This window comes from Silene latifolia, chromosome 10, assembly GCF_048544455.1.
Source record: "Silene latifolia isolate original U9 population chromosome 10, ASM4854445v1, whole genome shotgun sequence".
Taxonomy (NCBI): Eukaryota; Viridiplantae; Streptophyta; class Magnoliopsida; order Caryophyllales; family Caryophyllaceae; genus Silene; species Silene latifolia.
In genome coordinates, this window is record NC_133535.1 from 31861763 (window position 1) to 31933851 (window position 72089).

The 72089-nt window shown below is 36.7% G+C and overlaps 2 protein-coding genes and 1 long non-coding RNA gene across 4 annotated transcripts; 2 read left to right on the forward strand and 1 right to left on the reverse strand.

Moving 5' to 3' along the window:
* Positions 1-32169: 32169 nt before the first annotated feature.
* Positions 32170-33754, reverse strand: LOC141607386 (uncharacterized). The gene is made up of 3 exons (XM_074426737.1): positions 32929-33754; positions 32698-32799; positions 32170-32597 (listed from the first exon to the last, which is right to left on the reverse strand). The coding sequence occupies exons 1-3, from the start codon at positions 33752-33754 to the stop codon at positions 32170-32172; spliced, it is 1356 nt and encodes a 451-aa protein (XP_074282838.1).
* Positions 33755-39257: 5503 nt separating this feature from the next.
* On the forward strand, positions 39258-39745 carry LOC141608915 (uncharacterized). Its single transcript, XR_012527060.1, has 3 exons — positions 39258-39318; positions 39477-39569; positions 39693-39745. It is a non-coding gene; the product is annotated as an uncharacterized LOC141608915 (long non-coding RNA).
* A 5157-nt stretch (positions 39746-44902) lies between these two features.
* On the forward strand, positions 44903-54593 carry LOC141605452 (type IV inositol polyphosphate 5-phosphatase 3). 2 transcript variants are annotated; one of them, XM_074424226.1, is made up of 10 exons: positions 44903-45226; positions 46225-46372; positions 48179-48251; positions 48352-48456; positions 48702-49560; positions 50130-50314; positions 50546-50654; positions 51928-52073; positions 52959-53193; positions 54147-54593. In XM_074424226.1, exons 1-10 carry the CDS (start codon positions 45188-45190, stop codon positions 54168-54170), a joined length of 1923 nt encoding a protein of 640 aa, XP_074280327.1. In that variant the 5' UTR covers positions 44903-45187; the 3' UTR covers positions 54171-54593. The 2 variants fall into 2 exon arrangements, with proteins under 2 accessions (XP_074280327.1, XP_074280326.1); XM_074424225.1 differs by having other exon boundaries at positions 45068-45226; positions 46120-46372.
* Positions 54594-72089: the final 17496 nt, after the last annotated feature.

Below are 72089 nucleotides of genomic sequence, written 5' to 3' on the forward strand. Positions count from 1 at the left end.
GCCCTAGGTGACACTCGGTCGAGTGGTCCCATACTCGACCGAGTGGTTGCCTACTCGGCCGAGTGACCTTCTACACTCGACCGAGTGGACTGCTTTGACCCTTGTTTTGTTGACATTTGACCAAATATTGAGCATGTACCCTTATTTCGCGGTTGATATTAGTTGACTTGTGTTGGATGACCATGATTGACCTTACATAGGTGATATGTGTGAATTGTTTACGTTTGATTACGTGATGTGGCATTTTACAAGTAAATGGAAAATCGTTGATTCGACATGAGTTGGTTGATGATAAAATTGATACTAAAGCCTTGCTTGATCTGTGTTAATCGATGTGGGTTCATTTCGTTGTGTAAAAGTAAGATGAAAAATGCAAGTTACGTGTTGCATAGTGGTCATTTTCATGATTATATATATTGTCTTCCATATAAGCGGAAGTGTTGGTAATACATGGGAATAGATGTTGATAACACATGTGTGATCATGTGGTGGATTTGACGCGGTATACGCGTGGCATGGTATCCGGAAAATGGGAATGTTGAACATGGTTGAGTCACATGATGAGTGACATTGCATTATTTAGTTGTTTCATAGAGTCTGCATGTTCGTGATTGATTTGCATACAGGTGCATGTATGAGATTAGACGTGATAGATATGTGTGTAGTAATGATCGAGTTATACCCCGAGACTGAGGCGTAGACTTAGAACCAATTGAGTTGGGTGTTGTTATGGGATTAGGGTTTCGAACCGTGGGCAGGACCTTGTACCTTGACGTTTGGGAGGCTCGTAGAGTAGGGTTTATATCATGACATTAGAACGATGTGTGATTCATTTATGGATTTGCAATAAGTAGAAAAGAGTGTTCAACCTGGAACATGGTCAATTGTGGAATTTAGTAATGAGTGTATGAGACCGTATTCCGAGGTTGACAGTTGAACTTCGGGACGAAATTCTCTTTTAGGAGGAGTGAATGTAACAATTCGGAATTTTAGGAAAAAGGAAGTACGGAATGTGAGGAAATAGTGAGAGTTGTGAGGAAGTGGTGAGAATGGAACGTCGAACTTTGGGAAGAGAGTACACATGAGATTTGAGGGAATAGTCGGGAAAGGAAGAGTGAGGTTTAACTTCGGGGACGAAGTTTATTTTAAGCGGGAAGATTGTAATCCTCCATATTTAATAATAATAATAATAATAATAATAATAATAATAATAATAATAATAATAATAATAATAATAATAATAATAATAATAATAATAATAATAATAATAATAATAATTAATAATAATAATAATAATAATAATAATAATAATTAATAATAATAATAATAATAATAATAATAATTTATTTATACGAGTTATGTTGAGACGGAATAATAATGATTATAATAATGTAGATACCTCATTTCTGCACCTCCCGCAAACCACCCGGTGATGATTGGGCCGCATGTTTGGTACACGGAACGATTTGTGACAGTTCGTAAGTATATCGTCAAGTGCTCGCTCAAACACTTGTGTCTACCTCATAGTCGCCATCTACCCGCCGATACGGTCGTTTTGGCAGTAATTAGAGTACATTTGGAGTCCAGGTCAAAAACCGTCTTCATTTTCTAATAACCGTTTAAAATGCCGAGTCAAAATGTTCTGGAACGTTCCGGATATTTCTATTCCATATATTTTCCAATCTTTTGATCTTTGGTAACATATATCCCGAGATTATCATATAAAATATTAAGGAAATAAGATTAATCCGCTATTCCATAATAGAAACACGGAAATCTTTCTTCCGCAGGAGGAAACCATCGAGGAAAAGACGCGCAAAGAGTCTTTGCGCCTCTTCCAAGAGACGCAGTGCTTGTTGCGCCTCTTCCTTAGTCCTTTTCTGCGTATTTTTCGTATCTTTTCGAGATTCACTTCCAAAGTTTCTCCGAAAACCCTAATTTCCTCCGTGTGATTAGTATAAATAGAGACTTTCGGTCTTACATATTTCACACGCAAGTGTCCGCCCTTCTCATCTCCCTTTGCATTCTAGACCACGTTCTTACTTTTTGGCGTCTACGTGCTTGAACTATCGACCACGTAAGCTCGGATCCTTCTGAGTACCAGCCTCGTTTTTCATGACCAACCAATTTTACCAACTCCACAATCAATCAACTTTAATCAATCTTATTCGTTTTCCTCCTAGAGGGCATTTTCGTCGTACATTCGAGTCGAGCATCACTAAACGTTAACTTAGTTCATCTCGTTTCGTCAAACATGTAAGTCTGAGGGTGTATAAATCCTTCTTTTTATTATTGTTATTTAGTTTTGTAATCATCAATTGTAAGATTTGTATCAAAAATACACTTAAAACCGATTTGTAAAACCTTGTTTTAAAACCCTTTTTACGGATTATCACAAGACAACCGTCGAGAAAGGACGCAGCACCTGCTGCGCCTCTTCGTGAGGCTGCCGCGGTTCCTACTTCCTTTCTTCTTCCTTCGTCTTTTGTTCGTCCTATTGTTTTTCGCTTTGTTTTCAATTGTTCATTGTTCTTTAGCACGACAATTTGAGTATGATAACTTTAACCTGTAATTCATTAATCTTTCATCACCATTAATTAATCCATCATTAAAATTCCCGACTTAAATCCCTTATAATTCATATTTGCAGGTTTTCGTCATTAAAATCAATTCAGGTTTTAGAGGTTCGATTCCTCAATATTGAATCTCTGGAATTCACCATTGATATATTTCATCTGTTATTTATCGTTGTCATCATTAGTTCATCATTAATAACCTATTTAACCTAATTAATTCAATTAATTTGATTAATTTTTATTTATAATAACCTTATTAATCTTATATATAATTCGTCCTAATTAAATTCATCCATGTTTTATTGTTTTTATGAGCTCATTCACATGTAAATAATCTGTTAAGCACTTCCATCCGAGTCAAATAATATAATCAAGCATTAAAATCACCAATGAATATTAACGATTTGCAATTCCGGCTTCACAGCCAGAACTGAGCTCAGGAACAGACGCAACAACTGCTGCGCCTCTTCCAAAGAACGCAGTTCTGCTGCGCCTGTTCCTAGTTGAGTTCTGTCTCTGAACTCCCGTTTTCTGCCTTGACCTAGTTTATTAATTACATATTAGTTATTTATTAATCGTATTATCACCTAATTTCTGTTTGTTTATTTATTTATTATTTCTTTTCTAAAGTTATCCGTTTTAGATGTATTTTCGACATAAATCAATTAATCCAATGTAATTATTGTAATTTTCTTTATTGTATTTTTATTGTATTTCTTTTATCGTATTGCTTGTATGCTCTCACATGTAATCAATCTAAATCCCTACTTCGACTCAATTGCATTTTAAATTACGTGTTCACCGACTTAGTATTAATTCTCACATGCTAGGATTAATTTATTGAATGTTGCATTGCATGGATATAATCGACAACACATCAAGTATAGATAACTTCCCTAATCATTAGTAGAGGCCGCTATCGAGGCGGGCGGGATTAGGTGTTCGATCAAAAGAGCTTCCTAATACGTACCCTCACCCTTTACTCCAGATCTCGTGAAATGTAGTGTTCATTGGCATCCACGAGAGTCATTCTAGACATAGAATGCTAAGGGTAACGAGTTCTTGGTGTTCATGTCACTACTTTGTGTCTTGACATGGCACGAGGTATTCGAGCAGTTTCCAATTTTCCACAATAAATTGGTGGCGACTCCACAAATGCAACAAAGAAAAGCTTGCTTCGCTTTTCGCCCCGTGGGCCCGCGTTCACAGTTTGGCGACTCCGCTGGGGATAATACACTTACATGTAGCTAAGGGTGAAACTTGAACAAGGTTAGGGAATAGTTTGTACAAGACAGTTGTCGATTTTCATAACTCGGTCTTCCTAGACCGTTTTATTTGGCCTTCCTAGGCCCAACCCAACCCATTCGACCAATCGTCCCGTCTAGACGGTCCAAATTCCTATTTGGGCCTAAGGATGGATAGCGATTGACGTCAACCATACCATGGTACTTACTCTTGTTTGTATCAAGGACTTTCACTACTCGAGGAAATGGACTAGGAATCGGCCTTACTCTTGTTTGGTACGAGCCTCTCCACAGACCCTGGGTTTGGTTGTTCGGTATGGCAACCCACCTTTAAGCCAAAACCCTTTTAAATGCACTCAGCATCCCGTTATAATGCCTGTATAAATGCTTGTACCATATGTGACCACCATTTCTAAACAAAACCATGACGATCTTTGTAAAATCAAAATTTCTTTCAAAATGTAATAATTTCGAACATAAGCCCAATATTAACGCAAAACCAGTCAAAACTTTGTCCAATTGTCAAGTCAAAATTCGGGCCTCAAAATCCATTTCAAAACCTTACCTCGCGTTCACTCCTACGACTACACTACAGTTGACTAGGACCAACATTTTCAAACTTTGTCATTTCTTCAAAAAGCTCACTTGACACAAGTGGCACACTCCCACTTCACAAGTCAAACCTTTTCTTTGAGTAAGTGTGCTAGAATGATCGATCGTGTTTTGATTCGTCGTCAATCTCTTATCCAGTTTTCAAGATGCCTGGAACTAGTCACGCAAGTGTCAATGGACAAACACCGAATGGTAATGATATAATCCTAGCCACGCTCGCTCGTCTCCAAACTAGCCAAGACCAAGTGAATAATCGCCTCAACACGATCGAGGGCCGAATTGTTGTTGTAGAAATTAGGTTGCCTCCTGCAAAAAAATGAAATACTTCCTGATTTTGTGAATGACTTCGCACGTGAAGATCCACCACCTTTTGTAGGAGCACAAGAGGTCAACCCTCCCATAGATCTGACTGCAGCTGATAAGCGACTCCAATACTTGGAGGAACAACTGATGTTTCTCAAAGGGGATGATATCTATAGGGAAAACAATCGCAAGTATGAGGCCGTGAGCTCCAAATTGCCAACCAACTTCAACATGACGGATATCCCGAAATTCAAGGGACATGAAAACCCTTTGAACCATATCTGTGCTTTTAAGGATTACATGTCTATCAAAGGCATTAAATCCGAGATGTTCCTAAGGATCTTTTCTTCATCTCTCGACACCATTCCTAAACAATGGTTTTATTCTCTAGAGCATAAGAAGATTGCCACTTGGGATGATGCCGCGATTGAGTTCGCTAAGCAATATGCGGATAATGCCGAAATCCAAGTCAACATGCGCACTTTAGAGGTTCTTGCCCAAAATGACAAAGAAGGTTTCACCGACTTCCTAAGTAGGTGGAGGAAGACTAGTACCCAACTTGTTGAACGTCCAGATGAAGCTACCCTCGTGGAGAAATTCGTAAACAATCTAAAACCCTTCTATGCGAGTCATTTGAGGTACCAAAACATTAAGACCTTCAAAGACTTAACTGTACTAGGAACAAGGATCGAGGATGACATCCGTAAAGGGCTCTTGTCCAAAATGGTAGGTCGTGGATACCAAGGATCAACAAGTCGTTCTTACGACTCTACTAGCAAGACTGATGAAGTTAACCTTCTCGAGCCATCTAAGAAAAGTACCCCACCACGAAAATTCACAAATCTTGGGGATACATACTCTAATGTTCTAAAGAGACTGATGAAACAGGGTAAGCTTCAACTCATAGGCCCTACACCTGAACCAGAAAAGAAATCCAAGTTCTGGGACGAGAATTCGTATTGCGAATATCATAGGGGCAAGGGACATGATACAGAAAAGTGCTACAAGCTAAATAATGTGCTTCAAGACATGATTGAAGACGGTCGCCTACCAATACCGCTTGGAGGCAAGCCTCACAATAATCAGAATCCTCTTAGATTTCTGATGATTACAAGTGAAGAATCTATCCTAGATTGTTCACACCTCATTTCTCCAGTCGAAGATGAGATCTATGCCATAGAAGAAGAAGGGAACTACTCTACCATTTCCCCTACCATCACCGACTTTATAGCATGGGCAAAGAGTGTGAATAGGCAAGTCTCAGAATTAGAAAATGTAGTGGCAACCCTACGTGATCCACGTGCAACACCCAAAGAACGTGCGTCACTAAGTTTCTCTCAAAATGCTACAATGCAAGAAGTAGTAGCCGTGGTTGATAAACTAGTCGACCAAATTATCCAATTGGAGGCCGAGATCATGAGGATGAAAGAACTTGCTACCATCAATGGAGTGTGGACTGACGATGATAAAGATGAGTATCTCACTAAACACTACTTAGTCAAAGTCAGTGAGGAAATAGTCCAAAATAGTGAGGATCAAGATGTAGACCACCTTACTCGTTCGGGACGTCCATACCAAAACACTTCTCAAAATGGTCCCATAGCAAATGGTCCAACCAACGGTGTCACATCAAATGATAACGAAGATACCTCTACTGACCATCTGCTAAAGCAACTACAGAAGACAAAGGCTGATCTTTCAGTCTGGCAACTAGTTGCAAGCTCATTCCCACATCGCCAGGTTTTACTGCAAGCCTTGGCCAAACTAACTGTGGCGCATAATTCCACACCCGAGGACGTAGTCAACTTGGTCTTCCAAGAATCACCTAAGCTAAGTAACCCTGTTACTTTCTCGGATGAAGATTTACCACCTTTTGGCGCTAATCACAACTTGGCTCTTTACATCACTGTCATTTGTTTGAAGAAGAATGTGCCAATGACTTTGGTAGATGATGGCTCGGCAGTTAACATCATACCTTTGAAAACGGCATACAAACTAGGCATGAAAGAGTCGGATTGGACCCCTACCAACCAAGGTGTTCGCGCATATGATGGTACACGACGAAAAGTGGTAGGACTTGTTAACCTGACCATAGCCACAGGGCCGATCGAACGAAAAGTCAACTTCCAAATAGTAGACATTGAAGCATCCTTTAACATACTTTTGGGAAGACCTTGGATTCACGCTTCCAAAGCGGTAACATCCACCCTCCACCAGAAGATCAAGATCCCACTAGACGGTAAAGTGGTGACAATCACCTCATCACCCATCAAAGCAGTAATAGAAAAGAGATCAAGTAACCAAGTACTCGCGGATCCAGTGCATGAACGTGGGGGCTTCCATAGCATATACGTCATAGAAAGCGAGTTGACACCGTTATACTTCAATCCCTACTCCAATTTGGTGGTCAACCACATACTCAAATCCCAAGGATACTTCCCAGGAATGCCTTTGAATCAAATCCGAAGGAACACCTTTGCCCCCTACAAAGAAGGCAACTCTCAAAAGATACCACTTGGATTAGGGTACAAACCCACTAAAGAGGAAGCTCTCAAGATGCTCGCCCAAGTTCAAAACCGTAAGAACGTGGGAATCCAGATGCAACCCTATCTCCCTACCCTAAATGGATACTTCGTTAGGGAAGGAAGTCAAGAACTCTTTCATGGATTTCCCGAACCTTGGCACTATCTCGAAAGGAAGTTAGCCGGAATCGAGATCTTTCACGATTGCTACTTCATTCCTCCAGGAACGGTTCCTACCGTCAAAACTCGTCAAGCACCTTGCTTAGACGAACAGGTTGTTAGCCTACTGTTTGGGGAAGATCGATTTATTAGAGCCGCGTAGGATGAGATCATTACCATGATACTTCAAGACGATCATTTCAACCCTACCGCATTGATCACAGAAACCAACTCAAATTAGCAGAAAGGATGGAGAAACTCGATCAAGTGGACGAACAATTAAGGAAGACTCTCCAAGCTCACCACAGGAGAAGGAGAGATGTTCAAAGGAGAACCAGAAGACGATGAATTCGAGTCAGAGTCAGAGTCGGAGTCTAGAGAAGTCCCTAGAGTGTCTCCTCCTGTCGTCACTCCCACTCCCCTTGTTTCTCCTAGCTTAGCATCAAATAGTAACAGTAGTTCGGGAAATGCCCCAACAGCTGTCCCTTTACCACCACTGACTACAGAACAGATGGCTTCTTTGTTTCAACTTTTCTCAAATTTTAATATGAATAAATCAGGTTCTACTTACTCTTTGTGTTATTCTGAATGCAATTCTGTTTACGATGATAATGAGGATGACCCAGACCCAGACTCAATCGAAATACCTTCCTACATAGCCAAAGAAATACTACAAGAGGGGGAAGGGGGACCAGTAATAGAAGATACTGAACCCATCAACGTAGGAACCGAACTAGAACCCCAAGAACTTAGGATAGGGACGACCTTGAGCCCCGCCGAGAGGGCCAGTTTCATAGACCTCCTACACGAGTTCAAAGACGTTTTTGCTTGGTCCTACAAAGACATGCCAAGAATCGACAGGGACATCGCAGAACATAGGATCCCGATTAAACCAGGTTTCAAACCCGTGAAACAGAAACTTCGACGAATGAGAACAGAATGGGCTCTTAAGATCAAAGAAGAAGTCGATAAACAATTCAAAGTCGGGTTCATCAAAGTTTCCGAGTACTCAGACTGGGTAGCTAACATAGTACCCGTACCCAAAAAGGATGGGAGAATCCGGGTTTGTGTGGATTTCAGAGACCTAAACAAAGCAAGTCCCAAGGACGACTTTCCTCTACCACATATTGACATATTGGTGGATAACACAACAGATCACGCGCTACTATCCTTCATGGATGGATACGCGGGATATAACCAGATCAAGATGGCCATAGAAGATATGCATAAGACCGCCTTCGTCACTCAATGGGGCACCTTTTGCTACACGGTTATGCCATTTGGGCTAATCAATGCCGGAGCTACATATCAACGCACCGCAACTACGCTCTTACATAACATGATGCATAAAGAAGTTGAGGTATACGTAAACGATATGATTGTAAAGTCCAAGGATAGAGAGGGACACATTGCGAACCTTCGCATATTCTTCTCAAGGCTACGAAAGTACAACATGAGACTCAACCCTCAGAAATGTGCATTCGGGGTAACATCTGGTAAACTCCTAGGATACGTTGTTAGCCAACGAGGAATAGAAATAGACCCTTCTAAGATCAAAGCTCTAATCGAAATGCCGTAACCTCAAACAGAGAAAGAAGTTAGAGGATTCTTAGGTAAGGTGCAATACATAAGTCGATTCATATCGAAACTCGCCATGATTTGTGAACCTATCCTCAAAAGCTAAAGAAAACAGATCACACCATGTGGGATGATGACTGTCAGAAAGCATTCGACCGAATCAAGGATATACTAGCCAAGCCACCAGTGCTCATGCCACCTCAACGGGATCAACCTCTTGGTTTATATCTCACGGTAACTGAAACAACCATGGGCGCCATGCTAGCCCAAACCGTAGGAAAAGAAGAAAGAGCTATCTACTACCTTAGTAAGAGGTTCTTGGAATACGAGTGCAAATACACACCACTCGAGAAGACATGCCTCGCTCTTGTCTGGGCAACAAAGAAGCTACGCCATTACATGCTTAGCTACTCCGTCAAAGTATACTCCAAAATGGATCCTGTCCAATACCTCTTCGAGAAACCCGTTCTCAATGGAGGCCTAGCTAGATGGACCTTGATGCTCTCAGAGTTCGATCTCAAGTATGTACCCCTGAAAGTCATAAAAGGGCGCGCCGTTGCCGAGTTCTTCGCAGAAAATCCCATCAATGATGCACAAACAATAGACACCTGGTCATTTCTGGACGAGGATATACTCCAAACTGATGTAGACTCCTGGGACCTTTACTTTGATGGGGCATCGAACTTGAGAGGATTTGGAATAGGAGTGTTGCTCATTTCTCCTGAAGGCGAGCATACACCAATATCTGTCAAACTCGACTTCGAGGTGCCAAATAACGCGGCAGAATATGAAGCTTGTCTCATCGGATTACAAGCAGCAGTAGGTTTAGGCATCAAGAATCTTCGCGTACATGGAGATTCATCTTTGATCATCAACCAAATTACGGGATCTTGGAAAATTTGAAGTGAAAGCCTAGCACCTTATCAAGCCAGAATAGACCAAGTAGCCCAATTCTTCGATCAAGTAACCTACCTACACTTACCTCGAGAAGAGAATCAATTCGCAGATGCTTTTGCAAAACATGCATCTTTGATTAACATGCCGGATAATATGGTAGAAATGCCTTTATGCATCGAACGACAGTCAGAACCGGATTATGTGTAATAAATTACAGAGGAAGAAGAAGTTACAGAGGAACCTTGGTTCCAAGCAATCCTGAACTTCAAGCTCAATGGCACCTATCCACCAGATATGGACAAGAGGGGACAACGTGCTATACGCTTACTCGCTTCCCAATACGTCCTCATGCAAGGAGAATTATATAAAAGGACACCTCTTGGTGTAATCCTACGTTGCCTTGATCATTCACAGGCACGGAAAGTGATGGAAGAAGTCCATGACGGAGAATGTGGCCCTCACATAAGTGGACCAATGATGGAAAAGAAAATCACACGTTTAGGGTACTATTGGACCACAATGTAATCTGATTGCATCAAGTATGTCAGACATTGTCATAACTGCCAGATATTCGGGAATGTGCAACACATCCCTCCTTCATTACTCTACACCATGACATCTCCTTGGCCATTTTCTGCTTGGGGAATCGACATCATCGTAAAGATCACGCCAGCCGGAACAGGAAGTCACTGTTTCATTCTAGTGGCTATCGATTATTTCACCAAATGGGTAGAAGCGGCTTCCTACACTAGTCTCACAGCCAAAAACGTGGCAAAGTTCATACAAACCAACATCATCTGTCGATACGGTTGCCCACATGAGATCATTAGTGACAATGGGTCACATTTCCAGGCTGAGACTGAGCAATTGCTAGCCAAGTACAAAATCAAGCATCACCACTCCTCGCCATACAGACCACAAACTAATGGCGCGGTAGAGGCGGCAAACAAGAACGTTGTCACAATCCTCCAAGAAAATGATTGACAACTATCGAGATTGGCCAAGCAAGATACCATTTGCCTTATCGGGATATCGCACATCTGTTAGGATGCCCACTGGGGCCACCCCTTTCTATTTGACCTACGACATGGAAGTCGTGAAACCAGTCGAGCTCGAAATACTATCTTTGCGTATTTTACTCGAAAGTTAAATCCCGGAAGCCGACTGGAAGAGGGATAGGTATGAAGAACTCATCCTCCTGGATGAACGAAGACTGCGCGCATTACATAATGTACAAACATATCAGGCACGTATCAAATGAGCCTTCAACAAAAGGGTTAAGCCAAGGAACATCAAAGAAGGAGACTTGGTCCTCAAATCAATTAGAGCTCTTTTACCTGTCGATCCACGAGGAAAGTTCAAACCCAACTGGGCCGGACCATTTCTAGTCAAGTCCATACTTCCAGGGGGCGTGGTTAGGATCACAGACTTAGATGGGAATGAATTTGCCAACCCGACAAACCTCCACCAATTGAAACGTTACTATGCCTAGAATAGGAACAAAACGCACCTCGCGTAACCCCACGTGTCGCTCCTGTGGCACGAAATAAACAGCCCCTTGCCAAGCTAAATAATGCTAATGTCACCTTGCTCTTGAATTTTGAAAATTGGTCATCCTCATATCATCAAATAAATTGAATTGCACTTTAGGAGTAAGTAAAATGCTCATGCTTATTTTCTAGTTCGCTACAAGCTCTTGCTTAGAACAATTATTCTTTTACGTTTACTTGAACTACGCGCAAGGGTTTGATTTCATTTTTTTTTAAAATGAATACATAGGCAATCCTTCACAGGATACAACCTATCATTTTAAATGTAAATAGAAGGACATTTGCATATGCATTTGGAATTCGACAAGAATAATAATAGAAAATCCCAAAGGTTTCATAACCAATCAACCTCTTTTATTTCATTTCTTTTAATAATAATACGCTATATAATAGAAATAAAAAAAATAAAAAAAAGGCTAGGATTCTAAAAACCCCACCTTCTTATTACAAATAATAATAATAATAATAATAATAATAATAATAATAATAATAATAATAATAACAATAATAACAATAATAACAATAATAACAATAATAACAATAATAACAATAATAACAATAATAACAATAATAATAATAATAATAATAATAATAATAATAATAATAATAATAATAATAATAATAATAATAATAATAATAATAATAATAATAATAATAATAATAATAATAATAATAATAATAATAATAATAATAATAATAATAATAATAATAATAATAATAATAATAATAATAATAATAATAATAATAATAATAATAATAATAATAATAATAATAATAATAATAATAATAATAATAATAATAATAATAATAATAATAATAATAATAATAATAATAATAATAATAATAATAATAATAATAATAATAATAATAATAATAATAATAATAATAATAATAATAATAATAATAATAATAATAATAATAATAATAATAATAATAATAATAATAATAATAATAATAATAAAGACTTAGGCTATTCTTCCATTTTCATTTTGCCTTTGTCATTTTTATCATATTTTTTGTCTCGACCTTGAGCCGGACGCTCTTGCGCCACTTCCGACCAAATCACCAACGGTCTCTCTCGTGGTCTTGCCTTGCCATTCTTGTCAACCACCCTTTCCACGGCAGGAGAAGTCTTCGGTTTCTTCGAAGGATGAACAACTCGAAACCCGGCTTCTTCCTCTCCCTCAGTCAGATGCTTCTCTTTCTCCTTCTCCACATCACGAACCTTGTAGTCAACAGGCTCGCGCTTCCTCAATCTCGCGTTCCTCCGGAGTAGAAGCTTTCCTCCACCGCAAGTAGGAATCAGATACCCATAAAGCACTAACAGAAGAATTCAAGAACCACATGTTCCTTTGAGCCCATTTGATGGCCCATTCTCTTCGGCTCTCAGTGGTAAGGGCCATAGCGGTCTGAGGGACAGTATCAAGCTTCGGAATCGTCTGCTTCAATCCAACCTGCCTCATCAACCTCTCCGGGAAGATGCATATCATGAACTCCAAGCCAGGAATGCGCACCGATCGGGTAGGATCCAAGGACGATACTCCAGTGACAGGTTTGAGATGCCACCATGGTACGATCCGTATAATAAGTGGACCGTCATCATTCTTTAGCTTGTTCTCCCAATAGTTGCAGACTCGAGTGAAGTCCACCATGTAAAGCCTAGTCCTCATTCCAATGGAGCTAGCATGATAAGCAGGAACATTAACTGGGGGCTCGATCAATCGAAGACGTTCCATAAGCCAAACCTACCAAAAGCAGGCAAAAGAGACGGAAAAAAAAACGAAAAGAAAAGAAAAGAAAAAAAAGAGACAAAAAAAAGAAAGAGAGAAAAAGAGTTCTTTTACCTGCAATATGATGGGACCTCCTAAATAAGGAAGGTCACGGTTGGATTTTCTGCTATCTAACCCCAACAGGATCTCTCCTAAACACAGGCAAGCTGGACTCCTCCGCAGCTCCATTTTCTCAATTAAGCTCAAGTAACGAGGGTCGCATTTCAAATCCTCATCAACATGCCCTTGAAGGACATATACGTGCAGTAGGCAAAATCCGAATGCCCTTCATCTTGCAACATAGGAAATGGGAGGATCTACCCTGTTTATGAATCGATCGATGAAGTCCAACATTCGCACTCCTTTAGAGGTCACAAGACGGTCAACCTCAGCTCTTGTCAACCCAAGCAGATCTCTGAACTTATTCTTATACCCTTGAGAAGTAGAGGGCATAGCAGGCAAATACTCCGGGTCCTAACCACCGATTGCAGCAATTTCTTCGAGAAATGGGTAAATATCGCCTCCATGAAAGGCAAATATGTGATAATTCGGGTCCCAGTAATCAAGACAAGCATCTAGGAACGGTTTGACTACCTTGACCAACTTCAAACTCAAGATCGATCCAAAATTATAGGCACCCATATCGTGTTTTTCCACATTAGAAAACTCATTTGTCCACTCTTTCAGACGGATTTCAAGAGTATTCATGATGTATGCTTAATTAGAGAGCTTTTATATAATAAGACGAGAGAAAGACGGAAGAATTATGTGAACAAAACCTCCCTTGGCGTCTATATTTATACTACAAGCTGTTTCCTAAAATCTGTCAGGACAAACACACTGGGGAACAGGCGCAGCACCTGCTGCGCCTCTTCAAAGGGACGCAGCTCCTACTGCGCCTCTTCCTCAGCGTTCTTTCTGTGATTTTCCGCGTTGGATCTTTCCTAATTCCTCCAAGAATAATTTCCTATTCATATGGGTTATTATTTTGGTAAATCCGTCAAATTACCATGTTGCGTGTTTCCTAAATTCCGCGGGCACGCATTTCGAGGCGATATCGGCATTTCAGCACACTTATACATTCTTTTTTAAATTTCTTTTTTGGGGAATCATTTCACCAATTTAGATATTCATTTTCAAACTTACACATTTTCTTTAAAATTTTTTTTTTTTTGGGAATCATTTCACTCCCAGTACATTTCACATTTCAAACTTATATGTTTCTATTTTTTTCTTTTTTTAGGGGGTAGCCCTCCCTACCGTCCAGTAATTTTCAGTAAATTTTTTGCATTTTCGAGTCTTTGTCTTGCGCTAATTTAGGCCATGTGTACAAATATGTGTTTTATATGCAATCCCTGTGTACATTTCGGCAGCACGACGGCGTAAACCGTCATCTACCAAACCTGTTCAAAGCTAACCTGCAGGTACAAACAAGGCAACCCATCAGCAAAGGCACTCAGGCCATCATATACAACCAAAAAGGGAATATGTACACCAAACCAGGGGCTCGAGCCCGAAACAAAAGGCATAAAGTGCAAAATAAAGGTTCCAAAATGTACAAAATGTATAAAGTACAACAACAAAAACGACAAAGAGCAACAAATTACAGCTGGTCGTCGCCTAGCTCAGTGACTCTCGCCTCGAGAGCAACGATCTCAGCGTCGCGGACCTCTAGCTCCCTCAGCAGGCAAGCTGTCTCCTCCCGGGACTGGGCAAGCTCTCGCACCAGGTCACGCTCCCTCTGCGAACGACAAGAATTGGCTCATGTCAATCATTTCAAACACAAGGAAAGTTAGAAAATTCGAAAATGAAGTAAACGGAAGGTTCATATCTGACGTCCTCGGCCGCCAGCAAGTGCCTTGATGGCAGTAGCTCGTAGCCGGTTGGCTACCCTCCATAAAGCCACGAACCGGGATGGCGCAACCTACATTTCAAGGATCCTCAATAAGTTGATAGGCTTAAACAAATGTATTCTTATACAAAAGCTGATAAAATTAGGGAGCATACCCTCCGAATCAGATGCTGCCACTCGTCTAGACCAGCATCTCTCACCACCGCATCGAAGTCGCGAAGCTCGGAGATCGTCGTCATCCCCGTTGCGTCAGTGTACTCGAGGGTCTCGGGGTATGCTGGGGGCTCGATGCCCGCCACCTCAACCTCCTGCAAAATCTAAATGGTTTTCATTAATTGATGATCATTCATCATGTTTTTATCTCAATTAAAAGGGAATAAAACACTTACCACGACTGGCCAGTATGCCAACCTCCCGTAGAGGAACGTCGAGTAGTCCTCCCCAGGAAGAAGAAGGGCATCGCCACCGACGCCAGCTAAGTCAGCCTCCCTCTCAGCATCGGAAGGCTTCCTGAACATCGTCTAAGGAGGATCGATGGGAACTGTCAGGACATCTCGGGAGCACTGACGAGCCAAGCGCTCGCCCAAGTACCACACAGGACCCATCGACGTCCAGAAAAGCAACCGACTCGAGCTCCTAGGTCGAAGGACCTCAACCACAAAAGGAGGAGCGCCAGTGTAGTCCACCCAAGGCCTGGGCACCCACTATGAAAAGCAAACAAGAGGTCACTCATATGATCGGTTCCGAAAGGAAGCAATGAAAAGTAAACAAAGAAAAGTGGCTTGAAGATACTCACGCCGTCCAGCTGCAGAGCGTTCACCTCTCGTCGATAGGCGTCATGGAAGGAACGCTGACTCTTCGTGCGACACATCACCCAATCCCTCACGACGGGATAAGCTCTCTCCCCTGGCTCCGTCCTCTTGGGCGCGAGGCCCGGAAAGTAGGAGTACACCCACGCATGTAAAACAAGATAGTTAATGACGATCTTTCGTGATTCGATAAAGAAATGATCTTTCATGAAAAGAAATGGAGGTTCATACCTCCAAAGAATACGATCCGGGGCCAACGAGTGCGGAGAAGTCCCCTTCTCTATCAGCTCCGGACGAACCATGGCCCTCATATAGCGAATGAGGACCACAAAGCCAGCAGTGACCCAGTCCCAACGGCCTAGGCCACCCAAGTCGGAAAGGAAGGGAAGAAGCTTCGTCGACAGCCTCTCTCCCTTGTCTCCGAGGTAGATCGAAGATAAGAACCACCAGAGCCACAAACGAGCTCTCTGCTCGGCAGTGCAAGGAGGAAGAGCCATCTCCCTCCCATCGATCACCACCATCGCCGGTCTCTTCCCAGCAAAATAATCCCGAACATAGGAACTAGGCCCCAACCCGGGCACCGCGGCAGCCTTCGGCATCAAGTTTCAGTCTATCAAGCTCCTAGCCTCAGCCGATTCTACCCTTATGGCTGTCTCCGGCCACGCCACCGCCTCAGTCCCGCACGGCAAGCCAGAAATCACGCTGTAGTCCTCCAACGTGACCCCAACATCACCGAAAGGCATGTGAAAGGTAGAGGTCGTATCCCAAAACCGATCCAGGAAGGCTCGAACCAGGCTAAGGTTAGCCCGAATCTTCCTCCTCGTGATATCCCTCCAAGCCTGTACCAAGTCACCAAGCGCTCCTCGCTTGATAATCGGTCGCTCCTCTGCTGACAATTTCTCATAGGCCCCAATCATCGTCGTGTAATCCGAGAACAACCTGATGTTCCATGCCTCCTATTTTGATTCAAAGCAAGAGCTATCTTTAGCTAGAATGAAAGGGAAAATGAATAGCAAATAGAAATGAAAGAAGATGAATGAAAGAGTGATGAGTTCGAGTTACCAAGCTCTTCACCGTCCTGTAGGACAGGTGACCCTCTGCAGCCCAGATGAGGTACCTGCTGTCCCAAGTCTCAGCCCACTCTGGTGCTCCCCTCAGCTGGTGACCACCTCGTCCGACGTTGGCCCGTCTCGGGGCCTCCTCCTCCTACTCAACAACCTCCTCCTCGACGACCTCGTCCTCAGCAGCTACCACTGCGGCAGTGAAAGCCTGCTCTAACGCCTCCTCAAGCATACAAGAAGGGTCAAGAGTTGTGTCCACGTCCATGGGAGCTCTCCCTGACGTGGAAGCCTCATCACCTGCAAAATTAAAGTGCATTTAGGCCGCGTCAAGTGACGACAAGCCTTAATTAAGGGATTTTCGAGTTTTCGAAGCTCCGAAATCGTTCTTTTCTCGCCATCTTTGGCCGATTTTCCCACAAACCCATCCACTCATGTGGTAATTTGGGTCAAGTCAAGCCTAAGTTGAAGCCTAGTCATGGGTTCGAGTCGAAATTTCGACAGCATTTCGTTATAACGACGATTATGCCCTAAAAAAGTGTCCTGAAAAAGCTTTCACAAATCAAAATTCCGAAATGGTAGGAAGTTTACCCATCATAGGAGGATTCCAAATACTAAATTGCATCGCGAATGGGCAATTCTAAGGCTATTTCGAAGCAATATACGGTTTAGCTGTGAGACCGTCTCAATTTCACTCAAATGCTCAAAACTCAACGAAAATTCAAAATGAATACATGGTTATGATCCTTATACTACCAATTATCCATTTGCAAGGTCAATTTTACAAGGCAAAATCATTTAGGGGAAAAGCCCCAAATTTTTCGACATTTAGGGTTGAAAACCCTGATTTTGTCGATCCAATTTGATCAAATACGGAAGATTAATGCAAGATTAATACACATACCTCGATTAGTCATGGCAAATGCAAGCTTTTGATCGAATTTTAGCAAGAAATGGTTCGAATTTGAGAGAATATTCGAGGTTTTATTGTTTCGAAATTATGAAGACAATCCCGTGTTTCATCGAGTTTTTACTCAGAAAAGCCACATTCAGGAAAAGACGCAGCAGGTGTTGTGCCTCTTCCAAGAGACACAGCTCTTGTTGCGCCTCTTCCTCAGTTTCCCTCCAAATGATTTTTTTGAAGATTCGTTATAAGTTCGTTATTCGTGGGCCCATCTTTGGTGCGCCTCTTCCTTGATGCCACACATCATATATTTGGTTCATTTGACATTTGTTCTTCGCCCAGACCCGCATTTCCAAGCCAACTGCCGTAATATTTATCCTTTTACCAAGACTTTGCTTGCCACAACGAGCGAATATTCTTTGACAGGTGTTTCAACACACCTCTACTCTGTTCCCCCAGCGAGAGTACACGGACAACCAATCGCCCCTCTCGAGACATGGAGATCAGTTCCCAATTATGTTTCCCCGACGAGAGTACACGGACAGACATTTGCCCCTCTCAACACGTGGAGATCAACATCGACCCAAACAGATTTCTCCTAGCAGTTCCTTGTTGGAAATATTTATCTCAATACTTGACATATTCATATATGTGATGATTTAATTTGGTCATAAAATTAAATACAAATCTTATGCATGCAAACATAAGTAAATATAGAGAAGAAATCGTTTTCTCACCATATGATTTTCGGATAAAGGGCACCAACAAGATCTCCTTCTTGTTAGTTCTTGAGCATTCCGAATAATGGATGAACAAAGATTCAAGTATAGAATCTCTCCCAAAAGTGAATACCCAAGGAAACCTCTCAATAACAAATATTATTATGATCTAGTAATAATATAAGTTTTACTATAAAATTGATACAAAATAAATTGTATTTTTACTCTTGAATATTTCGGTCAAGAGGGAGTATTTGTGAGATTTATTTCTCTAGAAAAATCATAAGATGTAGAGAAAAAAATACATTTTTCTTACACTAGAAAAATATATGATAAGAGTGAATGAATTATTGTAGAGAAAACACTCTCTCTTTTTCATGGTGAAACCGGTTGGAGGGAGTATATGTGCCCAATGCATGGGCAAGTTTTTCTACCCAAGAAAATGATAGGCATGCAAGGCTAGTAGTTAGCTTTCATGATAGTGTTTTCCACTTAAAACAATTTACACAATTTTTCCACTAACTCCCTCCAATATTTCGGTACATGTATATAAAATGGGAGGTCCATTTTATTTTGTCATTTGTCAATTTTGTCACATGTAACATGTTACATGACATGTCACAATGTAATGTATTTTTAACATATTAAAAATCAACATACTCATAAAATATGTCATTTACAAAATCGACTAGTAAATTACTTGTACCAAAAGTGTTTCCGAATTATAAACTACAACATTCTGTATTTATAATAATTTATTCATTCCGTTTCAATTGTTTCTGTAAACAATAATTTCATCTAAGTAATAAAACAATTCGATTACTTAGACCGTGTCTCATTTAATCATATTACAATAAGATACGTTAATTATACTCACAAAATCATCCGTCAATTTTAAGCTATTTAATTAACTCGTATCGGTATACGATTAATTAAATAATCAATTAAGAGTATTTCCCTATAGGTATGACCTAAGGGGATCAACTGATCACCACCGTCGCACGACAGTAATGTCAAACTCTAGTCAACCAATCATTACCGCTATGTGTGGACCAGTTGACTGTAAAATGTTACATCCCATATGTATTCTTAAAATGAGATTTAAACATGTGATCATCATGATCGACAGTTGTGATCGCATTATTGTCGGAGGACACTTATTCCAACAATCTCCCACTTGTCCTCGACGAGTGTGCGTCACCAATTCTCTTGTCCTATTACTATCTCCCACTCAATGCAAGGTGTCTTTCAGGTCGTACTTGCAAGTGATCATATCGAGAGTGGTTTCCTCGATATGGAGAATAACTGATTGACCGAAATTATCTACCATAGATACCTTCCGAGCGTGGCCACGCATTTCCAGTTCATTACTCCTCGAGTGGCCCTGAGATATTGTTATAACCCTGACAAGTGGTGGACAATTCCTATCGCACTTATTCCCTTCGACTAGCCACAACCATCATAACCCAAAATATGCCCACTTGACCCCATTTACGAAGGTCGTAGTAACACAAATCAAATTTAATCTGAAACTGTGCCATCTTAGGCGAACAGTCTTTAGTCAAAAGAATCGACTCATTAGAATACTATAGTAGCTCTCGCCACGACTAGGCTATATAAATATGCCAGAACTCTATAAGCGGTCATAAGGCCCGAAAAAGTGTTCCTAACAGTCTGCCTATGTGATCGACTAGTCATCTCACATGACTGTATGGCACTGAACTTACCATCAATCGCATCACACTCTAGTCACTTCGAGACGTCACCTCATACAAGTGACTATGGGCGAATACAATGTTAATCCGGGTTCACTTTAACGGGGTTCAATTGTCTCTACAACCCGTTTGGATGTAACAAAATATAATAAAAGAGTTTTAAAGTAAAACTCGAACGACAAATGCGATTATCACATATGAATAGTCAATGCCTGATTACTACTTCATATTCTATAATCCAGTTTGATCTTGAATGTAGTTGTTCATCTCAATTTAATTGAAATGACATGACTCATCATGTTAAGCCTATGAGAAGGCTTTGGTTGGTAGGTTTTATCAACTTCTTGTACCTTACTCAACCTTACTACATAATCGTTTTCCTTTGTAATGTATACATTTGCATTACAAAACTTTCTGAGTACGTGTCGAGATCCAATCAAGACATAGGCCTTCTAGCCTTAGAATAGCTCCCACTGTTTTCACAGTGTGCGGGACTCTTTCTTCTTGCACATCCCATGATTGCAAGTGTACTCAATCTCCGTTGTAAACATTTCTCATTGTTCTTTATTGCCTAGAATGATTCTAGAAAATCTATTTCTTAAATAACATAGCCACGATGGTATCTTAACCATCCTAAAGTGTTTTTAGATTATGGTTTTGTCAGAAACCATGCGCAATCTCAATTGTCAATTGTCACTTGTGTAACACCGTCACACAAAATTTTGCATCAAAAACACTTTGCATTACATCCTTAATGCTTCTGCAAGCACTTAAGGGTAATCTTTGTGGCTTACTTGGTAACTATTACTTAAATTCGATTTGAAACAATTCATCATACTCAAAGTATATGAAGTGTTATACATCATTACTTATTTAATTGATCCGGCAACGAAAGCAAATGGAATCAATCAAATATGTTCAATTTGATTGAACTAGTCATGAATCTTATCAACATAAGACTTCTTATTTGACGCTAATATCATGTGGATTTATCTACATAAATCTGGATATTAAAGATGTATTATATTACTCCAAAAGTCTTAAATCATTCTCAATGATCAATATGTCATCCACGTATTAGACTAATTAAAATTTCCGTAACTCCCACTAAACTTCATGTATAAACACAACTTCTCAACCTATTGAGGAAAGTTTTATCACATGATCAAAATGTTGATTCCAACTCATTGATGTCCTACTTAAGACCCTCTCTTAAGTTTCACATTATCTTAGGATTGCAAGAATCTACAAAACTCAAGATATGTATTGAATACATTCCTTCTAATTGAAGAAGTGGGTTTTAGATTTACTCGCTATATGTATATCCTAATAATGAAACACAATCCCTAAGAATATCCAAATAGACTTAAGCATTTCAACTAGTGCAAAACCCTTTACAACCAATCAAGGTTTGAAATCTCTCTTTATTAGTGCAAAACCCTTTGTCATTAATCAAGCCTTTTATTTCGGATTTTTATGGCTCTAAGCCTAGAATTGAGTTGTGACTTAAACACTCTCATGTAATTCATATGTTCATTACTTTCCAGAAGTAATCAACTTGAATCAAACAATTTCTTTGTAAGTTGCAAGCTCTTTATTTTCTAAAAGTAACACTAATTCATCATCTTCAACAAGTGATGACTTTAACCTCCTAGGTTTTGAAGAAAGAACGTCTTACACAAAACGTCTCATGTAGCCAAGAAAGACCAGTTTCTTGCGACATAACATTCTTTTGCGATATAACATTCTTTGTGGCTCTTGCATAATTTCTCCCACTCTGTCTTCTAGAAATAAACCTGTATTTTAGAAAGACAGCTTCACGGGCCACAAACCCGTTGTACTTGTGATTATAATAAGGAAAAAGAGCATTTGTTTCTTTTGAAAAACTTACAACCATGGTACCCTACCATTTCATATCTCATATGATTCGTTTTAGATTTAGTGGAAAAATAATTTAGACAAAATGATAAAATCCCCAAAAGGATCAAGTAACTCAAAGTAACTTGATCGAATTCCAAACCATATCGAATGGAGTTTGAATTCCTTATCCAACCACACATTATCCCATAATGCGTGCTAAGAGAGATTAATTTGTAATACTATATCACATTTCCTTTGGCTTATATCAAAGTCTTCACTTTGATAATCCCATCACGATATGATCGTGATTCATGGAACTCTTTTAACTCCTTAAAAGATTTCTCCTTTTACCTTATTAAGTAAACATATTGGTGTCAACTTAAATTGATGGTAAAATAAAATGATCAACCTATTCTGTATCAATGATTTACAACCTCGATTTCCTTTTCAACCAAAAGGCACGAGACATCTTGCTTTGAATACAAGATACGCATATACCATAAGATCTAATGGTTTCAAGAGTACTCGATAACTCTTTGCGTTCATCATTCTAGAATCTAAGGTTTAATCTTGGATTACCAATTTGAGTCTTGCATTATCTTCATGATATATCATTCTAGTTTGGTTTAGAATATAATCACCTTGATAATGGGCAAGCCATACATCAAATCATGGTGTATAGGGTCACAAAAGTGAAACCTCTTTTGTATCTTAACAAAAATTATATTCTTATTTAGGGTCCATGTACTTAATATTCTTAATTAAGGTACAACTTTAAACCCAAAACTAGATTGAGTACACAATGACTCTATCTCTCGACATTATTTGATGCTAGTCGTCATATTCTAATCATCCTATGTATCACATGCAATGATGAAAACCACCATCGGTTTCTAATATTGACGAAATGGTACTAGCAAAACTTATGTCAATCAAATAAAGAACTAAGTCTTATTAGATGTCCCACAACTAACTTGCTTATTCTTTAACAATTTGGGGTAGTTTCCTTTCTAGTGTCCAACATTTAAGACAGTGAAAACTTTATCGGTCGGGATTGATAGGTTTAGTATCGTTATTCTTAATAACTTTACTTTTAACATTACCTTGAATCAATTCCATTCTAATTTTACTTCTTTAAAACCTTATCCTTTTCTTAACGGTTTAAGAGAATGCTCCCACTCATTTCAATGAGTCTTTGCTTTGAGAAGCAAAATTATATTCATGAAGACTACTCTTCATTCGATTGTTTTAGTCTTAAAACTTTCATTGAAGTGGTTGCGGTATTTTGGTCAATTAAGAATTCTGACAAATCTAATTACCAAAACAATTTATTGCTTCAAGGTACTTAATTTAATTAAGTATATGAAAAACAATCCATTGTAAGTAGATGTGTTAGTCAAAAATCAAAAACCTATTTGATAATGAATAACTTTTATCTATACTCTTCGCATGAGATCCTTAGCAATGGTTCATATGAGGTTTTAGAAGAAAAATCATATTTGTCTTTAGTTACGAAGTTTTAATGGAGATTTGAATCAAAAATCGAAATGATATCGTATATGATTGTGGTAAAGAAGTGGAACAATATAATAACGGAATAGTGGAAAACTTAACATTTATCGTTTTATTACTTGTAAATAACAAGTAAAGCATTTACATAGTGACCTCTACCCAACTATGATAAATGATTCCGAGATCCAAATTCATATTAACTTGGGCACGGGGTAGCCGATGAAACCCTTATCAATATAACTCGGTGGATTAACTTTTTAATCGATTCTACTTTTAGAACTCTCGGTCGATAAAATTACATTAACCTTTATCTTTAGCCCAAAACACATCCGACAAGGGCACGGGGTAGCCGATGAAACCCTTATCAATTACTTTTGTTGAGTTCAACCCAAATTTCGAATAAATGTGTCCATGATCCAAATTCACATTAACTTGGGCACGGGGTAGCCGATGAAACCCTCATCAACATGAATTCGGTGGATAGACATTTATCACCCACTTCATCTACGTAACAAGGTTTGTACCCCGGGGTGGCCGAGTGCACTCCCTCGCGAAATAGGTTTTCATGGTTTTTACTATTTGGTAAGGCTATGTCTCAATTGTTTATTTTTAGCGAGAGGTCATGTCAATTTATTATCTATTACGTTTTAAGTGAACTAAAGCGGTGAACTACGATAATTGTAATTGACACGGTCGATATACTCGATTAAAATGACAATGCATGTTTTAGTTATGGCGATTTAGCGATGCATGCAACATATAAATAAAAATGCAAAGCATAAAATAAATCCTAGTATGGCCTTCCTAAAATAGAAAATTTAATTAACTATTACATATTCGTAAACCAACTCCATTGGTCCCTTGAACTTCGGTTTTGGCACGCATCTCGAGGTAACACCGTCTTTATGTATCGCCTTCTTGAGTGACACCGTCTTCAAGGAACTCCGGAATAAATAAATTACATAGTTTCCTATTATACATTTGTAATTAAAATAAAATAAATCTATTAAATTACAAAACGGTGATACGAGATCACAATAAATTACAACCGAATCGATATTCCCATACATTTCGGGTAATACCAATTAAAAACTAAGGCCATACTAAGTAAAATTACATAATTCAAAAATTACATAAAATTAAAATAAATTATGACAATCATAAATAAAATGCAGCATTCTAATATGTATGAACATGCCCAATTTTATGCTAAATCGCCTTTAAGGAGCCAATATCGTATATTTAACGGTTTTTACGGATTTGCGTGATTCAACCTTTTAAAATCACATTAAATTACATAAAATCATATTTATGCACAAGTTAATTACCTTAACCAAATTAGGACTCAAAATTAGTCTCCACTAACAAATTGACTATAATTAACTTTTATTTCTTAAATTTGTTCATTAATGGACTCAAAATTACAATAAAATGCCATAAACTCCAAATAAATCATAAAAATTTCAAATAAATTTGAAATTTGAAATTTAAACTCATGAAAATTCTGGAAAAAAATACCATGACACTCATAATGTTCAAAAACTTAGGTTAAGAAAAATTTCGAAATTTATCGGAAAAACTATGTTGCGGTTTATCGGATTTATCAACAATAATCATAAAAATATGAGAAAAAATATATTTATCAACTTTTCAATTTTAGATCTTAAATAGGTAATAAAATGCAACATGTGACGTTTTTTCTTAGTCATGAAGTATGTTTTAGCAATTATTCACTAATTAAAGTCACTATTTATGCCATTTTTCATCAAAAATTCATAAATCATGCATAAAGACTTCATTATAGCCTATTATTTTACACACATCTTGTAAAATTTCATGTGATAACATACTAAATTTCTATGATCAGATTCGAAATTTATCTCATATTAACCTATTTTTCATTTAAATCCGGTTTTTTCATGAAAAATCCAAATTTCGAGCATAAGAACTCCAAAAATTATGAAAATTTACAGGTCATCTAAAAAAATATATGTGAAAACATATCCAAAAACCACTGTAAAATTCGAAGTTTAGCTAATTTTAGTCCGAAAATGACATTTTAATCATAAAATCACATTTTTAATGCCATTATTATATATGATGAACAATAAAAATCCATAAAATAACCAAAATATCCTAAATACATTTTAGGATCAGAAAATTTAACATGCATAAATTATTTCGTGATATATCATAATAACACAAATTTATAAGTTTTATATGTTAATATCGTATAACTCGAAAAAACCATAACCGATTTGCATGCAAATAACCAAAGGCTCATGATACCGCTTGTTGAAAATCTTTACCTCATTACTTGACATATTTATATATGTGATGATTTAATTTGGTCATAAAATTAAATACAAATCTTATGCATGCAAACATAAGTAAATATAGAGAAGAAATCGTTTTCTCACCATATGATTTTCGGATAAAAGGGCACCAACAAGATCTCCTTCTTGTTAGTTCTTGAGCATTCCGAATAATGGATGAACAAAGATTCAAGTATAGAATCTCTCCCAAAAGTGAATACCCAAGGAAACCTCTCAATAACAAATATTATTATGATCTAGTAATAATATAAGTTTTACTATAAAATTATACAAAATAAATTGTATTTTTACTCTTGAATATTTCGGTCAAGAGGGAGTATTTGTGAGATTTATTTCTCTAGAAAAATCATAAGATGTAGAGAAAAAAATACATTTTTCTTACACTAGAAAAATATATGATAAGAGTGAATGAATTATTGTAGAGAAAACACTCTCTCTTTTTCATGGTGAAACCGGTTGGAGGGAGTATATGTGCCCAACGCATGGGCAAGTTTTTCTACCCAAGAAAATGATAGGCATGCAAGGCTAGTAGTTAGCTTTCATGATAGTGTTTTCCACTTAAAACAATTTACACAATTTTTCCACTAACTCCCTCCAATATTTCGGTACATGTATATAAAATGGGAGGTCCATTTTATTTTGTCATTTGTCAATTTTGTCACATGTAACATGTTACATGACATGTCACAATGTAATGTATTTTTAACATATTAAAAATCAACATACTCATAAAATATGTCATTTACAAAATCGACTAGTAATTCGTAATTACTTGTACCAAAAGTGTTTCCGAATTATAAACTACAACATTCTGTATTTATAATAATTTATTCATTCCGTTTCAATTGTTTCCGTAAACAATAATTTCATCTAAGTAATAAAACAATTCGATTACTTAGACCGTGTCTCATTTAATCATATTACAATAAGATACGTTAATTATACTCACAAAATCATCCGTCAATTTTAAGCAATTTAATTAACTCGTATCGGTATACGATTAATTAAATAATAAATTAAGAGTATTTCCCTATAGGTATGACCTAAGGGGATCAACTGATCACCACCGTCGCACGACAGTAATGTCAAACTCTAGTCAGTCAATCATTACCGATATGTGTGGACCAGTTGACTGTAAAATGTTACATCCCATATGTATTATTAAAATGAGATTTAAACATGTGATCATCATGATCGACAGTTGTGATCGCATTATTGTCGGAGGACACTTATTCCAACAGTTCCTGACTACGTCCTGCTGCCTCTTCCAATATCGTGTTTTATTTCCTCTTGAGGTATGATCTCTTCTTATGGCTGGCGAGCCTCCTTACGTTGTCTAATAGACTTTAAACGACCCTCCCCGATAGTCGACATACTCTAAAATGTTCCCGACGACAGGTTCTTGGCTCAGACCCCTTGAGCCGCCTCGCGTCGCCATAGTCGTCAAGTTGTAATCCTCGATTGACCTGATGGCTATACTTTGACTTTTGCCTTGTCCAAGCCTCAGTCAAAGTGGGGGCTCTGTAGATACCTCATTTCTGCACCTCCCGCAAACCACCCGGTGATGATTGGGCCGCATGTTTGGTACACGGAACGATTTGTGACAGTTCGTAAGTTTATCGTCAAGTGATCGCTCAAACACTTGTAACTACCGCATAGTCGCCATCTACGCACCGATACGGTCGTTTTGGCAGTAATTAGAGTACATTTGGAGTCCGGGTCAAAAACCGTCTTCATTTTCTAATAACCGTTTAAAATGCCGAGTCAGAATGTTCTGGAACGTTCCGGATATTTCTATTCCATATATTTTCCAATCTTTTGATCTTTGGTAATATATATCCCGAGATTATCATATAATATATTAAGGAAATAAGATTAATCCGCTATTCCATAATAGAAACACGAAAATCTTTCTTCCGCATGAGGAAACCACTGAGGAAAAGACGCAGCAGGTGTTGCGCCTCTTCCAAGAGACGCAGTGCTTGCTGCGCCTCTTCCTCAGTCCTTTTCTGCGTATTTTTCGTATCTTTTCGACATTCACTTCCAAATTTTCTCCGAAAACCCTAATTTCATCCGTGTGATTAGTATAAATAGAGACCTTCGGTCTCACATATTTCACACGCGAGAGTCCTCCCTTCTCTTCTCTCTTTGCATTCTAGACCACGTTCTTACTTTTTGGCGTCTACGTGCTTGAACTTTCGACCACGTAAGCTCGGATCCTTCTGAGTACCAGCCTCGTTTTGCATGACCGACCAATTTGACCAACTCCGCAATCAATCAACTTTAATCAATCTTATTCGTTTTCCTCCTAGAGGGCACTTTCGTCGTACATTCGAGTCGAGCATCACTAAACGTTAACTTAGTTCATCTCATATCGTCAAACATGTAAGTCTGAGGGTGTATAAATCCTTCTTTTTATTATTGTTATTTATTTTTGTAATCATCAATTGTAAGATTTGTATCGAAAATACACTTAAAATCGATTTGTAAAACCTTGTTTTAAAACCCTTTTTACGGATTATCAGAAGACAACCGTCAAGAAAGGACGCATCAACTGCTGCGCTTCTTCAAAGGGACACAGCACCTGCTGCGCCTCTTCTGAGGCTGCCGCAGTTCCTGCTTCCTTTCTTCTTCCTTCGTCTTTTGTTCGTCCTATTGTTTTTCGCTTTGTTTTCAATTGTTCATTGTTCTTTAGCACGACAATTTGAGTATGATAACTTTAACCTGTAATTCATTAATCTTTCATCACCATTAATTAATCAATCATTAAAATTTCCGACTTAAATCCCTTATAATTCATATTTGCGGGTTTTCGTCATTAAAATCAATTCGGATTTTAGAGGTTCGATTCCTCAATATTGAATCTCTGGAATTCACCATTGATATATTTCATCTGTTATTTATCGTTGTCATCATTAGTTCATCATTAATAACCTATTTAACCAAATTAATTCAATTAATTTGATTAATTTGTATTTATAATAACCTTATTAATCTTGCATATAATTCGTCCTAATTAAATTCATCCATGTTTTATTGTTTTTATGAGCTCATTCACATATAAATAATCTGTTAAGCACTTCCATCCGAGTCAAATAATATAATCAAGCATTAAAATCACCAATGAATATTAACGATTTGCAATTCCGGCTTCACAGCCAGAACTGAGCTCAGGAACAGACGCAGCAACTGCTGCGCCTCTTCCAAAGGACGCAGCTCTGCTGCGCCTGTTCCTGGTTGAGTTCTGTCTCTGAACTCCCGTTTTCTGCCTTGACCTAGATTATTAATTACGTATTAGTTAACTATTAATCATATTATCACCTAATTTCTGTTTGTTTATTTATTTATTCTTGCTTTTCTAAAGTTATCCATTTTTGATGTATTTTCGACATAAATCAATTAATCCAATGTAATTATTGTAATTTTCTTTATTGTATTTTTATTGTATTTCTTTTATCGTATTGCTTGTATGCTCTCACATGTAATCAATCTAAATCCCTACTTCGACTCAATTGCATTTTAAATTACGTGTTCACCGACTTAGTATTAATTCTCACATGCTGGGATTAATTTATTGAATGTTGCATTGCATGCATATAATCGATAACACATCAAGTATAGATAACTTCCCTAATCATTAGTAGAGGCCGCTATCGAGGGGGGCGGGATTAGGTGTTTGATCAAAAGAGCTTCCTAATACGTACCCCCACCCCTTACTCCAGATCTCTGTGAACATCCGTGTTCATTGGCATCCACGAGAGTCATTCTAGACATAGAATGCTAAGGGTAACGAGTTCTTGGTGTTCATGTCACTACTTTGTGTCTTGACATGGCACGAGGTATTCGAACGGTTTCCAATTTTCCACAATAAATTGGTGGCGACTCCACAAATGCAACAAAGAAAAGCTTGCTTCGCTTTTCGTCCCGTGGGCCCGCGTCCACAAATAATAAAGTCGGAAAAGGAAGAGTGAGGTTAAACTTCGGGGACGAAGTTTATTTTAAGGGGTAAAGATTGTAATACTCCGTATTTAATAATAATAATAATATTTTATTTATACGAGTTATGTTGAGACGGAATAATAATGATTATAATAATAATAATAATACATTATACATGTATTATACTCCCACCACATACATATATACTCCCTTATCCTCACCCATCCAACCTTATCCTATTGCAATCCACCAAAACTCCACCATCAAACATTAGAGATAAAAGAGAGAAAGACCGTCTTTTGCCCTCCGCCTTGAGATCGTAAGGTAAACCGTCTTATACTAGCCTTTATATTATTTTATTCATGCCGTTGACCCGCCTTGACCCTGCCTCATCTCTGACCCGTGTCATTGACAACCGTTGACCGTGTATATGGGGGATTGACCGAGTTTAAAAAGGGGTTTTTGGGGTTTGTATGTGTCGGGTTAGGGCTCTGGGTTTGAAGGGGTTTCGGGTCAGTTTGGGTTCGGGTTTTCGGCGTTGGTTGTCGAGGGAAGAGAGAGGAGTTGAGGGGTGGTCTTGGTTGGTGGCTAGGGTGGCTGTGGTGGCCGGGATATGGGTTAGATATAGGGTGTATGGACGGGTGGGGTTGGTTGTGTGTCGCGTGTTGTTTGTTGTTGTTGTATGCGGTTGTTGTCATGATTGTTGCTACTGTGGTTGTCGTGTGACGGTGGTTGGGTGGCCACTGGTGTCGGTAGGAGGGGGCCGGTGGTGGCAGTGGCGGCTCTCGGTTGTGGGTGTGGTTGTGTATGCGAGTTGTTGGTGTTTGTTGTTGGTGGTGGTGATGTCGGTTGTGGTGAGGGCGTGGGTAGCTGCTGCTGGCCGTCGCCACCATGGCTAGTGGTGGTTGTCCACGGTGGCAGCGGTGGTGGTGGTGGTTTTGGGTTTAAGTCGGGATTTGTACTGTTTAAGACGGGTTTATTTAGTTTAGTTAGTCGTATACGTATTTGTATAATGTATTAGTATATTTATACGTATTGGTATAAATATATTAGTATATTATACGTATTGGTATACGTATTGGATTAGTATATTTATATGTATTTATATTATTAGATGAGTATATTTATACGTATTCGTATTATTATCGTATTTTAGGAAACGAGTTTTGTGAGACGGTTTTACGAGACGGGCCTAGCTTGTGTGACGGTTTGCTTATGCGGATTTGCTGTGAGGTAGGTTAATCCTACTCAGTTTCAATATGTTTATATGGTTGAGTGAGTCGGCATTGATTAGTCATTTGCATTATAACATGATACTGGATTAGGGAGACCGTTTTCCGCTTAGGTCGCCTCTTGGAGATTTCCCACTCCTAGAGGGATGTGCACATTAATGACTTGAGCTTGGAGGGACTCGTGTGGTTAAATTGAGACACGACGTCTGGCAGTAGATCCGGTTGGCTTCTGGACCCGGTATGTCTGGGCGTGTCCCGGTACCTGTTTGTGGTTATCGGTATGTCTGGGCGTGTCCCGGTACCAGTGTGGTTGACGGTATGTCTCGGCGTGTCCCGGTACCAGTGAGGTTGTCAGTACGTCTGCGCGTGTCCCGGTACCGTGGTGGCGGTTGTTGGACATCATGCTATTCATATTATAGTCATGTTGTATGTTCACACACTCGAGTCGTGTCACACTTTATTGATTTATTGAAACTAACGTTTGTTGTGCCTGTACATTGTCACTTATCTCTTGGGTGGCCTGTGTCGATCCATATGATATCCTTTGGTCATATAGGGAACAGGTTAAGTACAAGTTGTTTGGATAGTACGCGGGAGACGGGACGAGCTTGATTAGTCACGAGACGAGTATAGTTGGCTAGACGAGTATAGATGTTGAGTTATACTTTATTCATTTGTTTAAATTTTATGTAAATCATTAAACATTACATTAATAAAATGTTCTTTGATTGGAGTTTTGAAACACTACCTCGGGAAACCGAGATGGTAATGCTCCAATTATCTTGGCCGGATAGTTGGGATATTACAATAATGGTGTAAATTATTCAATTGTGGAGCATTTCGCCTTGGTCATCCTGGAGCAACATACATGTTAGCCATCTCAACTATATCAATATCACAATTGAAACAAAATTGATGCACTTTTTCCAAAAGATCGTCCCATTCATTCTCACTTTCTCTCATCGCTTGGAGTCTATGTTTGCATGTTTCCACCAACTGCATAGCATTTTCTATGTCTTGTTCTTATCTTTGCAAAGCCAATGATAACTCATTTGTAATTCCAAGAATCTCAACCATCACGTGTAAAATGAAAACAAAGTCAAATGACTTCAATAAAACTATCAAACCACGTGCATTTTTCTTGTGTGACGAGTTCAAAACATCATTGTATATAAATTCAAGCACGTCAATCACATTAAGAAAACACTCTAACAAGTTCAATAATGATCTATAATGAGATCCCCATCTAGTGTCTCCGGGTCTTTTGATAGCAAGCTCTTGATTCAACCCTCTACCCGTGTCTCTATCTCCATTGTTTATAGCCTCTACAATTCTTATAGCTCTTAACTCTCTAAATACGTCGTATCGCTTACACGTGGAACCAATAACATTTACCACATCGGAAACCAAATCAAAAAATAAAACTACATCAACATGGCCTTTTGCAGTAGCTACAAGTGTGAGTTGAAATTGATGGGCAAAATAATGAACATAATAGGCAGAGGATCGAGTTATCTTTAAGTATCAATGTTTTCAAGCCACCGAACTCACCTCGCATATTGCTCGCACCATCATATCCTTGACCTCTTATACTTGATACACTTAGTTTGAACTCGTCAAACAATATGTCAATGGCCGATCTCAGAGATAATGCTGAAGTATTTGTAACATGTGCAACTCCAACAAAATGCTCCACAAGTATTCATTCCTTATTAACAAAAGGTAGAACTATGCCCATTTGCTCTTTACATGATACATCAGCTAATTAATCAACTAGTATACCAAATAAGTCATCTCCAAGTTCCTCAAAAATAGCTTTAAGTGTCTCCTTTGCAATACAATTAACAATATCCTTTTGAATTGGGTGGGAAATTAGTAGCAGATTACCGGGAGCCTTTTTTAGAAGAACCTTTCCCAGGTCTTTACTTAACAGCCCCGCAACTTTTATTAGTTCAATAAAATTTCCTCTATTACTCGATTCTTCATATTCATCGTGCCCACGGAAAGGCAACTCCATATGCAAAAGGTATCTAGCACAAATAACAGAGGTTTCTAAACGAGTCTTGTAGTCAATTTTATCTTGCTCAGAAAATTCATGAAATGTAACTTGAATTTTTCTCTCTTTTAGATTCTCATATTTTTCTACAGCAATATTATGAGCACTCTTTACTCTACCAACATGTTGTATCAACTTTTCTTTCTTATTCCAGCTAGAAAACCCTTCAACAACAAAAGCCTCTCCGCCTCTTACACATTCCGGCTTAAATAAGTAGCATGGTAAACAAAACAAAGCATCCTTTTTCTTACTATACTCTAACCAATTCTCATGTTTCTCAAACCATTTAGGAGTAAAGCTTCTTGATTTTCCTCCAATTAACTTAAACAGAAACTCGTGATTTTTGGGTTGAATAGGACCGATTTGAATGTATCTTTTTCTAACTTCATCTTGTATATGTGAGTGATATTCTGAAATTTGCTTTCTTTCCCCTGGATCAGTAGGGAGATTATTCAAATTAACATCTATATTGGGATTAGCATTACAACCTTCGCTCCTAACATGTTCTTGAGATTGAGGCAAACGACTTGTTCTTGTCACAAATTTGTCCATAATTCTGGTCCAAGTAAGCAAGAATGTAAATTTTTGACAGTGATATTCATTGCCAAGATTATCAAATAATTAGGATTCAAAATAACTCAACAAATCAAAATATTACATAACAAATTAACAAAAAGTCAATAATCAACATAAAAAAAAAAAGAAGAATCCACAATAACAATAACCAGAGACTAAATTCACTAGAGTAATTAAAATATTACTCATTAACAATTAAGAAAAATTAAGGCACATAAATTAATTAATATAATAAGATCAAGTTAAAATCTTAATTTAACTATTCAAATACAATTAATTAAAGTTAAAAGTAAAAGATCTGATCCAAACTTACCGAAAAGAGAAAGAACTTATATGAATTTTGTTCAACTTTCAATTTTGGCATAGAGTAAATTGTCTTTGACTTCTCGTTTTCATGCTTTTGCTGGAACTTTCCCCTCTTTTTGTCTATTAATTTAGAAGTACATTAGATAGATAATGTAAATACATATTAACAGGGAAGATATTATTTTTTGTGGTATAAAATTAACATGGTCCTACCAAATAGTGGAAAAGTTCTTATCTTTTTAATATTTTATTGCTTTACTAGATAAGTAGACTTTATTGGGGTGTCCCATGTTTTATTTTGTGGTGTCCTTTGCATTGAGACATGTAAACTTACTGCAATTTTTTCTTTCTTTTTGTGGTGTCATAGGACCCCATATGCTATAAGGTCCCTCCGCCACTGAGGGTACCCACCCTAAATAACGTCTTCTGTTCATTGGAGTATTAATACAAGATAGCTAAGAAATGTGTCTGTCTAAACTTTCAAAGTTCTGAAGAACGAGCGTTCATGCCGAATTTCGAGACAAAAGTCTAGAAGGAGATGATGAATCTTCTCCCATTGTGATTGATAGCTCTGAAGAAGATGAAGATGTGGTACATCAATTTACTTCAGAAAGCCTGGAATCGCAAAACCCTAGCGCTGGGGATCGTTCCATAAAATTTATTCAATGCGCCACAAGCATAATAAATGCTTATATAAGGTTCTAATAATGTACATTCCTTCATTTAATACAATGATAAGAAATTGTTCTATGTATCTACAGATTGAAAGGAGAATCGGGATTCTTGGGAATACTCGGGAAGCTAGAATGTGAAGAGGTGGTTATTTTGGGACAGTTATTCGCACCTCGGGTCTGAAACGTTTGAGTCTCTTAGAGTATATAAATACGACTCTTTGTATACAAAGTAAAGTTCATTCTTGCTTTTCTCTCAATCTGCATTCCTAAAGACATCATTCTTGCTTTTCTCTCAATCTGCATTCCTAAAGACAATCTCTATGGAAATTGTTTCAAGAAAGCGTGCAAGAGGTATGTTGGAGGAAGATAGAGATTTGAAGCCTTGTCAAGACAAAAAGGAGGACTCAAATCCTTTGTTTTTATTGGGGGTCTAATTAGTCTATTATGATTCTCCATATTTTTTACAAATTAAAGTGGAAGAATTTGGTAGTTTGCACCGGATTTTACAAAGCATGCCAACGGTGGATAAATTTGGCACAATAATCCTAAACCAACAAAGCGCTTAGCCAGGTAAAGGATTCAACGTCCAAAAGTTTAGAATCAAATAAACCTCTGAACGCTGAGGGGGGGTTATTGATGTGACTCATATTTGAGCACATTTAGTCCCCGAATTAGCCTCGTTCCTATGCTTTATAGTGCATAATTGGGTCATTTACTATCTTTAGTTTTCCATTTTGCATATTCTTTGAGGTTTTGTTTCCTTGGTAGGAGAGGAGTGCAAACCTTGCATTTACATGGCGAAATGGAGCTAAATTGATCGCATCCAATGACCAAGCATCAAAGGGAAGACGATACTAGAAGGCCTATGTAGATAATAAAGTAGATTGGGCAATGATGAAAGGATCCTTACATCCTCAACAAGATCCCCGCGGATTGTTGAGGAATGAAGAGAAGAGAAGTTGTCTGACCCAGGATCCGAGCGGATTGCCAGCAATCCGGGCGTCTCCCTGCACCACAATCCGAGCGTCCCGAGCTTAAGACGCTCGTCTTGAAGCCATAGAATCCAGGCGTCTCCCCTAATGATCCGCTCGGATCTCTTGACAGAACCCACCGTGCCAGCACCCAAGCCGCTCGGGACGAGCATATCCATACGGGACTAGCAAAACGGAGATGCTCATCTCCTTGGAGAGGAGCATTTCCTCAACTTTTCTTAAGGGTCTTAATAGTCATTTAAGCCCTTAGTAACCCTAATCTTTGTACCTAATCTTTAGTATAAATACCTCTTTGTACTACCTAGATTAGCATGCTCTCTTAATCAAATTCTAATCAATTAGTAATCATTCCTTAATCTTGTAATCAACTCTTAATTTAGTCTTAATACAAATCTCAATACTTAATCTTTGCTTAATTTCTCTATTATTCATCATTTTATTTTGGGTAATTAGAAGATCATTTGGGTTTATTGGGAGATTGACAACCTTCCATCAATCATCAAGTACTTCTATTATTCTTTGCATTATTATTTTGGAATCTTCATAGGTATAATTTTCTTAATCTTTGCTTTAATTATTGTTAATCATTTTCATTCATTCATCATGTTTTGCCTTGTTAATGTGATTGCCAACCTTGTTAGAATGTTAAACCTGATCATGAGTGAGTAGTTTCCTTAGCTAGGGTTAATGGATAATTAGGGGAAACCAACATGGAGATTGATTCATGCTTAATCTAATATGTTTTCATAATTAATTTGCTTGCTTGTTGTGATTCCTACTTATGCACATGTTATGTTTGATGAAATGCGAGCCTATGAATCCTTACATTTTTTACCCATCACCTATCTTTTCAATGAGACTTGTAAGACATAAACCAACTCGAATCTCATTAGACCATGCATATAGTTGGATAGGAAGGACTAAGTCGACTTGTAGATGTTGTAAAATCTAATCGATTCGGCTCCGGGACCAAAACCTTCCTAGGGATTGTAAGATATACACTAACTCGATCCCATCACAATAATAAGTGCTTGCATCTAGTAGAGAACATGTGTGTATTATCAACTCCCATGAATCCCCTATGAACCCATGACACCCTAGTGCTTTTAATCAATTGTTTACATCTCATTCTAATCATCTTGCTTGTTTTTATCACTTTACTTTTATATTGTTGATTAGTTTAGTTGATCCCCTATCTCAACCCAAATTGTGACACCCTTAGACACAACCATTTGCAATTGAAAATCCTACATCAATCACTACTACAAAAAGCGTAATAGACATCACCTAATATACATCAGAGTTTCTAAAAAAACTGATGTATAAACATAGACATCAGAGATTTTCAAAAAACAGATGCATATTCAATTTAGTATACATCAGTGATTTTAAAGAACCCATGTCTATTAAATTGGTTTTTAAAGGACATGAGATATTAAAATATCCGATGTCCATTAAATTACTCATATTATAACTTTAAATCAAACGTTATAGATTAATCATTCACCCTATATTCCCAAATCACCCATTCCTCTTCCCTCATCCCCCAAATCCGCCGCCACCTCCTCCACAACCACCACCTCGCCACTTTCTGCCTGTGCTAACCACCACCACCAGCGTGTTATCCTTGAGAGTCGCCCTTCATTATTGTTGTTCGTCCATGTTCGCTATTCTTGATGAATCGAATAGTAAGAAGGTTAGGAAGCCCTATACGATTTCGAAATCGCGTGAAAGTTGGACTGAACCTGAACACGTGAAGCTCTTCAGCTGTATGTCGTTTTGCTTTCTTAACTTTGTTGAATTTGTGAATTGTTGATTTTTTTATTGAGTTTTGTGGTGATTTTATCATATTAGGTATTTTGATTGAGGAGTGTGATCATCGTAGTTGTAGACTTGTAGCTCAATTGCGTGGAATTAATTTAGAAGTTTGTGAGTTGAATATGTGAATTATTAGGGTTTTCTGAGAATTAGAAAATGAAATTTCGATTTTGGTTTTAGTTTAATTGATTGATGTGGTGAAATTTTAGGGTTTAGTAAGTTGTGTCGATTAAGGGTTTGGCGGGAAGGGGAGGATTATTGTTTGGAAAAGAAACAATAGACGGTGGCGTGGACCTCGAATTTTGAGGGAAGAGGTAGTGGTACTGCTAGTCTCAAGTCTGCAAGTGTTGGTAGCCTGTCGTGTCTTCGTCTTCTCATAGATACTTCACTCATGTACTCTGATCTCTCACTTGTAAAGTTTAACGCTGCACTTGTTTGACTAGCTACTCTAATTGTCTAGAAAATGTTAGATACCTCAAACGTTTCTTTCTAGTTTGATTCTTTTGATTTTAAAAAACCGAGTTTGTCGTACAACTTAAAACTTACTTATTTGATCACTGGCTTTTCTGAAGAACTAATTCGTGAGATGCTAATATTTTTGTTCTTGATTTACTGATTTTTAGGTGTCTGATAATCTATACATCATTCTGCTGACAGGCTGTTCATGACACTGATATCCACAATGTTACCGACTCTTGTACAGAATTGTTTCAAAGATACTTGGAGTACTCCTTTATTAGTTGTACTGATATCAGCCAGCAAGCTAATTGTCGTTAAGATATAGATAGGAGGAGGAGTAAGTAACCACTCTTAGCCTCAACTTTTTTTATGAGTAAGCAATAAACAATTATGTTGGACTATACTTTTCTAAACTTTAGGATGTGATTATTTGTACTCTGTCTGTACAAGTTAAGCCTTGAATGTTTACCTCACTTTAATTTGTTTTGCTTGCTTAGACATTTTATGCTCAATGTAGAATCAAAATGAAGATGTCATTATTCAGTATATAAAGTGTTAAAAAATGTGATTTCTATAGGATAGACTATATGATCAGTATCGATTATTCAAAAGATCTAAAGATGGGCAAATAAGATAAGAAAAATAGAAGGTAAAAGATAAGATTCTTTTGATTTAACATTTCTCTCGACTGAGTTCCTTTAAATAAATAAAAGGTATGCTCAGTACTATTACACCTTATATAATCTGATGGTATCTTGTATTTTCATGGTTTGGATTGAAACCTTGTTACAAGATGGGCCATATTTATCAACTTAGAGGCTTAGAGCGTTTACTTCATTTACAATTGAGGTAGATTTTGTTGTAGCTAAGATATCGCTTCAGGCGAGTTATACAAAAAGAATGTTTAGGGTGAATTTATGCTAAGATATAGCTAAGATTGTGAAAGTTTGCGAATTGGTCATTTACAATTGAGGTAGATTTTGTTGTAGCTAAGATATAGCTAAGATATCTTGTCAGTTTGCGAATTGGTCATAATGTATGTAGAACACTGTTTGACATTACAGTTTTTTATGATATTCTGCATAAATTGTGAAAGTTAGAAACAACCTTTTTTCTGAACGAGTATAATTTTCGAAAAGTAGTGATGTGGATTGTGGAGGATGTGGAGGGATTTTTAGATTGGCATCTAGACTTTACGTTCTATCTGCAAGCCTTTTATTTATTTTTATGTGTTTTGCAGTATCAAAATGTCTTTGCTCCACTTATCAAACTTGAAGCTGACTATGACAAGGTTAGTGATGTGCCATCTGCTGCTTATTTTTATGTCTTTGTTCCATACTTGTCCAACTTCTATTGTATCATTTTCTACCACCACCTGCGTGCCTGATCTCTCCCCTGCTAATCGTTTTCCTTGCTTCTGATGGATTTTATGCTCTTAATGGGTTGCAGATGATGAAAGAATCTCAAACTAAGAATAATCTAACGATTCGGTGGGATATTGGACTGAACAAGAAGCGTGTTGCGTATTTTGTTTTCCCCAAGGTTTCCGATACTTTTATTTACCTCTGTTTCCTACATATAGTTCCTTAATGCTGGATGTTCATTTTTTGTTAGTTTAGTTATTTTGTGGGTGTTAATATTATAATATACAATTAAATTTTATAGGAGGATAATGAATTGCGTCTCGTTCCTGGTGATGAGTTGCGGCTATGTTATTCGGAGATGTTTGCTCATCCCGCTTGCAGCGATCGATTGGGCATGTGGTACTTGAGCTTGCTTTGAAATCTTTGCATTTTTTTGTAGCTGTTTTTTTCCTTAATTAATAATCATTTTATGTTGGCTCATTATCGACTTGGACTCAGTTCTTCGGTTTTTAGTCTAAATAAAGGTTAGTTGATCATGTGAGTATTCTTATGTGATCGTTTTATTCCTACAGATAAAGTTAACGACACGAGAGGAGGTTGCACCGAGTTACGAGCAAGTCGGTGTTTACGATGATGATTCCTGTTCTTTGGTTCCGCTTTTATAATTGGTGTAATTGTTTGCCTAAAGTTCGAATTTGGTTTATAGGGAGTTCCAGTAGATACGAAAATGGGTGATTTTGCAGATTATAGGAAGATGGTTCAAAAGTTGTACAAGGCGTCAAGAGATTAGAGATGGCAGGGTTTGATTGATTGTGATGATTAAGTTGGTTGGTTGGGTAGTTGATTTTTTGTTGTTGTGATTTGTAATGATTTGTTGTTGTTACACACTAATAGAAGTGAAAAATAAAGGAGCAGGAAAGCTTACCAGTCATATAAATGTGATCATGTGTAGGATTTATGTAATGGGCAACAATAGCATAATTTATTTTTTTTATGAAAAAAAAAATTATAGACATCGGTTTTTTTATATATCTGATGTCCATTGTCTTGAATAGACATCTGATTTTTGTAAACATCTGATGTCTATATAATATATAGACATCGGATTTCCTAAAACTCTGATGTCTATTTTCGAATAGACATCAGACTTAAGACTGATGTATAAGCATAGAGAATATACATGTGTCAACTGTGCATCAGTAACAAATCCGATGCCTATTGGTGAAAATGTCTGATGTCTATGATGATTTTTGTAGTAGTGAATACCCGTCCCTTGGGATCCGACCTTTACTTGCCTCTTTACTAAGAGTAGTTTGTAAAGTTATAAATATTGTTTTGGTTAGGTGACTTTTGACAACGAGTTTTACTACCACACCAGGTATTTGTTGGCGACTAATTTAGTTAAGGTCCTAAATTTATTATTTTAAGGGTATATGAGACTATCAATTAAAGAATAAGTAATTGTCTATATAAAGGAGGAATTCGTCCACTCAACAACACACAACACACAACTCAAACAACAATAACAACAACAACTACTACAACTACAACTACAACTACAACTACAACTACAACTACAACTTAGTCTATATTTAGAGCGTAGATTCTTAGTCTTAGATTAGATTAGCATTAGCATTAACATTAGACTTAGCACCGCGAGCCCATCCGATCATGGAGGTAATCTGTCATCTATCCTTTAGTTTGTAATTTAGCATCCGCAAGTACTCTTGTGAAGTATCTAGTTGATGTTGTGTTATTGGATCCTTCTTGATATATAAGTATCGTTAGAAATTCACGTGTTTAAGTTTGAGAGTTATATCATTCATCATTGAGCGCTAAATTATTATAAGTAATTTAACGCTGTTTATTAGATTACGCATCTACAACCGTAACTCAAACCCTTGCATTAAAAGTTGGATCACAAAGTGTATGATGGTAGTTACGACCTGCATGGTACCTTAAGGTACTATGCTTGTTTCTACCCAAACAGATACGTAAACCTTCTTCAAGTTAAGACAAATAGTATTGTCTTAAATGAAAATTTGTGCTATATAAATCGGTACCATATGTTTAATTTACTTGTTTCATGATTCAAATAATGGGACGATGGTTAATTAATGAGACTGGGGCGCAATAATTAATGTTGCATGATTAAGTTGCTGGAGTAAGTTTGTCTACTACCTACGTTTGCCATTTAATTAATCCACCGTATGTTAAATCATATTCATATCTAGTACGTGATTTATGTATAATAATCCGTCTAGATCATTGACACTTAATTTATTTATCATAGTTCATACTCCAATATTATTATTGAAAGAAAGTAACCCTTATTTGTAGGAACACACGTCAGGACAGTAGTAAGGAGGTTTGGTAATGTATACGCATCAACTAGTAAAAGATATTCCCGAGGTTGAGAGACGGTGTAGTCCCACCTATAGAATTTGGTGCATCATAGTTGAGCATTTTAGAGAACAAACAGAATTGATCGCCTGACACCCATATGTAACACTGATCATCATGGACCCTTGACATGAGACCTTTGAATCGGGTCTATTATACAGTAAAATTTCCGGACCACGGATATTATGTACATCCTCCATATTTATTTGTCTTCAATTTGGACTTTTAACGACAATAAAAGGGAAATACTTATTTGTAGTTATTATCGTTCACAAAATCTCATTGAAGACGGCGATATTCGTCACAAGCTTGTGACGGATACCATTTTCTCTCACAAAATACTCATGAGAGGTGAGTGGGGAAGCACATGAGGGTGTCCCACCTTGTTCCCTCTCCCTTTTTGTGAGAGGTCCTCAGCTTGTGACGGGATTAGTCCGTCACAAGCAAGACGTTTTGATTATCGTTAGATGATAACTGGATTAAATTGATGTGTATAATCAAGACACTCTCTCTGTCCCGATTAATAGTTATCTATTTCTTTTTTTGGCGTTTTCAATAGTTATCTATTTTCACTTTTGTCATATTTTTGTGGGTCTCTTCATGTGCAAGTGGGAGATGGTTGATTTGTATGGTCGAAAAACATTCTCACACATTTTCTTAATCTTTGTGCAAAAAATAATAAATAATTATTGATCGAGACGGAGAGAGTACTTCCTAGAATAATAAAGTAATGACGTATGCTCCCTAAGGGGCTTATTTGTCTTCAATTTCCGATTCTCTTCTTTTTCTTTATTTTTGAGTTAAAAGGGGGTACAGTGTCAGTATAACCGTTGTTGTCAGAATCGCGATTCGATCCAACGATTCTACGATTTTACGATCCAAAAATGATTGACCGATCCCGGATCCTACGATTTTATCATAGTTGTAGAATCTTATGATCCTTTTAATTTGAAAATTTCTAGAGATAGGATCATAATACGATCCTACGATCCGATTCCATAAGAAAAAAAAATATATATTTATTTTTATATAATGACACCATAAAACCCAAATTTCGTGTAAGTTGTTCGTACAATGATACTAAAATCATTAATTACCAATATTTTATGATAAATATTAATAAATAAGTGTTTTGATTTTCAATTATATGTTTTTACCATATAAAAAATTATATTTAGTGAGTTTGTAGAATCTTGCGATTCTACGATCCGATTCTACCGATTCGATCCTACCCTCCCCATCGATCCAAAGTAGAATCCCGATCCTGACAACATTGAGTATAACACATCGTCTGGAGTACATGATGATAACGGAGTAAAAAAATAAGATTAAGGTTGCGTTTCTACTTCAACAGCTCAACTGATGATGCATTGATACAAATGTACAATACAAAACTTAATCTATACACTTGCTTCCAAAACGAGTCACAATAGATAACATTTTCTACCCTTTTTGCTAATTTAATGATCGGTCACAATCCATTCTTTAAAGCTTTTTATCATATGCTTAGATGTCAACAATAAAATGGAATCATGAGCGTATATGTGTTTCCAAGTGCATCATCTTTCATTTTCGTCTTAAACAAACCTGTGGTTTGGTAATGAGTAGTCGTACAGTGCATAATGGCATAATATGATCAGCTAGTCTAGTACTGTATTAAGATGGAGAAGATGGGTCAATTTTTTTTTTTTTTTTTTTTTTTGACAGCAGTAAAGAAAGTGTTCTTACAAAGTAACTACCCGACTCTCGGAGATGGGTCAATTTTTTGTTAAAAAATTACCAAAATTATTTTTCTATTAAAATGTAAACAATTTAAGCTGAACTTTAGATGCAACATTTTGTTATTAGATGGTTATTTTCTGTTATAAAATGATGATATTTTCTCCGTTTTAATTTCAGTCGGAAAAAGCCCGTCTGAAATGAGATTTGCGTAATAGAATTAGATTTTCTTGTCCCATATTCATGTTATGAGTACATTTTATGTCCAATTACCTCTCATTTTGACATATTACTTTTAATTTAATCACAAAAAGAATATTGTATATTATAATAAGTGGGTAATCTGTCAATATGTAAAGGTAACGGAATATAAGAGGAAACAGGAAAATTGAAGAAAGGATTCACTCTCTCAAAGAGTAACACACAATGTAGATCAAAAAGCGTATTTCTTGCAACATTTTCATATCGTATCTTGTATTCAAATACTTTTATCATACATCCTTCTCTTCCGAGATTTACCTATTTTTTTAATGATCAATGATGATTGGTAAAAAAAGAGGTAGTAAAATACTCCATTTATCCGGGTCATTTATTTGCCTATTCCATTTTAGGTGTGTCAATTATAGTTTGGTTTTTTATGTTAAGAATATTTTTGATGGACAATTAAATCCTCTACAGTCTACACTCAATTTGGCATCTGGTAATTGCCTCCCGTAGAAGATTAAACATGTAAATGAAATATAAGATTTATATTGCTGTTTCCTGTATGAAATAAGACGGACAACATGTTGCCATTTTACAATAAAATGTTGCTATTTTCTGATAACATGTTACCATTATCATCATTTTCAGAGTAAAAAGTTACACCTCTAATTATAACATTTTGTGGATTAAATGGTTACATTCTTTTAGAAAATGCCAACATTTTATCCGTCTTATTTCAGAGGGAAAAACAGCCCGTCTGAAATAAGAATTTACGCAAGATTAAACACGTAAATGAAATACAAAATTCATATTGCAATTTGCAAATCAAAGTTGAAGGTTGGCGAATGGTATGGAAAGGAAAAACTAAATAGTGAAATCCAAAATTTGAGGTTGAAGTCGGACAGAGTTTTATGGTTATCTTTGACGCAGCACAAATTGAAAATGTAGTGGGAAATGTCTGGAACATACAATACCACCAAACTTAGCTATCAAGATGGTCCATACAAATATATGAAGTACCAATTAAGTTGAAGAGGTTACCTATTTACTCGTTTTGTCCTAATCCCTAAGTACTTAAACTTGTATTTTCAGTATCAAATTTTGCTGATTGGAAATTGACATCCACGTTCACACGAAAACCGTCCTAAAAAGCAAACGTAAATTATTGACCCCGCACCCACACACACCAGCCAGGCAACCATGAACCAATCACCAATGTATCAATTCATTCTATAATATAATAATGCCGACCAAGATAATCCAAAAGTATATAATTTTGCCGGGCAATGCAGTTTCGTAGCCACAAAATAACAAAGTATAAAGATAACAGTAACCTCACACATTTGAACCAAACCAATCCACTAAAAAAGCTAGTTAGCCAGTTAGCCAAAGCCAAACAACTTTTGTCCAACTAATTTTACCACTCACCAAACCCTTTCTCCCTCCTCTCATTTTTCTCTCTCTTCATTCATGCAACCCTTACGCTACCGTCGCCGTGGATCACTCGAGGTAATTTCAACTCCATCCCCCTATCTCCAGTCTCTATCTCTGTCTCTTTTATTCCTTATATACCATTTTACTTACAATCACGTCGTTTTATTAGTACCAGTTTATTCCTTGTACCATTGACGGATCCAATGTCTATTTAACTATGTACACGGGTCTGTGCAACAGTTAAAACTATTTGTTATATTATTCTTTTTCACTGTAATTTGTTGTTATAGAAAAATTTAAGATTTCAACCTTCTATTTTTATAATTTCACCCATTTTGTTTTACAAAAAAAAAAAAAAATCTCCCCCTATTCAGCCATTTCTTCCTATTATTTTTGCACAAAAAATAACGAAATGAAATTGGATCACAAAAAACACACAACCGTGAAAGAGTTGAGAAAATCCGATTAATCCTAATAAGGAAAGAGGGAAGAAATGAGTTAATAGGAGGGAGTATACATTTTCTAAGATCCGCTTAGATATTATGAGAAACATGTTTTAACAATTGATTGGAATAACAGCGATAGTATCTAACATTCTCAAGTAATTGGTTATATGTGTTCTCATGAATAATTGAGGTTTTTAGTTGACTGGAAAATGCATCACGGTCACACGGTTTAGGTTAACCAACTCCAAATTAGTGTACAGATTTTATGGTAAATCCGTCTCGAGAACATGACTATTAAAAGTAACTATGTTAAATTACTTTTCAGGTATAATTAAGTTATTTAAATGATCTCATATGAAAAGACGGTTTTATTATAAAAATCGCTCTTTATTAGATTAATTTCGGAAGTGGAGTTATTTTTTAATAATTTAAGGCAATTTGTAATTAAGAAATAGGTAGAATTAGGAAAAGGGAAAAAAGGTGAAAGGAAAGTGTTTGTTTAATGGTGGTGTTGCAATGTAGAGAAAGGAAGGGGGAAATACTACTACAAGTAGTAGTATTAATGATAAAAGTAAGATGATGGTGAGTTTGGCTGAATTCTGTTGTTTCGGTTGCTCCTGCGTACAGCTATTATGGCCTCGCGTTGTTCTTCGTAAATTGCTCAATATTCGTTCCGTTGATTCCGATTTCGGTGCTGATTCTGAGATTGATGACTTTGATGATGGTCTTACGGCTTTCGATGAAGATGAAGAAGAAAAAGAAGATGACGATCAAGGTAATTTTGACTTTTTTTTTTGTGTGGTCTAAATTATTTGCTTGATTTGGAAGTATTGTGATTACATAATCTTATAAATTAACTATTGGAATATTAGAGAAGTTGATACCTAATTGTTTACAAATGTCGATGAGATCTAGGGAATTGTAGGATTACATAATTTATCAATTTCTGCATTTACTGTCCTACTATTTGACCGGATTTTCGGGGATTTTCGGCTGTAAACGAAAAAGGTGGTATAGAATTAGTAGTATGGATAGTGTGGAATAAATAACTGTTAAAAGTGTTAATGTAACTTTCGAGAGGAAATACCTGAAACGTCAACCATTTTTTCCTGTGGCATTGTTCTTGTTTACTCCAACCCTCTGCCTGGTCCAAACGTCAACCATTTTATCCGTCTTGTTTACTCCACAGCTGAAACCTTTGACACATCGAAATTTTAGTTCTCTCTGTCTGGTCCAAACATTCCAAGTCGTCTAGGTCTCTTGAAACTTGGTTGGGGTTGGATTTAACAATCACCATCTTTATATGCTAGGTAAATGTTTAGATGCATTTGATTAGATAAATTGATTAAAGATATCTGAAGTCATAATAAATACATTAAGAGCATCTCGAAGGAAATTAAACTTTCAGTCTTGTTTGGATTGTAAAATACTTGTAAAAGGGAAAAGGAAAGGGAGGGGGTGGAGGGAAGGAGAGGAGACGGTCAATGGTACAAGGGAGTTCTCCCTCCATTTGTAATATTTTGAGTAGGTTTGGAGGACGGAAAATAGATCCTTCCATTTCCTTCCTACCCAACTAGTTAACCAAACAAGGTGTCTTGTATCACTCCTTCCCCTTCCCCTCCCATGCAATTCCCGCAATCCAAACAAGCCCTTAGTGCTCTGATGTTTAGTGAGGAGTCCTCTTACGGTGATGCTCTATTTGTAAGATATTTTCCTTCTTTATTCCATTTTTATAAATAAATAAATAAATAAATGACCTCAACTCTGATGCTAGTTATGTGTAAGCCACAAGTTAGTATTGTTTTAGAGAAAAAATCATTTAGGAACATATAACACCAAAATAGAGGACATAGCTACGCTATTAGATCTTGATTTGAGACTTAGGCCTTGTTTGGATAGGAAAAAATGAGGGAAAGGAAGGGGAGGGGGAAGGAGGGAAGAGAAAGGAAGGGAAGGGGAGGGGAGGGAGAATAGAGGAGATGATTTTCCCTCCAAATCTTGCCTATATTGGTCGGGAAATAATTTGCCTTGTAGGAGTGAAATGGAGGGATCCATTTTCCCTCCCCTCCAAATCCCTCTCCCTTTATTTTGCTAACCAAACAATGGATTTCTCATCCTTCCAATTCCCTCCCCTTCCTTTCCCTCCAAATCAATCAATCCAAACACACCATTAATGAAATCGTAGTTGCAGACTTGCAGTTTCATCTCGATTGTTACGACATAAATGTGGCCATTACCGCCTCAAAAGGCTGTCACGGTTACCTTCAAAACCTTAATAACTTGGCCATGATGCGGTTTCGTGGCAAATGTAATACAACGGGCAGAGATGTTGATAGCATTATCTTCCAGTTCAGGGCCTAATTTCTGGAATCATCTTGATAAGCTTTATTATGTGTATGATATGATCCCTGTTTAATGTACTGAGTTGGTCACAAACTTACTGTTGGGAAGACCATCTCTACCAAAACCTTAAGGTGATGGTTGAGGTCCAATCAATATGGTGGTATATCTTGGAGGTTCCTGTTGGATATATTGTTATCTTTTTCATGATGTCATTAAAAGGCATATCTTCGAGTTTCAGACAACCTGCCAAGAATAAGACGGAGAAAGTCGGAGACTTTCAGGGCTCAATATATAAACACAAAGGACATCAGGTGTTCATTCATTCTTTTTTAATTTTTAATCGGCTACTTGAGCGACCATTGGTTGCCATTCAAGTTCTATCCACTGAAACTTCTGTGTTATGGCTCGTAGAGTATGTGTGGGGACATGGAATGTAGGTGGAAATCTCCCACCGGATGATCTTGACATTGAGGAATGGCTAAATATTGATGATCCTTCTGACATCTATGTTCTAGGGTAAGATATTTGTAAATTATGTCGATACAATGGTCGGGGATTATGTCATCTTTTTACTTGTTAAATTAGTTTGAATATGTTGCATGAGTTCTCCTTTGCTGCTCCGAAAATATTTGAATGCGTCAAAGATAGATTTAAACAGCTTTAGTTTCTGACTTTCTTTTTTCCGCTAGTGTACTTGAACCTCTAGGATTAACCCTATTGTCACATTAATTTTGAATGCTACTAATATTATTTTTGCGCAGTCTCCAGGAAATTGTACCTCTAAATGCTGGAAACATATTTGGTGCTGAAGACAACCGACCAGCTTTGAAGTGGGAAGGTCTCATTCGAGAAACTCTTAGCAGAGTCCATCCAGTCAGGAATAGCTATAAAAGTTACAGCGACCCTCCTTCTCCTTCAAAGTTCAAGCCTTCTGATCATGTTCTTGATTTTGAGGACGAGATGCTACTTGAAACCGATAGTGATAATGATGAGGTTGTTCATCCTATTGATGAAGAGCCCGGTGGCTGTTATGAAGTCAGAGACAAAACAGTTGATTTTGATAACATATCTAGGGACAATATTATTTCAAGTGGCGGTGAGGTTCCTCAATTAGGTACTTATGGACAGAAGGGAATGAGGAACCAATCTCCAAAGATGTTTGATAAACAACGATTTAAATCGAGTCTTCAGGTTGACGAGGAGGTACCTTTGCTGAAATCAATCAATGCCAAGCTAAGTAGAACTCTAAGTGGAACAGAAAAGATTGGCTTGAGCTGGCCTGAGCCACCTTTGAATTTGCTACCTCAGCGTGTCTTAGATAGACCATGTTCTTTTAAGTCCCCAAAATCTTTCAAATCCCCAAAATCCTTTCGTACATATAATTCCTTTAAGATATTTGGTGATCGTAGAACAGTATCAGATGCTACTGCACTTACAGAACTTAATCTCGAATCACTCATTCAATGGAGGAGAAAGAAGCCAGAATATGTAAGGATAGTCAGTAAGCAAATGGTTGGAATATTTCTCACAATATGGGTTCGTAAAAGATTGCGTAAACATATACAAAATCTAAAGGTGTCTACAGTTGGAGTCGGTGTTATGGGCTACATTGGTAACAAGGTCTGTCTTTGTTCTTGGTTCCGCTGTACTTCAATTCTTTTATTACTTTTGTTTGCTCCCTGTTTGCAGTAGTGATGTCTTTGCCGCCATTCTATTATTTTTGTTAGGATATTCTGAACTCTGAAATGTCTCTGTTTCTCGTTTGCGTCACATAGACTCAGAATGGTGATACTTTTCTCTACTCTACGATTTCGTTGAGAAGCTCCATTCTCTTGATCTTTTCTCAAACCATATGGTGATTTTCCTATTATTGTTCTCACATGAAAATTTCTTGAGGAAGGAATGTCAGATCGGGATATTGCCATTACTGTTACTATTCGGTTTATTCAGGCTTTTCTTTCCTCACAGAAACCAAGAACTGCAGTTATTCTAACAACCACAGCTGTTTTATGATTTCCTTGCCTCACAGAAACCAAGAACTGCAGTTATTCTAACAACCACAGCTGTTTTATGATTTCCTTGCCTCACAGAATCATTATTGTGTTAATTATGTTCAGATGTCTGCTTTCTCTGATTAAATTGACATACTGTACATATTTAATGAAACAAATTTTTATTTCTTCATTCAGGGAGCAGTATCCGTCAGCATGTCTATTTACCAGACACTTTTCTGTTTCATATGTACTCATCTGACATCTGGGGAGAAAGAAATAGACCAACTTAAAAGAAATGCTGATGTACATGAAATACACCGCCGGACGGTATTTCGCTCCGGTTCAGGTCTTGGAGCTCCTAAAAACATTCAAGACCATGAGTAAGTTGACCACTTTTTGTTTACTGTCATTGGCATTTATCCGTTTCTTGCTCTTATTGCTTTATACTCCGTACTACCGTATTTCTTGCATAGAGATTAATCGAGGAAAGACGGAAACAGATCGAGGCACATACCCACAAATGGGTTACATAACTTTAAATTGTATGCACATGCTGTTCTGGAAGTCTGATATATATATTCTTCTATTGTAACTTTGTTCTTATTTCGCAGAAAAATTATTTGGCTTGGAGATTTGAATTACCGAATCAACCTATCATATGATGAAACTAGGCGGCTGATATCTAGAAAGGAGTGGTCCAAGTTGCTGGAGAAAGATCAGGTATCTGCAGACATCAATTAGTATCTAAATTCCCATAGATTATACAAACATAAAAAAGAACTAGTTGGCGCTTTTGTTGGGGGTGTAAATATCACATGTTAGACTTTACATATACATCTACAAAAAAATTAATCTTGTGCATTCGAGATTTTTTGTGGTGGTTCATGCTTAATCAGCCTTCGTGACCTTGTCACTTTTGTCAAATGCTTACTTAACAGTTCCATTTTAAGGTCACTAGGCGAAACAACTCAAAACTGAAGCCGCATGGCAGACACTGCGCACAAAGAAGGGCTAGGTGGATACGTATAGTCTCATATCTTTCCATCTGTCTTAACTTTGTCTAAGTGCACTACTTGACAAAAGAAATTTATTTTGTGACAGGAGGAGAGGGGGGGGGGGGGGACGCTTGAGTAAAGGTGGTTTTCAAGCCATTATAAATATGTAGCATGGCACGAAGCCTGGCCAATTAAAGTATTAAGTTCTGTGCAGCAATTTCTGAATATGAAAATTCCGACCATAAACATAGAAAACCAATTCATTATCATGTTTTAAGAAGGGACGATTATATTACATCCACAACATCTCGATACAGATATTTCATGACTTTACCTATATTGCATTTTAATACCCTGACAGGAGCATTCCTGTGCAGTGTATATTGTGTATATCTGATTTTCTGTCATTTTCTTTTTAAACTTCCCATTGAGCTTTTGCTGGAAAGAAAAGCATAGAAATAGAATTGTAAGTTAAACCATTATAGAGTGACATGTCTAGCTCAGTAATATAAATGGTGGTGTGACGGAATTACCACACTTATTCTCTTTCCTGCATCGTTTTTATTCACGTAATCACAGATGCCCAGTCCTTTAAATCTGACAGATTGAAAGGTTGCACGACTGAGTTAAGTTATATGGGAGTTTGTTGCTTTCACCCTTTATCATCAATCTTCCTATGCATGCTATCTCATAATATTAAATCTCGGTCACTATCAATCTGAAAATGCAGTTGCGGTGTACTGCAAAACCTTGATAACTTGGTCACTAATCGGTGTTACTTTAATACCTATATAAAACAATGTGCCATCCCTTGAAAAGTAATGACTAAAAATGTGCCAAAAGATTATAGTATTATGTGCATTAATCTATAATGTAGAAGACTATTATACTTTAACCGATTTCAATACCCAAAATCTATAGAATCTCACACTAGCTATAGATGGAATCCTGTTTATCATCTGTCATAATTACTTATGTATGGGCCTTATGATCTGCAGCTAGTCAGAGAGCTAAGAAAAGGACATGTATTTGATGGGTGGTGTGAAGGTGTACTGAGATTTCCTCCAACATACAAATATGCCGTGGATTCGGATAATTACGTTGGTGAAGATCCATCAAAGGCGGGGAGGCGTACACCAGCTTGGTATGCATAGACAGTACCCTTTTGCCTAAGGGCAATTTGATGCCCGATATACACTCTGTACCTAGGGTTCTTTCGTAGACTTCTCATAACTTAAATCCATTGATTTCCCTTGCATGATTATGTTAGGTCTCTTCATAAGGTTAATAATTTTAGGATGATGTCACCAACTATGGCTCAATTAAAACCCGCGTATGGCTCCCAATCTGCCCAGTAAACCCCCTCCATTTTTATGGTTTCTTTCTTGCAAATGCTTATTGAATATTATTGTCATCTTCACCAAGCAACTGTCTTCTTACTCGGAAGTTTGTTGTTTTGCTAGCATTATAATTAGTGGTCATTTTATAGCAGCACAATTAATTCTTAATCCTGATTTACTTGTGAAAAGTACAAGATAACTGCCAAGTGTTAGATTCAGTTGCTAGTTTTAAGCAAGAGAATGTGCTCCTTCCTGCAGTCCAATTGTGTCATCTTTTTTGAGACAGTTACGCAGGAATTAGAAAATATTAGGTTAAGACGAAACGAATGTGCCAACTACAACGGAGAGAATGTTGGTACTGGACCACAATATTAAAATTATCAGGACTTCACCTCTGAGTGCATGCTTGGTATGGGGGTAATCGAATGAATTCTTTTATTTACTTTGTCCTCTTTTACCCTACTACAAATTGTCGTGATTCAGAGCGAGCCCTTAGTTTTATCTTTGTGAAGTTTTGTGACGGATTGAATATTTAAATCCAAGTTGACAAGTCCAAGTGCATGAGTTCTGGCTTAGATATCGTTGTAGTATGGCTTTATGCTGTTTTTAGCTTACTCGCTGTTACTGTTGCTGCTAATGCTGCCACCACTGTAAATCTAATGTTTGTTATTGAATTGTTGGTCTTACAGGTGTGACCGAGTTCTCTCCTTCGGAAAAGGAATTAAACTGAGGAGCTATAGAAGAGCTGAACTAAAATTGTCTGACCATCGCCCTGTCACGGCGGTATATGATATTGAGGTCGAGGTGTTCTCTTCCAAAAAGTTACAGAAAGCACTCACGTTTACTGATGCAGAAATCGAAAATGATGATATCTTGGTTGATAAGCGAATGGATGCCGCATTGAGCAATTTCAGACTAGAAGAGGTAAGTAAATGTTTTGAATCCTAAATACATCTTTCCTTCCTTACATTTGCATCCTAGACCTCATCCTACTTGAAAATTGACCATTTTGTGCTTTTCCATACAATTTTGTGGTCAAGAGGTGTGACAATTTCCTAAAATGCATGAATCAGTTAATCGGGCTACTATACTAGACCGTGAAATTGGTCATCTGGGACGTCATTGTTTACGAGTTGGGTCAATGGGGTGTGAGTTGTCATTTCAAGTCATGTTTGTTAATTTTTGATATTTTCCTTGTTTTCATCTCTAATGGGTCTGAAGATGAACTCTTCTGGGGTTTTCAGGATATGATGAAATAAAGTGAAAGTGGTCACTAAACTTATTTGCTTCTTGTCTTGTAAAGTAGCATAGTGTAGATACATTCTACGATGCAATTTTCACTATGGGTCAGCTAGGCCTCGGGGTTAAGGCTTGGTACATCTGTCCCTCCTTATCCACTATTCCACTCTCTTTACCCGTGGGAGTCGTCAAAAGCGCTAGAGGAATGTTGTTATTGTGATAAATACCACTAGCAATAAGATTACCCTAGTGCCTCAAGGGACCCTGCTAATGGTGGGATGAGGGCTTGGATGCACAGAGCCTTACCCTTGCGTTGATTACACAAGTGACAAGTAGACTGTTTTTAGATGACCAATAATGACAATTGAGTCGAGAAATGCCGTGAATAATTGCTACTTTAGATTGGAAAAAAAAACGTAGCTACTATAGTCTTTGGGATACATTAGAAAAAAGTTGTATGTGTGATATTTTCCTGAAATGCATAAATGGTATCTTGCTTAGGGATCAAGGTTTCGTGCTTGAAATTAGATCCGTTTTCATGATCTGCAAGTTCTTCAAAACATTAGGCATATGACTGCAGAAGTGCAGAAACATTATTTCAGACGTTGGTTTGAGATTGTCTTTGTACGTTGCTGCAGGACATGGCAGAGTGGTATCGATGATTCAACTCTTTCTTAATCCGTAACTCCTGTTATATCAGTGTCGCACTTCAATTGAGATCAGTGACTCGTCGTTTGATCTGGTTAGAAGTGATGGATAGCCACAAGCCCATAATTGGTACTATATCAGTTTTATACGCAAAGGTTTTGATTTATAGGTAGAGGCAGGAATTTTAGTGTGTTTCTATCTATATATCTATATATCTATATCTATATCTATATCTATATTTATATACTTGTTCCATTTTAATTTCATTGACTTCGTTGAAGGTTAGTTCTCAAAGACAAAAGCCAAGTCAGTAAATATGTAGGATGATAAAATGCCCGTGATTCTCGTTCCATGTTATGTATGTTGATGAAGCTGTGTTATACAATTCCCTACTCAAACTCAGTGTGATTTTTGGGTTGTGCTTTTTCACATACAAACTTTACTCTTTCACATACTTTTTTTTACGGTTTTACCCTTGTCATTTTTTATCTCCCTCACTCAAAATCAATTACCCACTCCTTCCTTCCCCACCCTCCGACATACCCTCTCTGTTGTGGCGTCCTTTGTCCCGACCTCCCTTGCCCCGGCCACAATGAACAAGGTAGTTGAGCGGATTCTCATGATACTTTTCTAGGTTGGTGTAAGACTTTTGGTTTAGAAACATGTAGTTGATTAAGTTGTATGTTGTAAACCATAGTTAACCCTTTCATAGTTTTGCTCATTTCTGTTTGAAACTGTAATTTAGTTTCAGCGTAATATTAAACTTGTGTCGCATCTTATGGGATGTGGTTTTCTCAAGCTCCAGATGCAGTTCCGGAGACATACCGGGTTACTTTCATTGACAAGGACATTTACTATAGCTATGAGCTTGTTAACACTTCTGTCATAACTTGTAGATATTTGTCCCCATTTGGAACTCTTCAATGTCTTCAATGGAGTAATCTTTCCCGTGTACGGTCTAGGCGTCTAGCATTTATACGATATCTAATGGTAAGTATGGCACATACGGGATCTGTGGTGCATAAGCAACCTGTGATGCTGCAGATTCACCTCACTGTCGGTGCATGAAAGGGTTTGTGCCGAAATCACCAGAAGATTGGAATGCTGGGTTTTAGGCGGATGGGTGTGGTCGTAGTGACACTCTATCTTCAACAATTATGATAAACTAAAAATAATTCTTAATAATCGATACAAGATTGCAAAAAAATCATACGTATTTACATACAACTTTTACAATTTTACCCTCGTCATTTTTTTCCTCCTACACCCAATTGATTTTTTTACAACTCCCTTATCTTCGCCTTCCTCCGATAACCCATTCTGTCCAACCTTGCTCCGGCCGACCTCGGCAAGAGAGAGTGATTTCTCAACCAACATTATATAAAATAATGGACGTAAATGCTGTAAACAAGAACGTTTTCTGAATGCTCTCTAGAAATTTTGTACCCAATCACATTTAAGGAGTCAGTCAACAAATCACTAGATGACATTAATCTTTCATTTTGTCCGTCCGTCCGTCCTATACAACCGAGTATTGAATATGCAGGAAACAAAGGAATGCGAAAGAAACTTTGATTTTTTTTAGACAGAGGTGTACTAATTTTTTATAAATAAACAAGAAGAGTTACAGGAAACCGCTAACAAACCAGGTTTGGTTACAATTTAGGAAAAGCTTAACCGGACTAAAACTACTAGAAACAGCTATCAGGACTATAGGCATGTCACTTTTGAAAAGCAACCGTAGAAGTTTTTCGTTGCTGATTTTGAACAGCACCGTTTGAAGTCTATGAGAGGAGGCATAAATCATAGCCTCCAGTAGAGCTAAGATGGTAGCTTGAAGATGAGAGTTGCAGAAACGGCCAGTGCAGTCATGAAGAACAAGATCGTTGTGGCGGATTTGAAAGGAACAAGTTGACATAGTTTTGTTGAAAGCAACAGCAATGTGGAAGCAGTGGTAAGAGTGCTGTAAAATAGAGAAAGAGGGGCAGGAAGCCGGCTGTTTTGAAGGTGTAAGTATATTCTCCGGGAGCCTGGAACTGAAAGCATGCTGTTGCGCGCGAAGCTGATCAGCCTCATGTATAATGGCAACGGGGTTGACAGGGGATGTAAGATATTTCCATAAATCAAATAAGTATTATACTAATATTTAATTAAGTTATTTTATGGAAATTAAGTTGGTCCATTATGGTGGAATTTACCTAGGATTCTGTTTCCACTATTGTCTCCCATAACTTACCATTCACAATTTAGGAAACTGTTCAGTTGACTCTTTGATGGCAAGAGTCTATATAAGGGGAACGTATTTATTCTGATTAAGGTTCACTGAGCCTACCTCATTAAGAAAATACACCATCTAAATTGTGAGGCTGAGGGTTTGGAAACCAAGTCAGATTTGGGGCTTAAGGAATAGGGTTATTCATTAAGACGGATCAATTATTTCAAGCAATGGCTGGAGGTAAGTAATCGATCTCTTTTATCGCTTCCGCATTCAGTTGATACATGTTCATTATGAGACCAGAACATGTTAATTTTAGACTATAAAACTTCCAGTTGGTATCAGAGCGAGTAATCGCCTCTGCCTTGCTTTTTAATTTTCGTCGCTTCTCACATGTTGCAATCAATTTGATTTCTATTTCGTTTTCTTGAAAATTCACTTCTTAATTTTATAATCATATGAGACTCTGCGCCTTGTGCTTTAATATGCCAAACCTTACTTTGTGTGAATTAAGAGAGCATGATGTTTTAATGTTGGTTTCTTACTGATTTGTTGAGATGAGTACATCATGGCTAATGGTCTATCTAAAGATCGGTTAAGGATTTAAGGCATATTGTTATTCTCGCCGTTGTTCATTAGTTAAGGATTTAAGGCATATTGTTATTCTCGCCGTTGTTCATTAGTTTTATCACTGTATATTGTTTGATATTTGATATCTACGGAGCTATTTTTATGCTAGTTCATACGAGGTAAGACCAATTAAGTTTTCCTGGTCATATATTTTTCATATATACATTAAGTTGAGTATATAGATTAAAGTTTAATGTCGAGTGATTCAAAATTTTATTGATTAGAAAGTAGCCACAACATCTCTAATTAATTGGAAATTTCATTTTGGAATCACATGTGAAAACTAGACATTAATTGTGATTAGTCGTATGTAATATAATGAGACTTACCCACATGAATCTTATTGTATGTATTTGTATGACTAATTAGGATGATATATTGAATCTTGTTTCTTAATCTACCCACAGGAGTTAAGAGATGTATATGATTTGATAGTATTGTCATAAAGTTAAATTTTTATGTATCTAATTGAGTAGAACTTTAGCCCACAGACAAGTTTTATGTCTCTAGATTCATATTTGAGCATGATTTACATTGGTAAAGCATGATTAATTTTAAAGTCTCAATTTTTGTAATAAGCATGTTATTTATTATATTTGCAGTAATTTTACCTGGGAGTTCTACTGATGTTAAATTTGACATTCCTGAATTGAACGGTGATAACTATAAGGTCTGGAAAGAGAGAATGCTACTGCAATTGGGATGGTTAGATATTGATTATGCTATTCGGAAAGACGAACCACCTAAAGTAACTAAAGAAAGCACTAAAGAAGCAATTGATCTTTATGAAAAGTGGGAGAAATCTAATCGTCTCTCCATTATGTTCATAAAGACCAGAATGTGTGCTAGTATTCGTGGTTCTGTCGATCAGCATACTAAGGTTAAAGATCTAATTAAGGCCATCGATGAGCAGTTTGTAACTTCTGATAAAGCTCTTGCTAGTACCTTAATAATGCAGTTTTCATCTTTGAGACTCACCGAGACTAAAGGTGTGCGTGATTATATCATGCACATAAGGGATATTGCAGCCCAACTTAAGACTTTGGAAGTTACCATGTCTGACACTTTCCTTGTGCACTTCATTTTATGCACTCTTCCTCCAAAATATGCTCCTTTTAAGATCTCTTACAACACACATAAAGATAAATGGTCAATTAATGAACTTATGGCCATGTGTGTTCAAGAGGAGGACAGACTGTTAATGGAGGAAGGTGAAAAGGTGAACCTTACTGTTGCTTCTTCTTCAAAGAGGCAAAAGGATCACACTAAAGATAAGGGAAAGAGAAAGATTTCAGCTAAGCCAGCCATTAAGAAGGAGTCTATGTGTTTCTTCTCTAAAAAGAAGGGACACATGAAGATAGACTGCATTAAGTTTAAGACTTGGCTAAAGAACAAAGGTAATTTTCATGCGTTTGTTTGTTATGAATCTAATATGGTTAATGTTAATCATAATACATGGTGGATTGATTCTGGAACTATAATCCATATTTCGAATACCTTGTAGGGTATGACAAACCTAAGGAAACCAGTGGGCAGTGAACTTTCAATCTATTCAGGAAACCAGATTAGTTCACATGTGGAGGCCATTGGGACATGCAGCTTAATATTAAATAGTGGTTTTATTTTGCATTTGGAAAAGACATTTTATGTTCCAAATTTCTCTAGAAATTTGATTTCAGTATCAAGACTTGTACCTTTGGGTTTTACCTTTAATTTTTCAGACTCTGGATTCAGTATTCTCAGAAATTCTAAAATTATTGGTTATGGTATATTGTCTGATAATTTATATCGTCTTGAATTGCAAAATAATATCACTCATAATTCTATGCATGTCAATGCTGGTTTAAAACGTTGTATTATGAATGAGAATTCCTCTATTTTATGGCACCGGAGATTGGGACATATCTCCATTGAGAGGGTAAAAAGATTAGTAAAGGATGGAGTACTTGATACTTTAGACTTTACTGATTTTGATACTTGTGTTAGTTGCATTAAGGGTAAGCAAACTAACATGTCTAAGAAAGGTGCAAAGAGAAGTTCTAGCCTATTAGAAATCATATATACGGATATTTGTTGTCCGGACATGAACGCCAATGATCCAAAATATTTTATCACCTTTATTGATGATTACTCATGTTATATGTATCTTTACTTGCTTCGTTCTAAGGATGAAGCTTTTGATGCCTTTAAATTGTTTAAGGCTGAAGTAGAGAACCTATGCGGTAACCGCATTAAGATTGTGAGATCTGATAGAGGTGGTGAATACTATGGTAGATACACTGAGAACGGACAAGCACCTGGTCCATTTGTTAAATTTCTTCAAGAGCACGGGATTGTTGCCCAATACACTATGCCTGGTTCTCCAGATCAGAATGGTGTAGCAGAAAGAAGAAATAGAACATTAATTGAGATGGTGCGTTGTATGAGAAGTAATGTTAAACTTCTTTCATTTTTGTGGGTTGATGCTCTTAAGGCGGCAGCGTATATATTAAATCGGGTTCCTTCTAAGGCTGTGTCTAAGACACCTTTTGAGTTATTTAAAGGATGGAAACCGAGTTTAAGACATATTCGCATTTGGGGATGCCCGTCGGAAGTGAGAGTGTATAATCCACAAGAAAAGAAACTTGATCCAAGGACTATTAGTGGGTATTTCATTGGATATGCCGAAAAGTCTAAGGGTTATAGGTTTTATTGTCCATCTCATAGTACAAGGATTGTGGAATCAAGAAATGCTAAATTTCTTGAGAATGACTTGATTAGTGGGAGTGACCTAATTCAGGATTTTGTCCTGGAGAGGGATCATCATGAAGTTGCACCCTCTGATTCAAGTGACAGATTGGTTGTCATTCACACTCCTCAAGTTCAATCGAGTGTTACCCAACCAGTGATAGAAATTCCACAAAATGTCGATCAAAATATGGTAGATCATAATGAGGAAGAGGTTCACCATGAGGATGAACAAGTTCCATTAAGAAGATCTATTCGTGAAAGGAGATCGGCTATTCCTGATGACTATGAAGTATATCTACAAGAATTGGATTATAATGTTGGAGCTGATAATGATCCTATGTCGTTTTCACAAGCCGTAAGTTCTACAGATTCAAACTTATGGATGAATGCTATGAATGACGAGATGAATTCTATGGCATCTAATGGAGTTTGGGATCTCGTTGTATTGCCTGATGGTGTAAAACCTATTGGGTGCAAGTGGGTCTATAAGACTAAAAGAGATTCACTTGGCAACATCGAGAGACATAAGGCAAGACTCGTTGCTAAAGGATTCACTCAATTGACTATACAAAGACTTTTTTCTCTTGTATCAAAGAAAGATTCCTTTCGAATTGTCATGGCGTTAGTAGCTCATTTTGATTACGAGTTACATCATATGGATGTGAAAACAACATTTCTCAATGGTGATTTAGAGGAAGAAGTTTATATGAAAGAACCTTAAGGATTCTTTTCTAAAAATGGTGAGCATTTGGTTTGTAAGCTAAATAAGTCCATATACGGTTTAAAACAAGCTTCCCGCCAATGGTATAAGAAATTCCATGAAGTTATTTCTTCATTCGGTTTCGAAGAAAATATAATGGATCAATGTATATATCTTAAGGTCAGTGGGAGTAAAGTTTGTTTTCTAGTGTTGTATGTGGATGATATTTTGTTAGCAACCAATGATAAAGGGTTGCTACATGAGGTGAAACAATTCCTTTCAAGTAATTTTGATATGAAGGATATGGGTGAGGCATCTTATGTCATTGGCATCAAGATCCATAGAGATAGATCTCGAGGCATTTTGGGGTTGTCTCAAGAGGCCTATATCAATAAAGTACTTGAAATATTCAGGATGAAAGATTGTTCACCAAGTGTATTACCAATTGTGAAAGGTGACCGGTTCTACTTGGACAAGTGCCCTAGGAATGACATTGAAAGAGAACAAATGAAGAATATTCCATATGCTTCAGCTATTGGTAGCATTATGTATGCTCAGGTCTGTATCAGACCTGACATTGCATATGCGGTTGGAGTTTTAGGAATATATCAGAGTAACCCAGGTCTTGATCACTGGAAGGCTGCAAAGAAAGTGTTGAGATACCTTCAAGGTACTAAGGATTACATGCTTATGTTTAGACGGACTGAGAATCTTGAAGTAGTAGGTTACTCCGACTCCGACTACGCTGGTTGCATAGATTCACGTAAATCCACATCAGGATATGTGTTTATGCTAGCTGATGGAGCTGTGTCATGGAGGAGTGTGAAGTAAATCTTGACGGCTACTTCTACTATGGAGGCTGAGTTCATATCTTGTTTAGAGGCTACCTCACATGGTGTTTGGTTGAAAAGTTTCATATCTGGGCTTAAAGTTATTGACTCTATTTGTAGACCGCTAAGAATGTATTGTGATAATTCAGCTGTTGTGTTTATGGCTAAGAATAATAAAAGTGGAAGTCGAAGTAAACACATCGACATAAAGTATCTAGCCATAAAGGGGCGTGTTCAGGAAAAGAAAGTGATCATTGAACACATTAGCACAGAGTTGATGATTGCAGATCCCTTGATTAAAGGCATGCCAATTAAGACTTTCAAGGATCATATAGTGAGAATGAGACTTGATTCCATTATGTTGTACATTCATTAAGTTTTTGTAAGAAACTTTTATTAAGTTGGATATTTTCTCTTTTGAATTTATGCGCATATTTATAAAGTAATGTTGAGAAATATCATTTTGTTTGAACCTCGAGTAAACATGGGGTTTACTCATTAAGTTAAATATGTGTGGTGTGAGTGAATTGATATATTGTGATACATGGAAGATTAATTCTTGCTCTAAGAGAATTCGTCGCCATGATCCATATGTTGTGTCTCTTGTTAAATGGACCAAGTGGGAGAATGTAAGATATTTCCATAAATAAATAAGTATTTCATTAATATTTAATTAAGTTATTTTATGGAAATTAAGTTGATCCATTATATGGTGGAATTTACCTAGGATTCTGTTTCCACTATTATCTCCCATAACTTACCATTCACAATTTAGGAAACTGTCTCGTTGACTCTTTGATGGCAAGAGTCTATATAAGGGGAACATATTTATTCTGATTAAGGTTCACCAAGCCTACCTCATTAAGAAAATACACCATCTAAATTGTGAGGCAGAGGGTTTGGAAGCCAAGTCAGATTTGGGGCATAAGAAATTGGGTTATTCATTAAGACGGATCAATTATTTCAAGCAATGGCTGGAGGTAAGTAATCGATCTCTTTTATCGCTTCCGCATTCAGTTTATACATGTTCATTATGAGATTAGAACATATTATTTTAGACTATGAAACTTACATAAACAACTAAATTACTTCCCTAATCTAAGAATTATGATCCGTTGTTCAAGTTTTTAGAAATCAGATTCGATTTTAGAGAAAAAGGTACATATAAAGTAAATTTGTTTATTCCCTCAAAAAAATAGTGCAAATTTGTTTAGCTTTAGGGAAAAGGGTATGGAATGGAAAATTAATGGAAAAGTGTATGTGAAAGGGTAAAATTCGTGTGTGAAAAAGTAATTCCGATTAACAATTAATAAAAAAATAAATTACTTTATTGTTTAGTAAGTTAAGATCCATGTTTGAAGTCCTTTGATCAATTAATTTAGGTTTTCGGAAAATAGAAGGGTCAATTTTGATTAGGTTTGAGGTTAGAAGATGGAAAGTTGATGACAAAGTATATGTAAAAAAGTACACAAAAAAAGTACACAAAAACATTAGAGAGGCGTATCTCAGTAGAGTTATGAGAGACTTCTCAAGTCTCACACAATCAGTGAAAATGGTTATTTAATTTCTATTTTCCATGTTATGTCTCCCACCTAATTTTGTGTGAGACGGTCTCTAAAAAAAACTGAAAAGTTTACACAAAAGCCAAAGTCTTGTACTTTCTTTTTGTACTTTTTTACCAGAGATATTCTCTCGTGTACCCCTAAACTTTTCCGTTTTCTAAGGTGTACCCTTCGTTTTTCAAAAAAAAAAACTTTGATCGACAATAATTCTCTGTTACGAGTTCAGAAAACGGTAATTTTTTTTCAAACCAGTTATCTCGCCCATGCCTTGAATTTAAAAAAAAATTTCACCGTTTTTTGAACTCGTAGCCGGTAGTTATGGTTGGTCAAAGCTTTTTTAACGAATAACCTTTGACCGACCATAATTCCCGACTATGAGTTGAGACGTCGGTGAATTCTTTTTTAACGGATAACCTTTAGCCTTGTTTGTCCCTCTTAATAAAATACTCGTTATACGATACCCAGTATGGATGGGAAGGTCAATAAGGGCAATACTCATGAGTCCTGACCTAATTTTAAAATCCGTCAGCATGAGCATCCACAAAGATGAGGCTGCCCATATTTTCTCTTTCCTTTTCTTATTCGTCCACCTCATTTTCCACTAACTTTTCCATTACCCTTCTCATTTCATAACTACATCTATGCAACAATGGGGTTCCCCAATTCACACACAAAAATTTGGAAACCTCCCCAAAAGCAACATAAATTGCCTTACTTTTTTTTTGTTGGGAACCTTCCCTAAAAACAGTGGAGCCCCAAATAATGGGGAGGTTGGTGCAAGAATGAGGTTACTCATTTGAGGAAAGAGAAGGCAAAAGGGGAGGTTATTTCTCTCCTTTGCGAATGCTCTAAAGGCCCATTTTCTCTTCTCCGAAACACGAAAGCTTCATGACCGGGTTTCAATGAAAAAAACGGTTGACTGAGCAAGCCTTCTAATTGTATGGCAACAAGCCAACAACAGAAATTTACCGGGAACCACGAATAACTAACAACTACTCTGTATAAATTTACAAAGTTTTCTTAACATTTCAAAATGCTTTACATAAATTTGTCACAGCTTTTCTCCGAGAAGATCAGAATTTTTCTTTTGTTGTCTAAGTTCTCATAAGTGCAATACAATGCATATGGGAAGGGAGTTTAAAACCTGAGACAATGTAATGAGGGGAAATTAAAAGTAGTGAGAAGCAAGAGCTATTAACAGTTGGCCACCAGCTGGAAACAGAATTCTGTTATAGAGTTTTGGTGGGAAAAGTTGTTAGAACTGCCTTTAAATAAGATGTTGTATTTGTTAGAATCATTCATCAATTTTGCTGTAATCTCTCTCTTACTTCTCTCTAAACATTCCTCTGTAATTTTTCAATTACCAGAATTAGTAAGACAAAACATTCGATTCTTTTCTCTTCACAAGAATCCTATTATTGTCTCTGTTTTCCTCGATTGTTCTTGGAATTCATATCTGTTTTGGGAGGTTCATTGCAAGTGGTATCAGACTTCCTTTCTGGGCAAAAGCTTCTATAATTCAATAATGGTGAACAATAAGCTTACGCGTAGTTCTGAGAATCAACTAGATGATTCCTTTCAATCATTAGAGGGCAAACTAAAGCAGGTTCAAGAAGATATGGTCAGCATTCAAGCAACTTTGGGAGTAATTACCCAGAAACAACAACAAGATTGGGTTGATTGGCAAACTGCATTGAAGGTGCAAGGGCATGGGTTGGAACTGTAATACTACGGTTTTCTATGTCTATGGGTACTTTATCGAGTGGGGCTTATGAAGGAAAAGTAGATCTATGTACTCAACATATTCATATATGTTTTATGTTAATTTAATCATAAAATTAATTGGTGATCTTATGCATGCAAACAATAAACAAATTAAAGAAGAAATATTCATCCTTACATTTGGTTTTTTGGATCAAAGGGCACAAGAGAGTTCTCCTACTCTCTTGTTCTTGAGCTTTCCTTAAAATGGATGAACAAGGTTCAAATTAGAACCTCTCCCAAAAGCATATACCCAAGGAATCTCTTAATAACTTATATATTTATGAACTAGTAAAATATAAGTTTAATATAAAATATGACACAAAAATAATTTTTGTTCTCTTGAAAATTTTCGGTCAAGAGAGGAGATTATGTGAGTTTTATTTCTCTAGATTTCACAAGATGTAGAGAGTAATTTTCTTACACTAAAAAAATGTTGTGTAAAATGATGAATGAATAAATTGAAAAGAAAAACTCTTTTCTTTTCTCCTATGGTTGGCCGAAAAAATGCCTTGGGTAGTATGCCCAATGCATTTCATTTTTGCTCTTCACAAGAGGCTAGGCATGCAACTCTAGGGTTATCATTGTGTTTTTTTGAATAAAATAAATTAAACAACACAAACCCTTAATGCCCTTCTTATTTTCGGTTACCATGTAAAATGGTAGTCCATATTATCTTTGTCATTTGTCAATTGTAACATGTGTGACATGTTACTTAACTTATGAAATTGTAATGTATTTTGAACACATTAAAAATCAAAATACTCATAAAATATGCCATTAACAAAATCGACTAGTAATTTGTAATTACTTGTACCAAAAGTGTTCCCGAATTATAAACTACAACATTCTGTATTTATAATAATTTATTCATTCCGTTTCAATTGTTTCTGTAAACAATAATTTCATCTAAGTAATAAAACAATTCGATTACTTAGACCGTGTCTCATTTAATCATATTACAATAAGATACGTTAATTATACTCACAAAATCATCCGTCAATTTTAAGCAATTTAATTAACTCGTATCGGTATACGATTAATTAAATAATCAATTAAGAGTATTTCCCTATAGGTATGACCTAAGGGGATCAACTGATCACCACCGTCGCACGACAGTAATGTCAAACTCTAGTCAGCCAATCATTACCGATATGTGTGGACCAGTTGACTGTAAAAATATTACATCCCACATGTATTCTTAAAATGAGATTTAAACATGTGATCATTATGATCGACAATTGTGATCGCCTTATTGTCGGAGGACACATATTCCAACAATCTCCCACTTGTCCTCGACAAGTGTGCGTCACCAATTCTCTTGTCCTATTACTATCTCCCACTCAATGCAAGGTGTCTTTCAGGTCGTACTTGCAAGTGATCATATCGAGAGTGGTTTCCTCGATCCGAGAATAAGCGATTGACCGGATTTATCCACCATGGATTCATTCCGAGCGTGGCCACGCATTTCCAGTTCATTACTCCTCGAGTGGACCTGAGATATTGTTATAACCCTGACTAGGGGTGGACAATTCCTATCGCACTCATTCCCTTCGACTAGCCACAACCATCATAACCCAAAATATGCTCATTTGACCCCATTTACGAAGGTCGTAGTAACACAAATCAAAGTTAATCAAAATCGTGCCATCTTAGGCGAATAGTCTTTAGTCAAAAGAATCGACTCATTTGAATACTATAGTAGCTCTCGCCACGACCAAGCTATATAAATTTGCCAGAACTCTATAAGCGGTCATAAGGCCCGACAAAGTGTTCCTAACAGTCTGCCTATGTGATCGACTAGTCATCTCACATGACTCTATGGCACTTGAACTTGCCATCAATCGCATCACACTCTAGTCACTTCGAGACGTCACCTCATACAAGTGACTATGGGCGAATACTATGTTAATCCGGGTTCACTTTAACGGGGTTCAACGTTGTCTCTACAACCCGTTTGGATTTAACAAAGTATAATAGAAGAGTTTTAAAGTAAAACTCGAACGACAAATGCGATTATCACATATGAATAGTCAATACCTGATTACTATTTCATGTTCTATAATCTAATTTGATCTTGCATGTAGTTGTTCATTTCAATTCAATTGAAATGATATGACTCATCATGTTTAGCCTATGAGAAGGCTTTGGTTAGTAGGTTTTATCAACTTCTTGTACCTTACTCAACCTTACTACATACTCGTTTTCCTTTGTAATGTATATATTTGCATTACAAAACTTTTTGAGTACGTGTCGAGATCCAATCAAGACATAGGCCCTCTAGCCTAAGAATAGCTCCCACTGTTTTCACAGTGTGCGGGACTCATTCTCTTGCACATCTCATGATTGCAAGTGTACTCAATTTCCGTTATAAATATCTCTCATTGTTCTTTATTGCCTAGAACGATTCTAGAAAATCTACTTCTTAATTAACATAGCCACAATGGTATCTTAACCATCCTAATGTGTTTTGATTATGGTTTTGTCATAAACCATGCGCAATATCAATTGTCAATTGTCACTTGTGTAACACCCTTACACAAAATTGCATTAAAAACACTTTGCTTTACTTCCTTAATGCTTCTGCAAGCACTTAAGGGTAATCTTTATGGCTTACTTGGTAAAGATTACTTAAATTCGATTTTAAAACAATTCATCATACTCGAAGCATATGAAGTGTCATACATCATTACTTATTTAATTGATCCGGCAGTGGAAGCAAATGGAATCAATCAAATATGTTCAATTTGATTGAACTAGTCATGAATCTTATCAACATAAGACTTCTTATTGACGCTAATATCATGTGGATTTATCTACATAAATCTAGATATTAAAGATGTATTATATTACTCCAAAAGTCTTAAATCATTCTCAATGATCAATATGTCATCCACATATAAGACTAATTAAAATTTCCGTAACTCCCACTAAACTTCATGCATAAACACAACTTCTCGACTTATCGAGAAATATTTTATCACATGATCAAAAATGTTGATTCCAACTCATTGATGTCTTACTTAAGACCTTCTCTTAAGTTTCACATTATCTTGGGATTGCAAGAATCTTCAAAACTCAAGACATGTATTGAATACATTCCTTCTATTGAAGAAGTGAGTTTTAGATTCACTTGCTGTATGTGTGTCCTCATAATGAAACATAATCCCTAAGAAGATCCAAATAGACTTAAGCATTTCAATTAGTGCAAAAACCCTTTGCAACCAATCAAGCTATGAAATTTCTCTTTATTAGTGCAAAACTCTTTGTCACTAATCAAGCCTTTAATTTCGGATTTTCATGGCTCTTAAGCCTTGTGTTGAGTTGTGACTTAAACACTCTCATGTAAGTCATATGTTTATTATTTTCCAGAAGTAATCAACTTGAATCAAACAATTTCTTTCTAAGTTATAAGCTCTTTACTTTCTTAAAAGTAGCATGAATTCATCATTTTTAACAAGTGACGAATTTAACCTCCTAGGTTTTAAAGAAACAATGTCTTACACAAAACGTCTTATGTAGCCAAGAAAGACCAGTTTCTTGCGACATAACATTCTTTGTGGCTTTCTTTGTGGCTCTTGAATAATTTCTCCCACTCTGTCTTCTAGAAATAAACTTGTATTTTAGAAAGACAGCTTCACGAGCCGCAAACCCGTCGTTCTCGTGATAATTGAAAGGGAAAAATGAGCATTTGTTTCTTGTGAAAACTTACAAACATGGTACCTTACTATATCATATCTCATATGATACGTTTTAGTTTTAGTGGAAAAATATTTTAGACAAAATGATAAAATCCCCAAAAGAATCAAGTAACTCAAAGTAACTTGATTGAAGTTCAAACCATATCGAATAGCGTTTGATTTCTTATCCAATCACACATTATCCCATAATGTGTGTTAAGAGATATTAACTTGTGATACTATATCACATTTTATTTGGCTTATATCAAAGTCTTCACTTTGATAATCCCATCACGATTAAATCGTGATTCCTTGAAGTCTTTAAACTTCTTCAAAGATTTCTCTATTTACCTTATTAAGTGAACACATTAGTGTCAATCTTAAATCGTTGGTAAAAATAAAATGATCAACCTATTTTGGATCCATGATTTACAACCTCGATCTCCTTTACAACCAAAAGGCACGAGATATCTTGCTTTGAATACAAGATACGCATATACCATTAACAATCTAATGGTTTCAAGAGTATTCGATAACTCTTTGTGTTCATCATTCCAAAATTTAAGGTTTAATCTTGGGTTACCAATTTGAATCTTACATCATCTACATGATATATCATTCTAGTTTGGTTTAGAATATAATCACCTTGATAATGGGCTAGCCATACATCAAATCGTGTTGTAAAGGGTCACAAAAGTGAAAACCTCTTTTGTATCTTAACAAGTTTATATTCTTATTTAGAGTTTATGCACTTAATAGTCACAATTAAGTACAACTTTAAATCCAAAAACTAGATTGAGTACACAATTACTCTATCTCTCGACATTATTGTTGCTAGTCGTCATATTCTAATCATCTTATGTGTCGAATACAATGATGAAAACCTCCACTGGTTTCTAATATTGACGAAATGGTACTAGCAAAATTTATGTTTAATCAAATAAACATTTAAAGAAGAAGGTCCCATTAGATGTCCCACAACTAACTTGTTGATTCTTCAATAATTTGGGGTAGTTTCCTTTCTAGTGTCCAACATTTAAGACAGTGGAAACTTTATCGGTCGGGATTGATAGGTTTAGTATAGCTATTCTCAACAACTTTACTTTTGACATTACCTTGTATCAATTCCATTATAATCTTTACTTCTTGAACCTCGTCCTCATCTTAACGGTTTAAGAGAATGCTCCCACTCATTTCAATGAGTCTTTGCTTTGAGAAGCAAAATTGAATTCATGAAGATTACTCTTCATTTGTTCGTTTTATTCTTAAAACTTTCATTGAAGTGGTTGCGATATCTTGGTCAATTTTGATTTCCAACAAATCTGGTTACCAAAATTAGAAACAATTCATTGTAAGTAGATGTGTTAGTCAAGAATCGAAAACCTGTTTGATAATGAATAACTTTAATCTATACTCTTTACAAGAGATCCTTAGCAATGGTTCATTTGAGGTTTTAGAAGCAAAATTCAAATTTGTCTTTAATTACGATGTTTTAATGGAGATTTGAATCAAAAAACGAAATGATATCGTATATGAATTGTGGTAAAGAAATAGAACAATATGATAACGGAATAGAGGAAAACTTAACATTTATCGTTTTATTAAATACTTGTAAATAACAAGTAAAGCATTTACATAGTGACCTCTACCCAACTATGATAAATGATTCCGAGATCCAAATTCATATTAACTTGGGCACGGGGTAGCCGATGAAACCCTTATCAATATAACTCGGTGGATTAACTCTTTAATCGATTCTACTTTTAGAACTCTCGGTCGATAAAATTACATTAGCATTTATCTTTAGCCCAAAACACATCCGACAAGGGCACGGGGTAGCCGATGAAACCCTTATCAAAAACTTTTGTTGAGTTCAACCCAAATTTCGAATAAATGTGTCCATGATCCAAATTCACATTAACTTGGGCACGAGGTAGCCGATGAAACCCTCATCAACATGAATTCGGTGGATTAGACATTTATCACCCACTTCCCCTACGTAACAAGGTTTGTACCCCGGGGTGGCCGAGTGCACTCCCTCGCGAAATAGGTTTTCATGGTTTCTACTTTTTGGTAAGGCTAAGTCTCAATTGTTTATTTTAGCGAGAGGTCATGTAAATTTATTATCTATCACGTTTTAAGTGAACTAAAGCGGTGAACTACGATAATTGTAATTGACACGGTCGATAAACTCGATTAAAATGACAATGCATGTTTTAGTTATGACGATTTAGCGATGCATGCAACATATAAATAAAATGAAAAGCATAAAAACAAATCCTAGTATGGCCTTCCTAAAATAGAAAATCTAATTAACTATTACATATTCGGAAACCAACTCCATTGGTCCCTTGAACTTCAGTTTGGCACGCATCTCGAGGTAACACCGTCTTTATGTATCGCCTTCTTGAGTGACACCGTCTTCAAGGAACTCCGGAATAAATAAATTACATAACAAATTACATAATTTCCTATTATACATTTGTAATTAAAATAAAATAAATCTATTAAATTACAAAACGGTGATACGAGATCACAATTAATTACAACCGAATCGATATTCCCATACATTTCGGGTAATACCAATTAAAAACTAAGGCCATACTAAGTAAAAATTACATAATTCAAAATTACATAAAATAAAATTATGACAATCATAAATAAAATGCAGCATTATAATATGTATGAACATGCCCAATTTTATGCTAAATCGCCTTTAAGTAGCCAATATCGTATATTACACGGTTTTTACGGATTTGCGTGATTCAACGTTTTATAATCACAAAAATTACATAAATTCATATTTATGCATAATTTAATTACCCTAACCTCTTAGGACTCAAAATTTAGTCTTCACTAATTATTTGACCATAATTAACTCAAATTTCTAAAATTGTTCATTAATGGACCTAAAATTACAAAAATAAGCTATAAACTTCAAATAAATCACAAAATTTCAAATAAATTCAAAATTTGAAATTTAAACTCATGAACATTCTGGAAAAATACCATGACACTCATAATGTTCAAATCTTAGGTTAAAAATTTCGAATTTTATCCGGAAAAACAATGTTGCGGTTTATCGGTTTTAACAAAATAATCATAAAAACATGAGGAAAAATTATATTCATCAACTTTTCAATTTTAGATCTGAAAAAGATAATAAAATGCAACATGTGACGTTTTTCTTTAGTCATGGAGTATGTTTTATTAATATTTCACTAATTAAGTCACTATTTATGCTATTTTTCTTCAAAAAATCATACATCATGCATAAAGACTTCAATATAGCCTATTATTTTACACAACTCTTGTAAAATTGCATGTGACAACATACTAAATTTCTATGACCAGATTCGAAATTTATCTCATATTAACCTATTTTTCACTTAAATCCGATTTTAATAATGAAAAATCCATTTTTCGAGCATAAGAAGTCCAAAAATTATGAACATTTACAGGTCATCTCAAAAAAATATATGTGACAACATATCCAAAAATCACTGAAAAATTCGAAGTTTAGCTAATTTTAGTCCGAAAATGACATTTTATTCATAAAATCATATTTTTAATGCCATTATTATATAAGATGAACAATAAAAATCCATAAAATAACCAAAATATCCTAAAAACATTTTAGGACCAGAAACTTTAACATGCATAATTATTTTCGTGATATATCATAATAACACAAATTTAACAAGTTTTATATGTTAATCGTATAACTCGGAAAAACTTTTAACCGATTTGCATGCAAACAACCAAGGCTCTTGATACCGATTGAAGGAAAAGTAGATTTATGTACTCAACATATTCATATATGTT

Bases quoted from the DNA above. Each gene is read 5' to 3' on its own strand.
- LOC141607386 (XM_074426737.1), bottom strand. From the start codon at position 33,754: ATGGACAAATTTGTGACAAGAACAAGTCGTTTGCCTCAATCTCAAGAA. The intron at 32,800-32,928 runs GTATACTAGTTG...CAAATACTTCAG, and splicing joins ACTTGGAGATGACTTATTTG to CATTATCTCTGAGATCGGCC. The intron at 32,598-32,697 runs GTGAGTTCGGTG...TCACACTTGTAG, and splicing joins TGGTGCGAGCAATATGCGAG to CTACTGCAAAAGGCCATGTT.
- LOC141605452 (XM_074424225.1), top strand. From the start codon at position 45,188: ATGCAACCCTTACGCTACCGTCGCCGTGGATCACTCGAG. The intron at 48,457-48,701 runs GTAAGATATTTG...ATTTTTGCGCAG, and splicing joins TCTGACATCTATGTTCTAGG to TCTCCAGGAAATTGTACCTC. The intron at 52,074-52,958 runs GTATGCATAGAC...TTGGTCTTACAG, and splicing joins GGGAGGCGTACACCAGCTTG to GTGTGACCGAGTTCTCTCCT.